Here is a 72,089-nt window from a genome sequence, read left to right as displayed (position 1 = left end):
ATGGGATCAGTTGTCACATTCCGGCATAAACATTGGATCGGATACCACGTTCCGGTATTCTAACAGTTTGCGTTTGGGTCCCTTGAGAGGACCAATGACTTGACATACTTGTGCATCTGGTAATGATGAATTATGTGTTGTTTGTAAGTGATATTTGATGATTGTTCTACCCTGGTTGTAAGTGACTATGATGACCTAGTTAGATTGCGAGGGCAAGAAGTAGAGGTATTGTATGGGATTTGGGTATTTCCCTGTGACACGTGTTTGGGGGTAATCAGAGTGGGTGATGGTTTGACTTGTCCATATAGAATAATTCGAAAGATGGAAAGGGGGTTTGTGGTTAATAGTTAGCAAGATTGATATAATGTACCACGTGACGAAGGTGGGGTAATATAAAATAGAAAATAATGGTATACAGTGGGTGGTTAGTCGGAATGCTTGTAGCTACATTTGTGGTCTCTTCTGCGGGTTAGAATGTCTAGGCTATGATCAAGAAACTAGTGAGTGGGTTGAATGAGGAGGTGGTTAGTAGTACGAAGTACTAATGTAAGTTCTGAGGTATTCAACTGATGTAAAGGTGGAGGAGCGAGTGGCTTATGGCATATTCTTACTAGTTGATTTTCTTATGTTATGTGGTGGGTGTCGGGTTGGCCGATGATGCCTACCAGTACGTGTGGTTTGTACTCATACTACTCTTGCTATGATTTTTTGGCATAGTCTGGATGCAGGTTGGTGATGTTTCATTAGGTGAAGACGGAGAAATTCTCCAACAACTTCTACTCTTCCTTCCGTATGGTGGGAGCAGTGTCTTTTATTATTATGTATGTCCAGTTTATACTCTTAGTAGCTCTTGTACCTGTTTAGACTATATCCTTGGGGGTGTTAGTTACTTTACAAGTTTTAACCCGAAATTGTTTAAAAGTTTTATTTATGAAAACCCTTTGATTGTTTTATCTCCATTTTTCGTTAATCTTATGTATGTTTTAGCAATGGGATATGAGGGTTCTCCTACTTAGGTGTTAGTGGTAGGTGCCCGCACGGCCCAATGGGTTGGATCGTGACATATATATATATAATATTTAATGTGCATCAATCAAATATTGAATAAGGTATATATAATTTGATAAAGAATATGATATGTTTAAACGGTTGGAAGCTGAAAGTGAAGAAAATAAATACATGACACATATTAAACTTGTAAATAAAAAGTTCATAGAATTTGTACAGGTCTAAAGGTAGATGAAAGGTCTTTCCAACTAAATTTAATAGACAATTAATTTTCATAAAAAAATAAAATGATAAACATACTTTTAAAAAAACATTTTAGTAATTCAACTTACAACTTAAACTCTTTCCACTTTTAATAGAATGGTTTTGTTGACTTATATTACTAAAATCTAAACAAAATGAAGCTTAATTACTCCATTCGCATAATAATTTATACATGATTTTAATTTGAGGAATAGTTTTTAGTAGTAACAATTAAAGGTCGAAGGAATTCATAAAGAAACAACCAAAATGTCCAAAAGCAAAATTGTCATCATACTAACCATTTGAATTTTAATACTACAGAAAGCTACCATAAATATAGAATGCCTATGTATTAGGCTTAGTGCCACACAAATGTAAATGTAACTCTCATTTTAATTTGAAAATTAAATGGTTAAATCTCATATTGTATAAATTGTAGAAAAATAAAAAATGAAACAAAAGGGGTGAAAATGAACAATGTATGTGTTTGCAACACTATGTTAGATAGACGACAAAGTAACACAATTAAAATCTATACCATTTTTCGGTGCGGAACTGGTAGTTAAGGAATTCATGAAAGTGGTAGTGTGGTAGGTGGTAGTGTGGTAGGTGTGTAATTTATTTTAAAGATTTTATTATAATATTTTTTTGCTAAGTGTCTTAATCTTGATATTTCTTTAATATTATTTTTTGTATTTGCGGAATTCATGGTAAAATGTAATAATATTTATTGTAATATTCTTCCGATAGTTGATTTAATTTGAGTATTTCATTAATATTATTTATGATATATTCTAGGTATAACATATCTTGGGTTCTTTGGTACATATATAAATTTTCCTTGATTAATTGTTCTAATAGTTTTATATCTTCCATAGATTTTATCCAATATTGTAAATATTCGTAGTTCATTTTAATCTGAATTTATTTCTAAATCATACCATTCTATTCTTTCAAGGTCTAAATCATGTAGGTCTATTTCATACCATTCTTAATTTAATATATCTTCTGATTCATAATCATTAAATATTTTTTTCCATATTATTCTTCTTAATTCAATTATTTCTATATTTTTAAGTACATATAAGATTAAAGTTTCGTAGTTTCTTATCATTTCATCATGCATGTATGTAGTCATGTTCTTTATTATGCAGGTTTTTTATTTCAAATTATTCCTTCATATCATATTCATAATTGATTAAATTCATATTAGATTATTATGAACTATATTATCTTTATCATGTTTTTCTATCACTACTAGCATCATACTTTAGCGGATACTTCCTTCTTATCAGCGCCTTAACTTTGTTTACTCCCCTAAACGGCTTTCCTCGCCTACCGATTTCAACATTAGGATGGCATAGTATAGAAGTTTTCTCCCTGTTTCCAGTGTGCTAATAAACTAGAAATCATGATTCAAATAATTCTAATACATAATAACTAACATAAATTTATTCAATCATATATATGATATTCAGGAATATATGAAATTAGTTCCGCATATTTTTTGAACAATATACCTTTGCCTCTTGCTTAGCCATGCTATCTGAAATATCTGATTGGATTTCAGATTTATCCATTAACTTTTAAGTATTTAGTATCTTGAGAGAGTGAGTTTTTATGAAAGTTTTTATTACATTTAGGCATTGCCTGTCATCCAATGTTTACAACTGAGTGTCTATATATAGACATACACACTCTAATACGCTTTTTACATCTGTCCACTACTATTTACTACTATTCATGACTACTATTTACTACTATGGATGAATAGTTCTTATTTTGTCTACCACTATTCTATTTACGACATATTAATAATGTACATATACACTTGTCATTATTTGCACACTATTTTTAAGGCATATACCTACTTTATGACACACACACCAAACTATACACTATTCTTTTTATGACTTTTTGACTTTTTATATCTTATCTACGTACTTATTTGACTACTTTACAACTTTGCAACTATTTTACATTATTTTACTTACATAAATTTTTTCATTCTTATCTTTTTATCTTCTCCTTCTACTCTAAATCGACATCTGGAATTATGTTATCTTCACCGTTACATTTCGAACATATGTGATCAGGATATTTATGTCCAATTAATTTGCAATATCTGGTTATTAACTCTGTCGAAATAAATCCTGCCTTTAGTGTTCTCGTTGTAGGTCGTTCTTCTAGCTTAAGTAATGACAAAATCCATCTCTGGACTTAATCCATATCTGCTTTCCTTAGCTCCCTTGAATTGGAATAAATCAATAGCTGATCTCTTGCATAGTAGTTCCATATAGCGTTTCCGTTTAAATAATTATTTGCTAGCTCCTGTATGATAGTTGATATACCAATTATTCTTCTGTTGGCATAAAAACTTGGTATCTCTATTTTGCATATCTCTTCTTGTTGTCTGATGTCCTCAGGTATAATCAAATCTTTAGTTAGTCCTATCTTGATAACCTGTATTGGAGGTTTTATTTCCTCGTATAATATCTTCACTGGTGCTGTATAGAATTTTATATAAAATAAATTTCCTTTTGTAACTCTTTTGTATGTGACGAATGCTTTGTGTAGTTCTGGTATTCCACTAACTTCTTCTCCGTCGTATGTGTATACGGTATTTAAAAGTCCGTAGTTGTAATATGTTCTTACTAAATTAGCGTTAGTTTTGGGCTGTGCAATTAACGTGTTATATCCTTGTAGCTTTTGTGTCAAATAATCCTGGTTTGGTTCTTTTGTAGTTGATCTGGGGTTAAGGTTTAAATAAGTTTGGATTTTGAGTATATTTTCGATATAGGTTCGTGTGATGTAGTTATATGTCTTTTTCTCATTTTGGTTTTGCAAACTATCTGCGTATGTAGATGTTTGTTGTTCTATGGATATATGTCTAGGTGTCCTTTAGGTAAATGGTTTTGCGAATAGCTGGTTTAAGTTCGCATTTTTATGTTGTTTATCGCTAACTTGTTTGCTTGTACCTACAGCTGTATTTAAACAAACATTATGGGTTTTAAGGAGTTTCCCATCGTCTCCTTTTAGCTCTGGGTTTTTCCCGTCTTCCGATCAACGTAGCTCCGTATTTTTATAGTCATGTTGCTGACTAGCTTTAGACTTCAGATTATCTTCACTAGTCTTTAGCTTTTGTATCTCGTTGTCCATACTATCCACTTTTGTACAAAGTGTAGTAATAGCTTTGAGTATCTTTTCAATTGTATCTTCTTCCTCAGTCTCAGTCTGAGTAGCTTTGTCGTGATAGGTAATTGCAATAACATTCTTATCAATTTTTATTACTCTAATTATAAATGTAAAATTTAATATATTTAATACCAATCTCCTTATTTCTTTTGTTGTTACCGAATCTTGAATTTTTCTTGTTAGCCACCATTTTACTTGTGTATTATCTATTCTTATAATAAATTTGTTATATACAATATATGGTTCAAATAATAATAAACATATATATACCGAATATAATTCTTTCCTATTTATTTCTCATCTTATTTCTGTATTAGTAAATGTTCCTGAATAATATCTACAATGATGTTCTATTTTTCCTTCTCCATACCTATATTTTAATACTCCTCCATAACTTTTTTCACTGGCGTTTGATTCTACTATATAAGTAAATTTTTTATTTTCATCCGGAAAATATAGTCTAGGTAGGTTCTTACATAATAATTTTACCTTATGTATTTGTATTTGGTCTTTTTTATCAAACTGATATTCCATATCTTTCTTTAATTTTTGTTGTAATGGTTTTAAATTCTCTGCTAATTTTGGTATGTATTCTCTTACTTAATTTACTAGTCCTAAGAATGATTGTAATTTCTTTTTTGTGTCTAGTTGTTCATTTGAGTTAATTATTTTTTGTACTATATGTGTTTGCATTTTTATTCCATTTTTATCAATTTGTATTCCTAAGAATTCTATTTGATATTTCATTATATCTGCTTTCTTTTTACTTAGAATTATACCTGAATATTCTATGATGTGTATAATTTTTTCTAATAATCTTATATGTTCATCTTGTGTTTTGGAATATAATAATATATCATCAATGTACACTACACAATTTTCCATTTGTTTAAAGTAATTGTCTATAAAGTGTTGATATCTACCTGGTGCGTTTTTATATCCAAATGATAATACATTCCATTCATAAAATCCTTGGTACAGTGAATGTTGTTAGTTTTTTAGATTCTTCTTCTAGTTTTAAGTGATAAAATCCTGATTTACAATCAAATTTGCTAAAATAATTATATCATTGTATTTGTCTTATCTTTAGTATTTTATTTGGTATCGGATAATTATATGTTTTAGTTTTTGCATTTAAGTTTCTATAATCAATAACCATTCTGTTTTTTCCTCTTTTTTGTTCACTATGTTTATTTACGATAAATGTCGAGCTTGTGTGCTTACTATTGCTTTCTTGTATATATCATTTTTCTAGTAATTCATTTATATGTATCTTAAATTCGGTTAAATCATTAAAATTATACTTTAATGGTTTTTGGGTTATTATACTATTATTATCAATTAGCTCAATTTTTACTTTTGTTTTATGTTTCTCCCATCCTTGTAAAGGATCCTCACTATATAATAATTCTAATTTATCTTGGATTATTTTTACTTTATCTATAAAGAATATAATTAATTCTATTTTAGGGTCTTCTTCTTTTATATTTTCTAATTTTTGTGTAATTTTTTCACTTCCTTTTATCCACTCTGTTGTCTTTCGTTTTTTGTTGTCTACTCTTTTTGCTCCTATTTTTTGTTTACATGGTGTTGTGAACCACCAGTGTGTTTTTGTTATTATATGTGGGTATAATTTTTCTAAAAATGGCATTCCTAGTAACATATCTTTTGTAGTTAATTCAAAGTTAGATATTTCCTCTATAGTTAGTATCTTATCCCATATTTCTACTTTTATATTTTTTGCCTTATATGTGATCATGCTTCCTTCATTATTAAATTCCGTTACTACTATCAGTGTTTTTAATTTTTCTCATTTATCTTCTGGTAAACAATTGTATTTACATATATTAACTTCTGCTCCCGTATCTATCATTGGTATATAATATCTGTTGTAATATCCCTCTATTATTATCTTTGCAACTATGTATATTTTCATACTAAGGTTCTTTTTATTATTACTCTTTTATTTTCATAATTTATTGTTAACTGTTTATCTTCTAGATTATATGGTTTTACTTATTCTAACCATTTTATTCCTAAAATGATATTTTCATTTCCTTGATATATTTTAAATTTTATCACTATTGGTACTCCTCCAATGATTATTTCATTTTCTGTAGTTTCTTCAGTATACATTAATGCTTTTGGTAGTTCGGAGCATGATTGCTCAATAGTTATTATTTCATCTTCCGTCACTAATTCTCTTGTAATATAGTTTTCTTCTCGTCCTGTATCTATTAATATTAAATATTTTCGTTGTTCCATTATTCCCGTTATGTAGTAATGATGTGGTTTTATTTCTTCTTCCATTGATTTTTGTGAGGTTTTCTCTATTCTTCTTGAGGTACTCATTTTTTATGAAAGTTGGGGTATTTCATTGTTTATTCTTTTTTATGTACTTAGTCTTTCTTTTCCTATTTCTAAATCTTCTTCTATATCAATCTCATTATAACTATAGTCATTCTTGTCTATGACTGTGACTATTCTTTTAAAAAGATCTTCTATTTTTATTTATTTTATTTTATTTTTTGTTGTTATTTTATGTTTTGTCGTTAAAACATACAAGTTTTTACATCTAGCTGTAAATATTTTACTTTCCGGGGCTAGTTCTATTCCTGACATTTTCCAATATGATACTAACGATTTATCTATATTTTTGTCATTTATTGCTACTGAGTAATTGACACTTATTATAAATTTAAATTTTTGGTATATGAGGTTACCTTTTACCGCACTTATTATACTTTTTTCTATGGGTTGTATAATCCTATCATCTGCTAAGTATATTTCTATAGGTGTATCTATTCCTTCTCTAAAACATGTTTTTATTAGTATTTATGTTCCTCCTAAATGTACATGTTTAATTGGATTTTTAGCCTTAATATCTTGTATTTCTTTATTTATTATTCGTTTATTTATTATTGGTATTTTGGCCTTTCCTTTAGTGTATTTGCAATCTATGATATGTTCTCTTTGACTTACTACATAATATTCTTCTTTTTGTCGTTTAAACCATTTTCTTATTGTTGGTATTTCGAATATTTTTGCTACGCTTGGGTCTAATTCTTTTCCTTTTATTTGTTAAAATATATTATTATCAAATATTTTTTTTTTTTCTACCGATTCTTCGTCTTGATATTTTTCTTTAGTTATTATTTGTATATCTTTTTCAGTCATTGATATCGTATTCATTATCTAATTCTATTACTGGATTATTTTCCATTTCATTTTCCGATAATTCATATATACTGTCTTCACTTTCTAATTCATAATCTATGTATTCTATTTGCGTATATTTTTCATCGTCTATTATTATTTCTGATATATGTTTTTTCTTTGGATTTTTAGGTAATTTACAATCTCTAGCTATGTATCCTAATTTTCCATAATTATAACAAGTACATTCCGTTAGTTTTCTTTTTGGTCTATATGGTCTTTTGGTTTTGTAGTTTTTTACATAGTACCTTCTTCTTGGTTTTTTATATTTATATTTTGATCTATATCTTTTATTATATTCTTTTTATTTTTATAATACCTATCCGTACAACCAAATTGAGGTGATGTTTTATTTTTGCAACATGCCAAGTTTTTTACTAATATTTTTTCCATTTTTATTTCTTCTTTATGTTTTTCACATAGTTCCATAAATCATCGTTGTAAGAATTTTATTCTAGCTCCTAAGGTATCTGTTAATTTTGCTTCATTCCAAATTTTTATTACTTTTGAATTAAAAGGTTCTGATAATTTTGTAAAATATAATTTTCTTATTTCTTTACTTTTTTCTATGCTATATGTTCCTTTATAATAGTATTCTCTAAATGCACATGTATATTCATCTATGTAACACATATTACCTATTGCTAATTTTGTCATTAGATTTCGATTTATGATTTTTTCTTTATTTTGTTCTTCTACCTCTGTTGTCATACTACTAAATTCATTTCTTATAGTTGTTTCGTATTTATATAGTATTTTCATAGATGTAGTAGTTATTTCTCCATCGAATTTTTTATTACTTCTTAAAGTTGTTAAGCTTTCACTTGTTAAATTTTGTAGCCATAATTTTATTGTTCCTATAAGTATTCTTTCTATGTATCATGGTGCCTTTGTTATTACTATCTTGTTATCTATTAATTGTTTTGATATGTATCTCATCCATAATTGGATTATTTTATTTATATCTGTTACACAGTCTAAATCTAAAAAATCATGTCGTTCAGTTATTGGTTTAGGTGTCCATTTTTTATTTAATCTTTTATCCCATATAGTTTTTTCTCTATTATATTGTCCATAGTTTTCATTATAATATTTTGGATTTAAATTTTTTGGGTTTTTTACTCCTGATGTACTATGTTTTTCATCCATGTCTACGTCTCTTGTATTTACTTCTAAATCCTTTGTATTGTCCATGTCTGCTAAAAGTTCTGTATAGGTTTCGCTTGTTTCTGAACGTTGTTCATCTTGATCATTGTCATTTATTTAATCAATTTTTATTTCAGGTAGATTATTTTGATTATTTTCTTCTTTTTCTTCTAATCCTTCTAATTCATCTTCTAATTGCAATTTTTTTTAAAATTTAATTATCTCATTTGCTAATTTTGTTTTTTGTTCTTTTTCTTTGTGTTTAATTTCATACATTTCTTTTAATATTGCTAGCTCTTTTTCTAGCTCTATTATTTTAGTATTTTTTACTTCTTCTAATTGTTGTACTTCCTTTTTTGCTTGTTGTTTTATTTTTTCAATTTCCATTTTTCTATCTACTTCTTCATTTTCTTTTGTTATTCTTATCATAGCAGTTAAACTATCTTCTAGTTTTACCGTTTCTTTTTCTAACATTAAACTTAGATTGTCACCAATTTTTTTATATCTTCTTCCTAGATTAGAAAATATTATCTTTATTTTTAATCCGTCATAGTTTTCATATGTTTTCTCATCTATTGCGTATTCTTCCTTATTCATTTATAGATTGTGTTGAAGTTTATATTCTAAACTTTCTATTTGTATTTCTAGATAAAAAATAGTTTTTCTTTGTGCTATTATAGATTTTTTACAAATTCCTGCGAATATGTTATTATTAAGTCTATTTTGCCTATGTTCTAATTCTTGTCTTTTCGCTATAATTATTTCAGTAAGTTTTTGTTTATATTCGTTATTCTCGTTATTCATTGTATTTTTAAATATTGAATATATTTTTATTCTATTTTAGATATCTTAAATATTAATTTTTCTAATTTTTCATTATGAGTTTTTGTGATATTAAGTTGTTTATATTCCGGATAATTTGTTCAATTTTCTTCTTATTTTTCTTAATTTTCTACTCATATGTTTCTTACAATGTTTCTTATTATCCATAGCTCTTATTATTCAAACTCATCATGTATTAATAGAAGTTTTATCAATTAAGTATTACTTAAAAGAATAGTAACACAAAAACAAAGAAATAAATTCCATAACAATGCAAAATGATACAGAATTACAAAAAATATGGGTTGCATACCAAATTTATTTTGGACAACCATACCTTAACTCCAAAATGGAAAAGAAAAACTTAAAATTATAAGCTAACATAAAAAAGATCTAAAGGAATATATAGGTCATATCTTATACTTCTAAGCTTAACACTTGAACTATATTGTAAGAAAGATTCTCTTTTTAATTTCATAATGAAGCTATCCGTTCTTTTCCTCAATTAGCTTCTTGATGACATGTATCTATATGATTATCTAGGAAGAAGAAAAGAGAACAACAAATGATAGAAAAGAAAAGAAAATAAAAGAATATGATGATCTAGGGAGCAATTTACTGGTATTTATAGTGATATTTAGGTTATGGGCCATGTAACTCTTTATATACTAAGAGATATGGTCATTTGAAGTTGACCCAAAGAAAATCTTACATCAAAACTTAATTGGTAAGGAAACTTTCAACTCAACTTTGTGCTAGGAGTTTCTAGTGACCTTAATTGACATACAAAATCATTGCCACACTAAATAATTTACCTTTACACATATATGGGCAATTTAAGAATCACCCGATATGACCCTACATGTAAATGAAAAATAATTCAGGTCTTAACTTAGAAATTTTTGGGGTGTTACACATACATCCTCGATTTTATTGTTTGTGTTGAGGTAGAGTTGAATTTTATTTAGTTGCTTATATCGAATCCGATCTGTTTATATTTGACCCACCCCGATCCACTCATTTGTGAATACTACTAGTATGCTTACTTATCTTTTTGAACCCCTTCGACATAAATCATGCTCCCATCTTGAAGTTTGCAATATTGTAATCGTATAAAATTTTTATCCATGTTAAGATGATTTCCCCAGAAGATGTCTTCTTAACTCCAACATTAATCCATTTGGGAAATTCTTTCAATAAGTCGACTTCAAATTTTACCTTGACACAACTAGGTCTAGATTTTCTTATTGTAGCCATGTCAACATGTAATGGTTTTCCCACTGCTTTGGCCATCGTAAACAAGAATTCTTTAATGAAAAATTCGGTGATAGAGATGGAAAAGAGATCCACGCAAAGGCAGTAGAAATTTCCGCCTCTGGGTTGAACTAGGTTCCCATGCTTTAGAGTGCATTTGATAGTATACCCGTCTTTAGCCTTCAAAAATATGTTGGTTTTGACATGACATGTACATAATCTTTCATAGTGGTAAGGCGAATTATGATGTGTCTATCACTCAAGAATCCTACCTTACACTCAGCCTTGAATCTCTCACCGTAACTAATTTTATGAATCTCTTCTAGTTCTAACCAGCAATAAGTAAATTTTCCAATTATGGCAAACTGTAAATCTTCTTTAATGATCACAGTCCCAAAAAATACATTTTCTCGTACTCATTTTAATATTATGTCTATCTATAAATAATTCATGAATTAGTTATATACCCTACATGGTATAGAATGTCTAACTAATACCTTACATTTGGTGATATTAGGAACACATAGAATTTAATACCATGGTATTAATCTGTGTAAAGATATACCCCTCAAATCCTTTTAACAATTTTGTTTATTTTTTGTGTTTTATGTTTTATATTTGTACTAGTAAATTTATTTAAATAAATTAGTTTACAAATTTTATTATTTAGAGAGAGTTGTTTGTTGTTAAATAAATCCAATACAAATCAATATAATATTTGAAATGTGAGTTGTTTAACATTTACTAATTAAAAAGGCAAATATATCACTACATGGAGTTTGTGATCTTTATTGAATGTAGTATTGTTGATATATTTATAAATCCAAACACCCGCATATGCTTGATGCATGTGATACATTGTAGGTCTCTAAATGATGATTGACTAGGAAAATTCAATGGTAAATGCAAAATTCGTGTTACTATTAAAACATTAAGGATTTTATTAATCATTTAATTTTTTTTTTTAAATGTTCTCAAATAAAATGGCAGTAAAGTCCAATCCAATAATATAATTCTAATTAGGAAAAATATTTATCGTCTAATTATGATAATAAGATCTATATCTACCGAGACAAAGAATGAAGGGCAAGTGATTCTATGATAATAAGGTATATATCTACCGAGACAAAGAATGAAGGGCAAGCGAATCTAATGTTTTTCATTTTCAATACTTTTCTTCTATGAAATAAAAGGAAAGAACATAAATTTCTAGGTTCCCCAAGTTATTTTAAAATACAATTTCCTATATAAAGTTGTTGGTGTTAAGACCAAAAATCACAATTTCTTAGTGATAGTTTAGACATGAAAACAAGGATCAGCAAGGGTCGTCAAAGGGTTGACATGGTGAAAATGAAGAATGTGAGGAACTTACAAGTTATGTTTTTTAAGCGTCGTGCTAGTCTGTTCAAAAAGGCTAGTGAACGTGTACGCAATGTGGTGCTGAAATTGTCATAGTGGTATATTCCCTGGGCGATAAAGGAGTTTTCTCCTTTGGTCACCCTAGCGTGAACTCGTTGGTGGAAAGGTTCCTTGGGAGGAACCTGCCTCAACCAAATAACGATGTCCACAATCAACAAATTGTGGCTTGTAGAGAAGCTAGTATTCGTGAGCTCAATACCAAGCTCATGAACCTCGAGGGGATTCTCCAGATGGAGAAAAATCGCGGAGAATCCCTTCGAGAAAATAGGAAGAGAGCTAATGGTCTATTGTGGCAATCTCCTATGGAAGAACTTCACTTATTCCAACTTCAACACTTGAAGAAGGCATTAGAAATTCTAAAGCAAAAGGTTGAAAAAGAGGCACAAATGGTGAATAATAATGCATTCCCATTTCAGACATTGGGAAGTGTCTGGACTCCTTCTAATTGTGTTAGGTAAAGTTCTTCATATGGACTCAATGTTGGTGGACCTTTGCTAATAGGGTTGGTGGATCTACTTATTCAATAGTTCCCAATTACTAGTGTGTGTGTTATGGAATTGTCGAAAGTAAAATTAAAAACTTAAATATTATATTAAGTGTCTAGGTTCATTTGTCATTTGAGGTGTTCATCATGAAATGTTCATGAGTTATGATTCAGTCAAAGTCAGTACTAAGTGTTGTGTTCATCAATTATGATTCTGTCGAAGTTAGTAATTTTAATTATATATGTTATGTTCTTAGTCCATTGTCATATTGATTGTATCAATTGCATAACATATAATCTATTCTCTATTAACATATATCAAGATATTACAAACTTCTAGAAAAAAACGTGATATGCCTGTATTATCATATATCGCGCTAGAATATATTTCTCCAATACTCTAAAGAATCTCCTCCAGATTACGCAACGCATGCAGTAGTAGTTACTCAAGCATCGGAAAATTATCATTACCTGCTTCCCACCTTTGCAGATCTGCTTCTACAATTCGTAGATATTTTAATTTGTGAAACACAACATCTTCATTTAGTGTCCAATTTGTTCCAGCGAATGCATAAAACCGTTCGAGATTGGGTAAATTAGCCAACAAAGTTATGACTTCCCATGGTATACAAGTACCTTCTAAGGAAAATATCCCTAGAGCAAATCATGATCGAGTCAATGGATTGTAAAATCTTTAGCTCTTTTAGATTCAGAGTTCTTCTAATGATTTCCGCAGAAACAGGAGATTAATGAAGATAAAGTATGTTCAAGGTATTGAGAAGCAAAGGTGTTTCTTCAATACCATGATTTTTTGCCTCAAGAGGATTAGATATATATATATGGTGGTGCTCCATTATCCAAATGGCTTATCTCTAACATTTTTCTGATATATATATATTTACTGGGAGCATCAACCCTGTCCATTTCTCTTCGAAGAATTATGGTCTGTAGATTTCTCAATTCTTGCAGAAATGTATTTGAAATGTACAAGCTGAGGTATTACACAAGAGAAATCATTTTCAATTGAAAATACGTCCAATACCTTAAGCAACTTCAACTGTAAAATATTTGTTTTGGAATATCTACTTGAATTGAAATAAAAGTGCGGATTATACCATTGCTATATCACATACGATAATCATGTTTCTCTTCAAGTGTAGATAGAAGGATCACTCGCCAATGATCATAAATGGATTTACTTAGGCATAGTTGGCGAAGAAAATAATGAATTTGCCAGTTCTTATCCTTCCATTAGTCCTTCGTGTACATGCCAAAGTTAGACTTCTATCAGTTAACTCTTCTAGATACTCCTATGCCACCACTTCTAACCTTTTATTGTTTCTAATCAACTTGGAAACATTAATCTCTTTATCTTCAGGAAAACCTCCAAAGAAAGAATTGATGAAACTGTACGATACAATACCAAAGAATCACTTCAGATTTTCCTCCACAATATTCCAATTATCATGTGTTGTGTCCATTTGACCAAGAAGTCCTACAACGACAACAATCGAGAGGGGTAATCCTCAATATTGTAGCACAATATGCTTAATTCCCTAGTTCTACAAGTAGAGGAGGAAGCAAATCTATTTTTGAATGATTTTTTGGTGAAGTTAAACTGTCATCAAGACTTATAAAAGACTTTCTATGAGGTGGAAAATCAGGACAACTGGCATAATCAACAACATACAAGAGCCGAGTGGTTAATAGAATTTGCCTACTATTGTCATTATTTGGAAATATTCTTTGCATTTGGTCCCATGTCTCAGTACTCCATATATCATCTTGTTCTAACTTATGTGCAGCCTCATTACACAAACTATCAATACCAACATTTTGTAAGAACGATTTACTGCCCCATAACAGAGAAGGGGTTGGGCCGAGTCCTAAACCACAGACATAACCACTTTTTTCATTTCCCAATACATGAGAATACATATCGCCTTACCAAGAAACACTACATTAGATTGTTCCTCTTGTGTCTCGTCACTACTCATCTTCTCTTTCATCATGTCCTGAGAATATATAAGATTACAATTTATGACACGATAATGTAATATAAGTCACGTCCATGTAAAGAGTACAAAATCAATGTAAAAAAGCTGAGAAGCTTCAACAGAATAGTTGAAACTCACCAATTCCTCATATTTTAACATTACAAGCAATTTTTTTCCCAATCAACATTCAAGTTAGAATTTTCACAACTAAAAGATAAAAGTGAGTAAGAAATCTCACAACGACATTTGAAGACTCATCATCCAGTGGTCTACCATCTCTACGCTTTTTATGAATTAATATGTAGACTTTTGAATGTGTAGGCTCTATTCCGTCTATAGCCTGATGAAGTTAAATTGATGCAAAATAAATTAGGTACAACCAAAACGAGTTATAACATCTTATAGTGGGTAATTTACGCGTTAGTACATGTTCATTCATCAAAGTTACGGTAACTACCCGAACCGTCGTTAATTAGGAAAAGCAAAGATTCAAGAAAATCAGGGCCACTGATCCGCAGGGTGGGCTAGGTGCCACTGGGGCACCGCCGCCTGGTGGGGGGTAAGTTGGCGCTGGAGCGGGATAAGCAAGGCAGAATGTAAATTTTGAGAAATCCTTTTTTTCTCCATCTTCCTAAAATACCTAAATAAATTGTAAAACACCCTAGAAATCTCAGAAAAGTAGCTTTAAGCTTGGGAAGGATGGAGAAGGAGATTTCTAGTGTGGGGATGGCAAAATCTTATGAATTCTTGGCTAAATTCACCGTCACGAACCCGAAAATCTCAAATATAAATCAAAAACTCGGTACAGCTGCTTGGTGCCCAGGTAAGCTAGGTTTTTTACAATTGAGTAGTTTCAAATATGTGCTTACTACGTGATATATATAAATCAATGGTAGGGTTGTGTGTAGACCTTCGTGCACCGAGTAAATTACAAGAATAATCCTTAGAATTCAAAGTATGTGGGTTTATGCCTTGTGAGGAGGAATTGATGAGTTGTTAGAAAAACCTAAAATTGCTATCATGGATAGAATTGGGTCAAGAATGAGGACATGAAATCAAGAGTGGAACTAGATTCATGAATGTATGCTACATCCCATAATTGAAGTGATGAAATTGAGGTATTATGATGAATGGTGATTAAAACCTAATGAGAAATCCTAACGATGAACTAGGGCTGAGTATGGTTAACTATTACATATGATATAGGGATTGAGGAGTAATTCGTAGGTGATGGTTGTGATTCTATGATTGTGTGATGTATGCTTGTTCGTGCTTCATTATGATACTTGTATATGTATGAATGTTGCAATGTTGATCACGCTTGTTGTAAATGAGATAGATGAATTATCGTTACCATGAAATTAGGACTTAAATGTATGATCTTGATGATGTACTGGTGTTTGTGATTGTAGTGTGTGAATGGGATCGGATTGCCACGTTCCGGCATAATATGGGATCGAATTGCCATATTCAGGCATAAACATGGGATAGGCTACCACATTTTGGCACATTAACTTGGGATCGGTTGCCACATTCTGACATGCTAACAATTTGAGTTTGGATTTCGTGAGAGGACCAATGATGTGATATAAATATGAGTTATTCGTTGTTCGTATACTTGTTGACAATATTGTATACGCTTGATATCCGTTGTGAGTAAAGTATTGTATTGGTTTGTATATGTTGTACTTAGTGGACCCGTGTTATGACGATTATAGTTGGTTGTAATGGTGAGGGTAGAGATAGTGAATGAGATGGAAAATGCTTAGGTGGATTTCACCTTGGGAAAAAGAGGTTGGTTTTGTGTTAAGAAAGCTTGAATCGGGGTATTATGTGTCTATGGTTGGTAATGTGATGAGGAAGTAAGGTAGGACGTGTACGGTTAGTTGACTTGGTGGTGTTTGTACTTCGGAAATTTCTTATGTGTTTAGAATGGTAAAGCTATGATCAAGAATCCGGTAAGTGGGTTGATTAAATAGGGGTTAGTAGTTAGAATGCTAGTGTGATTGGAGGTATTTCAATGAAAGGGGTGAAGGTGGAGAAGCGAGAGGTTTATTCCATGATCTTACTAGTTGGTTTCTTATGTTATGTGGTGGGAGTCAGGTTGACCAATGATATCTACCAGTACATGTGTTTTGTGCTGATACTACTCTTGTTATGTCTTTTGGCATAGTCTGGATGCAGGATTGGTGACGTTTCATTAGGGTAAGACGAAGAAAATCTCCAACAGCTTCTATTCTTCCTTCCGCATGGTGGAAGCTGTGTCTTTTATTTATCATGTCCAGTTGTACTTTTAGTAGCTCTTGTACCTGTTTAGACTAGATCCATTGTGAGTTGTTTAAATTACCTTGCAGTTTAACTAATAGTGTGCCTAAAGGAGTTATTTATAAAATCATAATGTTATATTTATTGCTGTTTTCTTAAAATTTATGCATGTTTTTACTATTGGGATATGAAGTTTCTCCTACTTAGGTGTTAGAGTGGGTGCCCGCACGACCCGGTGGGTTGGGTCGTGACAAATTGGTATCAGAGCCTAGGTTACTGGTCTACCCGTACAAGAGCAAAATGTGAACTAGGCTCTTGTGGATTAGTGTGTTGACATCCACATTTAATATACGAGAGGCTAGGAAGCATTCTAGGAAGTCGTTCCACTTATTATCTCCTTTTGTGCGAAGTATCGCTTGAGGTATGAATTCTGTCCAATTGGTATCTCAACGAAAGTACACCGACAATTTAATTGGAATGGAGAAGGTTCCAATTGGTATCTGGCCTTAAGGTTCATATAAGGCACAGATGGCCAACAATGGCCATCTATATGACGAACTAACCAATAAAGTGAAATTGTTGTGATGCGTGATTATAAATGTGATTGTGTATTTCTCATTGTTTCAAATAATTCTAATTTGGTTACTCCGTGTTGAGTGAAATAATTTTGTATGTGGAAGTATTCTTGGGAGTCTGATTTACTAATGATGTTGAGGTGTTATAGTGGATATGTGTGGCATGATTTAGGGCACGATGTTGTGTGTCTGGATTGAATTAACGGTGAATGTAAAAGTGAACATGTTAAAGTGTAAGGATGTGAATTCATGGATTATATATGTGTACTTGAACCTTCAGTATGCGCAATGTGTTGGCTAATTGTGTAAATTATGCAACTTGTAATGTCTGGGTGTATACTGGGGATGTGTGGGTGTAACGTTGAATTAATAAGAACTAATGGGGTACCATGTCGCTAAGACTGATTCAGATTAGTTAATGATTTGCCTAGCTTGAAGTTTTATCTTAGATTGTTTGGCTAAGCTGGTTCGCATAACATAGTTGGAGTTTTAAATTTGATGGCCTGATAAAATGGGAACCTCGGGAAAAACATAAAAGAGTGAGAAAGAACCCAGAAATTCCTGGGTTCTGGTCCCGTTAGAGCCGCTGGAGTGGGATTTTTCCCACCATAGCGGGACTGCCACAGCGGGAATTTTTCGCCAAAGTGGGACAGGGCGAGGTGGAACCTAACTCAGCCTCCCTTGTTTTCCCTCAATATATCTTTTTCTTTTTTTTGGACCCCGAATGGGATCCAATAAAATCCCTACAATCTTTCCAGTGTTTAGCAATCGATATGGTTTATAAAAACTTAGGGATTCACCTTTTGCTACGGAAAAATAGGAAATCAAGTATCCATGTGCTACAAAACATAGAAAGTCGAAAGATAAAAACAAGTTGTCTTAAATTACAAGCCCAAGAGGGGCAAAGAAAAAGTTGATCAAGGACTCTCGGACTGGGTGGTGTCAATTTTTGAATCGAGGTTCTCTGGGGTGTTACGTCATTCCAAGCCTCATTCAGCATAGATAAATCCCTGAAGTCCGGCGGCTCGAGTCAGGGAAGTTTCTTGTCGAGGGCCATGCAAGTAAATATGGTCTTGATAGTCTTCCACATCTGGAGCATCAGACGATCCCTGACCACACCCTTTCTCTTCTCCTTTCGTAGCTGGCGGCAGAGCATTTCGACCTCCAGGGCAGTGCTGGGTGGAACCGGAGTGAATTCAGTATAGGCACTCCCCATCCTCTCCCGGACAGCCTCTAAGTCTTCCTCAACCCGTGCACCTGAGAGTGGGTCCTCGTCTTCCGAATCCACGGCCGCCTTGCTGCTGCTAGCCTTGCTTATCCTCTTCTTCTTGCCCCTAGAAGTGGAACCTGACCTGACCAAAAGTGGGTAAGGGGGGATCCATGGGAAGTACCTCATCAGCATCAAAGAGCGGCACTCCTGCTCGCTTGCACAGCGCAGTGATGAGTCCTAGAAAGAAGAAGGCCTTCTTGTTTCCCTAATAAAACATCTTCCATTCGGAGATGATCTGTGCTCCCACATTTATTTGGATGCCCTATATAGCACACGCCACCACTATAGGCCAGGCAAAGGTCACGTCGGTACGGTTGCCCGACGGGCGGATCCTTCTAGTCACCAAGTGAAGCCACGTCTTAGCATCAGGTGACCAATCTGTGCTAATAATACCCTCCGTAGTAGCCTAGTAAACCTGATCCCGGTGCGTGGGCTCAACCAAAGTATCCCTCAACCACTCTAGATCCATCTCCCTTAGCTTCGCCTCAAACTCCGTGTTTGAGGCATTGGGTACGTCTAGTACCTCATTAATAGCAGTAGCATTCAAGGGGATGTCGACTCCCCGGACACATATGACGGGGTAATTGTCATCCCAGCGGACGGTAGGGAGGATGGCATAAAACTCCCTCACCCAAGTGGAACATGCATTTGGGGGAGCCTCAGTCAAAGAATCCACCCGAACTCTACCAACCGAGCATAGAATACAGGCGCCTTCTCCTTTAGCTTATGCAGCATGAACCCTCTCTCGCAACAAAACCCAAAGTTGTGGTAGCCGTAATACCTTTCTCGACTCGTGGCATCGGGGAATTGGATGAAGGGTAGGTATTCTTCATTTTGATCTGCCATTTAGAAGCCTGCAATAAGTTGAAGACAAGTTAGAACAATATAGGACAGTTGGATAGGGCTAAAACAAAAAGAGAGAAAAGTTGGTGTAAGAGTGCAGGTCACTGGTCTGGCACATCCCGCCACAGCGGCCAAAATTCCGCTAGAGCGAGATGATAAAGGCCGCCACAGCGGGATGAAGGCAGCCACAGCGGCCTTCATCTAGGACAAACACCAGGCGCGACAATGGCGTCTTTTCGTCCCAAAATCCCCGTTTTCGTCAGAATTTCAGCAGATTAGAGTATATCAATTACCCTAGAACCTATTTATGCATTTATTTCAACAAAATAAACTCAAAATAGTTCCCAGATTCTAGTTTTAAGCAAAGGAGCTTTTCAACTTCCCCCACCCATTTTTGTATTGATTTACCAGTATTTTTACGAAATTCTTACACCCAGGACATTGTGGAAACGTTGGGGACGTAAGGGAAGTGACCATGCTACGATTAGTATACCAATCTAGCAACCTAGTTCAAAATTTCAAAATAACTACCCCAAAATCGATTCTAACCTATTAATTACCAGCATGCAATCGTTGTTAGTTAAATAATGAAGTAAAGAGCGTAAGGAATGAGACATGTACCTGAGTTTCGTCGTTCGGAGGAGAGTGATTTAGGAGAGTTTGGGAGAGTTTAGGGAAGTTTAGGAAGAAATGGGAAAATTATGTCCCTTTTCACCCTTTTTCTTTTGCCCAATCTCCCGTCTCAGCTAGAGATCCCCGCCATAGCGACCCCACCTCAGCGGGAGGGTGTCGCCCTAGCGGGCCAAGTCAGGTAATTTTAAAACCATATCGACCTTTGTGTGTTGCATCAGAGTTTCTTCTAGTACTTGAATATAGTACCTTTTCATGTGTCAATTAACTGAAAAATCGCGATTAGTCGTCGTTTCTGTGGTGGATCAATTCGGTAGTTGGAAGTGTCCCGAAATTAGAGTGTGTGATATATGTAGCCTAGTCGTTTAGGGAAGAACGAGAGGTAAATTGGAAACTATCGTAACAACCCGAACCGTCATTAATTAGGACAAGCAAAGATTCAAGAAAATTTGGGCTACTGACCTGCCGGGGGGCCAGGTGCCACTGGGGCGCCGCCGCCAAGGCGGGATAAGTTGGCGCTAGAGCGGGATAAGCGAGGCAGAATGTAAATTTTGAGAAATCATTTTTTCTCCATCTTCCTAAAATACCTAAATAAGTCGTATAACAACCTAGAAACCTCAGAAAAGTTGCTCTAAGCTTGGGAAGGATGGAGAAGAAGATTTATAGCGTGGGGATGGTGAAATCTTACGAATTCTTGGCTAAATTCACCGTCACGAACCCAGAAAACTCAAATTGAAGTCAAAAACTCTGTACAACTGCTTGGCGCCCAGGTAGTCTAGGTTGTATACAATTGAGTAGTTTTAAATATGTGCTTACTACGTGATATATGTAAATCAATGGTAGGGTTGTGTGTAGACCTTTGTGCATCGAGTAAATTACATGAATAATCCTTAGAAGTCAAATTATGTGGGTTTATACCTTGTGAGGAGGAATTGATGAGTTGCTAGAATAACCTAGAATTGATATCATGGATAGAATTGGGTCAAGAATGAGGACATGAAATCAAGAGTGGAACTAGATTCATGAATGTATGTGACATTCGATAATTGAAGTGATGAAATTGAGGTATAATGATGAATGGTGATTAAAACCTATTGAGAAATACTAACGATGAACTAGGGCTGAGTATGGTCAATTATTACATATGCGATAGGGATTGAGGAGTAATTTGTAGGTGATGGTTGTGATTCTATGATTGTGTATTGTATGTTTGTTCTTGCTTCATTATGATACTTGTATATGTATGAATATTGCAATGTTGATCACACTTGTTCTAAATGAGATAGATGAATTATTGTTACCATGAAATTAGGACTTAAATGTATGATTTTGATGATGCACTAGTGTTTGTGATTGTGGTGTGTGAATGGGATCTGATTGCCACGTTCCGACATAACTAACTTGGATCGGATTGCCACGTTCTGGCGTAATATGGGATCGGATTGCCATGTTCCGGCATAATATGGGATCAGATTGCCACGTTCAGGCATAAACATGGGATCGGCTGCCACGTTCCGGCATACTAACTTGGGATCGATTGCCACGTTCTGGCATGCTAACAATTTGAGTTTGGATTCTGTGAGAGGACCAATGATGTGATATAAATGTGAGTTATTCGTTGTTCATGTACTTGTTGACAATATTGTATACGATTGGTATACGTTGTGAGTAAAGTATTGTATTGGTTTGTATATGTTGTACTTAGTGGACCCGTGTTATGACGATTATAGTTGGTTGTAATGGCCAGGGTAGAGATAGTGAATGCAATGGAAAATGCTTAGGTGGATTTCACCTTGGGGAAAAGAGGTTGGTTTTGTGTTAAGAAAGCTTGAATCAGGGTATTATGTGACTATTGTTGGTAATGTGACGAGGAAGTAAGGTAGGACGTGTACGGTTAGTTGACTTGGTGGTGTTTGTACTTCGTAAATTTCTTATGTGTTTAGAATGGTTAAGCTATGATCAAGAATCTGGTAAGTGGGTTGATTAAAAAGGGGTTAGTAGTTAGAATGCTAGTGTGATTGGAGGTATTTCAATGAAAGGGGTGAAGGTGGAGAATCGAGTTGTTTATTACATGATCTTACTAGTTGATTTCTTATGTTATGTGGTGGGCGTCAGGTTGACCGATGATATCTACCAGTACGTGTGTTTTGTGCTGATACTACTTTTGTTATGTCTTTTGACATAGTTTGGATGCAGGATTGGTGATGTTTCATTAGGGTAAGACGAAGAAAATCTCAAGCAGCTTCTATACTTCCTTCCGTATGGTGGGAGCTGTGTCTTTTATTTATCATGTCCAGTTGTACTTTTAGTAGCTCTTGTACCTGTTTAGACTAGATCCATTGTGAGTTGTTTAAATTACCTTGCAGTTTAACTAATAGTGTGCCTAAAGGAGTTATTTATAAAATCATAGTGTTATATTTATTTCTGTTTTCTTAAAATTTCCGCATGTTTTTTACTATTGGGATATGAGGGTTCTCCTATTGAGGTATTAGAGTGGGTGCCCGCACGGCCCGGTGGGTTGGGTCGTGACAGTTGCTATGTTTTTGGATCCTCCTGTGTGAGCCATTATTTGTGTAGCTCTACTGATTTTATTTGCTCGACTACGCTTCTAGAATGAGAAAACAAAACATCAGTTCTTACTAGTACAACATATTACTTAAGTTCTTTGAAAAAAATAGTGAAAAAACTTTGTAAAAAGAATGTAATATCGAAAGCACAACTTGAGACTGGCTGCACAAAACAAACTATACAATAGGGACAAATTGTTGAAATGGGAATGTTTGTAGATCCTAGTTGTCCTCTGTGTTGTTATGGCTAATGAGAGTCTCTCTCATCTTTTCTGTGCTTGTACTGTATCTTCTCGTATATGGCAGAAACTACTCACCGAGTATTGAATCCCAGTGAATCTACTTACCTATTTTGTACTCCACGAGGTAGTTATCTCTAATGCTTTGAGGTTAGAGATAACTATTTTAAAGTAATAAAATAGATGCACGCAGTAGCAGCATTCTAGCATAAATAGAAGCAATGGCAGCATTCTAACAGTAAATTTGTATTACGAAAAAAACAAATATAAAGTAGTGTAACTATTTAGGAGTTCAAAACATATTTTGGAAATAAAAATACAAAGTTACAGGAGATTTATAATATAGGTTCTACTAATCAAGAAATGTATTCACTAACCTTCGCTTTTTCAAAAAGTCAATACGAGACAAGAGGGTTCCATTGATCCCTTGGTATGTTACTTGGTCTATTTTTCATCAAGGCATCTTTGGTCTTATATTTGGTCACATACAAAGCCTTCAAGTCACATTTATAGTCTCTCCATTTTTTTCCTATCGACTTCTCCACATATCGGAATGGAGAACTTTTTCTGAAAAGATAGACAAAAGTTAACAAGATAAGATCATGTATAAAAAGAAATGATACTTAGCTTGTTAAGAATAATAATTTGATACCTTCACAAACTCCACCAACTTTGTCTTTTCTTCGTCGTCAAACACTCACCAATCATTTAGAGAGGAAAATATAACAACTCACTGCTACTTGTATCAACAATTAACAAGCAGATGTATGATTTTTCATATTTCTGGTAAGAGGTTGATAGAGAGCCTAAGAAAATTAAGAGGAGAGATCTCTATGTTCTTGGGGATGTATGCAACTATCAAAAGATGGAATATAATCCTAGATTCAACTAGTACTAGATACATTCTCATGTAATTAGATCTTATTATGGAGATAATCTATAAATTTAAGTTTCAAGAAACAACATGGCTCATTGTTAAGCTCAACAACAGTGTCAATAGAATTGTTATCCTCAGATGTCTGGGCTTGAGAGAAGCTCCGAGCTTTTATTAATTGTTGAATGTATGGTCGTACTTTTTCATCATGACGTTGTTCGGTTACCAATCTGCTACCAACTCTATTTCGCATTTTCGTTCTACTTGTCTATTTTCTTCAAACCTGTAGAAGAAAATCAAGAATGCAGATTTGAAGAAAAGATTCACGGAACAAACACCATCCTTATTCAAATTAGAGTCAGAAAACTCTCCATGACAAATTCAAGTGTTATATGATGGCATAATGCTCTGGACTGTTTCTTACAACCAATTGCTCCTGTTATGTGTTCAAACATTTCATAAGAAACCATTTGCTTTATTTAATAGGGAAATTTTTTCGCTCCATATAAGAAGTTATTAACTTAGAAATAGTGTCCTAACATTAATCCTCTCATACCTACTATTTCTTACATTCAAGTTCTCTTATAACTAAAATGAGAGAGAGAGAGAGAGACAGTTCAATCTCCGACCACATTGATATAAGAAACGTATATAGACCAGAATTTAGAAATAAGTTTAGTAACTAACAAACTACTTCTTTCCAACTAAACCTTTCCATAACAGTCAGTCACTCACACACAAAGGCCTTTACAAAACTAGCCCCTCTCATGTCAACAAATCAAAAACGATTAAGTTTTTTATGACCATGGTGTCCGAGCCAACTTTTGCACCTCGATTAATTCCACAAGATACCTTCGAGTACAAAAAATAGTCAGTTTTCCTCGTCATCCAGTGTTACAGTAAATTTGATGAATTTAGTTTATTACAACAAGCAGAATTTCTAGCTGTACAAAGCACCTTATTGGGTTAATTTAGGTTTAATGTCAAAATCCTACTAAATGAGTTACAGTTGCGGCTTTTCGAATCAATAGATATGAAGGAATAAATCATGAATCAACAATTTAATAGTTAATCAAAAGCTAGAAAACTGTGCCAGAGTATAAGTTTTCCTACAGCTATTCTGAAAGGGAAAACTTCTCCCATAACATCCTCAAGTTTCAAACAACAGTTTTTTCAACTATGTTTTCCTCAAAGTTATACCACATTAATTAATGAAAATCAGAAGAAAACTAAAGATAAAAAAGCATAATTATAAGTTGATAGCATATGCATGTCAGCATTTATCAAAATAACACTGAGAAAAGAAGGATTACCAACTAGAATGAGATATTGAGAGATCGAGAAAGAGAGACTGAGCGGCAAGAAAGAGAAAGAGAGATTACCGCTTATTCTGCCTCAATTCGTGCAGAAAGAAAAAAAATTGATGCATGCTTCAGCTCAGATCCATCGTAGACATGGAAGGATGCATCAAATCAACCCAATCTTCAGTTGGAATGGAGAAGATAGATCGAGTATTTTGAAAATTTGAGAATGAAATAAAATTTGACTAAGAGAATGTTTGGGTATTTGAGGGTAAAAGAGGATATTTCTTTTTATTGGCTTTTAAAAGTAATTGTTATTAAGGGTTATTTTTAGTGACTTTAAGGTTAATTGTCGGTACATGTTGCTTATAAAAACTATTTAGCGGCAATTATATTATCGCCGTTAAATAATTGCCACTAAATCCTAATTTTGTTGTAGTGTTGTGGAATCAAGTGATGTTATTCTTCAATCTCCTAGTGACTCTATGACATGTTCCAACAAGACTGCCAATTTTTCAAGTTTATTCGTGGAGTCGAGAGACTGATGATACATGCCCTGCACCAACTCATCCTCCAGAAAATCTTAACCTCTCTATTGCTCTTTATAAAGCTACAAGGACTTGCAAATCCACATATACTATTGCTAATTTTGTTTCCAATGATCGATTATCTCCTATATTCTAGATCCTTGATTGCTTCTCTAGAATATGTTTCTGTACCCAAAACAGTGAAGGAGACTTTGCATCATCCTGGATGGTCAAATGCGATGCTTAAGGAAATATATGCATTACATGAAAATCACACATTAGATTTGATGGATTTACCCAATGTGAAGAAATCAGTAGGATGTAAGTGGGTGTTCACAGTTAAAGTTAAGGCCAGGCTTGTAGCTAAAGGATATGCTCAGACTTACAGGGTGGAATATTCAGACACTTTTTCTTTAGTTGCCAAACTCACTTATGTACTCTTCTTCATTTCTCTAGTTGCTTTTGGTAATTGGCATTTACATCAGTTGGATATCAAGAATGCATTTCTTCATAGTGATCTTCAAGGGAAAGTGCATATGGACCAACCATCCAGGTTTTTTTCTCTATAAGAGTATAGGAAAGTCTGTCATTTGAAAAAGTCCATGTATGGCTTGAAGCAAAGTTCACAAGCTTGGTTAGGCAAGTTCAGTGAGGTAGTTTAAGAGTTTGGACTGAATATGAGTAAATGTGATCACTCTGTCTTCTACCAACAATATGAAGTTGACACTATCCTTCTTGTTGTATATGTTAATGACATTGTCATAAGAGGAGGTGATTCTGAGGGTATCTCTTCCCTTAAGTCTTGCTTGCATGCTCAGCTTCATTCGAATAGCTTCGGCCAGTTGAAATATTTTTGGGAGTAGAAGTAAATAAAATCAAGAAGGGAATTCTTCTTCTATCTTAGATAAAGTATACTCTTGACCTACTTGCAGAAACAGAAAAAAATTGTAGCCAAACCTTGCAGTACTCTAGTGGTTCCCAATGTGCATCATATGAAAGACGATAGAGACATTTTGATAATCTAGAGAGGTATAGGATAGTTAGGAAGTTAAACTACTTCATAATAACTCATCTGGATATTGCCTTTACGGTGTTGTAAGTCAGTTTATGCTTACACCTACGGTCAAACATTGGGCAACTTTGGAACAGATTCGATGTTACTTGAAAGGAGCTCGTGGACTTGGCATATTGTATAGAAATCACAATTATACTCCTATTAAGTGTTTTGCGAATGTTGATTGGGTTGGTTCCAAAATTAACAAAAGATCCACTTCATGATATTGTATATTTGTTGGAGGAAACTTTGTAGTATGGAGAGTAAGAAGCAAAGTTTTGTATCTCGGTCCAGTGCATAATTTGAGTACTATGTCATAGTCTACATGTGAAATTATGTGGATTTATCATCTTTTAACTAAAATGGGGTTGAAGCATCATACGCTAGCAAAATATTAATGTGCTAATCAAGTTGGTCTTCATGTTACCTTAAACTCATTGTATCATGAAAGAACTAAACATATTGAAGTTAATTGTCACTTTATTGATGAGAAGATGCAAGAAAACATGATTTCTACTAGCTATGTGAAGACAAGAGAGCAACTAGCTGATTTTCTTACAAAAGTGGTTAATTGAACTCGAGTCGATTACCTTTGCAACAAGTTGAGCATGATTAATATATATGCACCAACTTGAGTAAGAGTGTTACAAAATGTATATAGACATCATATTAGTAGCGTGTTACAAAATGTATATGGTAGGTAACTTATGGATGTGCAACAGTATGGACCTACAGTTCTACATGGTTAATGAGGATTTCGAGGGGATTGAAACTACTTTGTTGATGAAACTATGCAAACTGTTATGATGTGTTACATAAGAACTTGATGGTAAATAGAGATTATATACTCATAGTTTACAAAATTATCGGGGGTGACCAGGAATTTCTCTAAGTTTTGGAATGAGGTATATGATTGTTTGAATGGTAGTTGAGACTTGGTATGTGAATGATTGTGTGGCGTTGACATTGAACGTGATTCAATAGTTTTATCTTGAAGAAAAGGTGCTATCAGATTTAAAATTAGGGCTATCAGCCTTGGGTGGGACTCATATCAATCATGGGATGCTTAAATGGAAAGAGAAGGAGCCATAGTTTGAAATTTTTGAAGGCGGCAATGTTTTCTAAGAAAACTTTGATACAAATGACAGTTTGAGAGTAAGGTAAATGGCCGGTATGGTTATGATGTTTGTTAGTATTAAGAGTATTGGCTTTAGTGGAGTACTGTGAGAAGTATGTGAGGTTTTAATAAATCCAGTATGTGTACGATTGTAAAAAGGACCAAACTGGTTGATTACATGTGGCTAAAAATCAAAGAGATGGAGCCAGATGAATGGAAATGTTTGATATGGGCACTATGGAAGGAGTATCTTTTTTTATTCGATCTTGGTTCCGTATTTTTTTATTTGACCACCTTCCTCATTTTGGACATTATTTGGAGTATGATTTACTGCTTATGCCTCGCATGTTTTCCTCATGGTAGGCTGACATCCTTGGGAATATTTCATTATGAAATATTTGGTGTTGTTTGGGATAGTTGAAGTATACCGGTGATTCTACACGCACAACATTTCTTATGAGAACTTATAGAAGAGCTACCGTGAATAGATATAATTTTTCGATAGTTTTAGTATACATCTCGTAGTCGAGGTCATGTTTCGGCTATGTGTGATTGAATGTGGAGGGCATTGGATCTATTTCTACCATTCTTAAGGGTTGTCTATAATCACAGTTACTGGTCTAGCATTTTGATCATGTTGTTAGAAGTTCTGCATTCTCGGGTGTACCGCTTGTTGGGTGGTTACTTGATCTTGTTCTTCATTGGGTTAGATAAGTTTGATTCTCCCTTGATGAGTAACCGATGTGTAAAGATCAAATTTTTATAACTTAAGCTCATGGAAAGATTATGCTGTGAGAAGGGAATTTTTCTAAGATCAGTGATAATTTGTGCATTATGAGTGTTTGGTGGTTGGTTTAGGTTCACTTCTGATTGTAGCCGGTATTGAATCGGAATGTTATTGTGGGTTGTGTGAGAAAAGATTTGTCTTGATAATGGTGTTACGGTCCTGTGGATTTCGGTTCAGATTGGGTTCATGGGTTAGTCTTTGGCTTCGTAATCACACCTGATTTGTAAATTTTCCAAATTTAGTTTGAAATTTCATTTCTTAGTAGTTGATCTTGATGAAATGGTCTTAAGGAGGAGCTCACTTTGAGAGATGAACACAGACTCATCAGAAAGATCATAACTCAAGCTTTTGGTAACATCGATTATTCTTCCTTCTTTTTCTTTATGTTCGAGGACGAACATAATTTTTTGTGGTTGATAATTTAATGATCCGGAAGGTCATGTTTGGAAATTTTTGTAAGGTTACCATTTTACCCCTTCCCCAGTCATTTATGATCCATTTATGAAATTGGTTTGGGAATTTTGAACTATTCGTATAACTATAATTAATTAATTGATGGATAATTTTTAAATAATCAGTTTAATTTATGACCAATGGGCTAACCCATAATTTATTTAATACCACTTGACCCATATTTATTAGAATAAGTTGCTAGGATTTTTTGCTTTCAATACATAATTATTTTATTTAGAAAGAAAATAGATTAAAAAAAAAGGAATAGGCGAGGGGGAGTTGGACGACTGGCAAAGGGGAGGCGCACACATCTTCAGGTCAGAGCTAAGTGAAGCTCAAACTCTTTTTCTTTATATGAAATTAGGATATGCCACTTACATTAGTATAATAATGTTAATAAGGGGGGCGGGGGGAGGGGGGGGGAGGGGGGAATGCCATTATGTGTTTGTTGATGTTGTTTGGCCAGAAATAAGGCAAACTTATTTGTAGTGATCAATAATATAATGCTGATAAATAGTGAATAGGGATTAATGATGCCAATGATTGGTGAATCATTAGGATAATTGATTATGCTGTTTATTTTTGTTTAAAATAGGCTAATTTGCAAGTTAAATTCCTGGTCTAAGGATCCTGATGGCCTATTCAAAATTTCCGTCGAAAATCTTGTTAAGCTTATCACATTATGATTCAAGTTTTGATATATTGAGATAGATAACTAATTATTAGATATATTGTATTATATGAATAATATTAGATTTATCACATTTGGAGGAATTAAGACTTAATCCTAAGCTTGAAATTAGAAAATATGAGGCTTGACGTGTTAATTAGCATCAAGATTAGGAACTTGATTATAGATTTTGCTGAGTTTTTGAGTCTAAGCTAGAAATATAGTAATATGGGTGTTGCTAGTTTTGAAATTTTACTATGATTATTTATTTGAATAGATTGCATTAATTTGCAAGCCCAACAAATGGGGAAGACTCAAGTCCCAGAGTGATTGTTCAATTATTTGAGGCAAGAGGATTTCTCAACTCTTGTTAAGTGTATAGAATTGTGTATTTCCTTGTGGTATGTGTTGGAGAATAATGAGACTTGGTGATGGGTTGACTTATCCGTATTGAATAATTTTAATGATGAAAAAGGGGTAATAAAAGGCAATGTAATTAATTATTGTTGTGTGATGTGTTGAGAATGGTTTGAAAGGATTACTGATTCATTGTTGATGTTGTATCACGATTGTGATGTTCTGAATTGTGCATTATTATTTATGAAAATGGTCATCTCCCCATTATTTGTGTGAACAAGTCATTTGCATTGGTTCTGAGACATGTTTGTGACAAGTATTATGTGAATTGAGGAAGAATAAGAAATTAAAGAGGATGTATCATTTTGAGGGATGTGTCGTGCGCCGCGACGTATATTATGATTTGAGGAACGTATCACACGTTGCGACAAATTCTATTATCAATGGACGTGTCACACGTGGCAACTGATTTTACTATCGAGGGTCATGTCGCACACTGCGACGGATGCATGGACAGGTATGTCCCCCCATGGATCTTAGACTGAGAGACAACGGGTGTGTATCACTAGGTAAGACATGCATCACTATACTTGACATTAGATTTAATTGCAATGCATATATTTATTATTGTGAACTTCTAAGTGCCTTTCTATGGAACTTGCGATTGGTGAACTTGATCTCGTGTATTATTGATCTGAAATTGTCGAAGTGCTGTTATTGAGCTATGTGCTATATTATTTGTGAATGATTAGGTTAGACTAATTTTATGCATGTTGTTGTTGTGGATGTTCAGTTGGGATGGTAGGAATACCCGTATTCAATATTCTTAACTTGTGTTTAGGAGTTCGCTTGCTAAGTACCGTGTGGTTTGGTACTCACCCCTTGCTTTTACATTTGTGTACGTTATGAGCTCGGATCTTCATGATATTCTTTCTTATTTTCTTGTATGAGGCTTCTTATAGAGACCTGTGAGGTAGTTTATTGTCATCTCAACAGACATTTTCACTAATATTTATGATCTTGTTCTATTCGAGAAACAATATCATTTTAGAGTTACGTATCTTCTTTCAAATCTATTGTAATACATTAGAGGCTTGTGCACGTGACAATCAGGTTTTGGGAATTAAGTTATGTTGACTCATTATCCACATTAGTAATTTAGTATTAAACTTTTGTTTTTATTGTATTTTCGCATTTTATCATAATGGTTGGGTTCTAGGCTGACTTGTTTTAGTAGAATAAGACGAGTGTCATCACGTCCATTTTTGAATAGTGACATATACTGCCCATACCAAAAATTTGTATGACAATTAACTTGTCATTTTGGGTAGTGAGGCGATCAAGTATGGTGGCGAAGTCATCCACCATCCCAACAATTAACTTGTCATTTTCCTCAATTGATTTTTCTTCTGGTGAGGGTGTTGTTTCTAATTCTGCAGATTTGCTTCCATGCTTGTTAAACTCAATCTGCATCACTTTTTTTCCCTGAGAGAATCAATATCTTTTTCCACTTTTAGCAATTCTTCCTCGAAGAATTTTCAAGCCCCTTCTCTATTTTTTGTGCAATCAGCCAGAATAACGCTTCTTAGACTTGAATCAATTCTATCTTCTGCTTTGTATAGTACATCTCTAATCGTCTTTTATGTGACCTTGAGAGTTCCAACATCTTTGTGTTCCTTTGTCATATCGTCAAGGAAAACTTGCATAACAGAAAGATTTTGATAGAGGGATTGAATATGTTGTGTACAGCTTCGACAAACAAAAGATTGGTTAGGTTTCAAGAGTTGCTCCAATGTATACATAAGGAAGAAAGGACAGCATAAGTCATTTATTAAAGATAGAGCCTTGTCGGTCTCTAATCCCTCTGTTTTGTTTTTTGACACAACCCATTACACAACAAGAAAATCTAATTGTTTCACTTAATTAATTAGTAGTATAGATATCGGATGCACATGTCCACCTCAATGGGGTATTTTTTTTTTTATAATTGTGAGGCATGGTGCAATTTTGTTTAGATATGTAATTTAAATTAAGCAATTGATGGATTGACAATGGCCCGTTTGGACATGTGGTATGAAATCAGATTGATATGAAGTTGACGTTTGTTTAGATATGTAGTTTGAATTTTTTGAAGTTGTACTTTTTTTTATTAATATGAAAATCTTATAAGTTATAAAAAGGGATAAGGGTTTGAAAAATACCTTAACTTTGGTCGGATTTGCTGTTGCGATACTAAACTTTCATGAGGACCTATTACCTCCCTAGACTATTTAATACCGTATTATAAACATATATATTTGCCCACGTGGACATGAAAAAATGCAAAATTATAAATAGTAATGTGTCCACGTGGACACATATATACCTTTAAAATACACTATTAAATAGTTCAGGGGTAAAAAATACGGCATTAAATAGTCTAGGGAGGTAATAGGTTCTTATGAAAGTTTAGTATCGCAACAACAAATCCGACCAAAGTTGGGATATTTTTCAGACCCTTATCCCTTATAAAAACTATCAAAATTTCCCCAATTTTTATATAATCTTACCAAAGGAGCAAACCATAATTCATAACTCTATTTGACAAAAAAAATAGAAAAAATGGCTGTGTTGTAAACTTAAAATTAGATGACTTTTATATGGTATAAAATAGAAAATATGTTTGTGCGATTTGCCTTAAAGTTAATGACTTTTATGTAACAAAAATGTTAAGAATGATATGTTATGACACAAATGAATGACCACCACGTTTAAGGGACTATAGAAAATGAGGAAAACATAAAGTAAGGGTATGTTTGGTAGATAATACATCATATGGTCACTCAACTTAGAATAATTCACTTAGAAAGTCACTCAATTTTATTTTATTACTCCAAAGTCACTCAACTTATGATAGTTCATTTAGGAGGTCACTCAACTTTGTTTTATAATTCAAAAGTCATTCAATTATTGAAATTTCACCTAGAAAGACACTCAATAAATTTATATGATCAGTATTTAAAAAGCGGGGCGTGAAACGAAACATTTTATGAAGTATGGGACAAGACGTAAGCATCGAGATACGGGATGTAAGTCTTATGGATCTATTGGGCGTAGTCTCATGTATATTCAATTTTATAATTTTATTATTAAAATAAACAAAAGTAAAACTTTCAATTATTTTACAAATAAATTAAAATATATAATCTATAATATATTGAAAAAATATTATAATATTTATTTGAGGAAGATATTAATAACCAATAATGAAGAAAAAAGGTATTACAATTATTATTATTTGAGAAATATCATTACACCAATAACAAAAAATATGATTTAAAGCATAAAAAAGGTTAGAAACCCAATGTTTTAGTGGATCATCGATAGAGGAGATCAATTTTGCAGGAGGTTCCAATGTTTCTACTAAAAAAGCTGAACCGGATTTCTTCCTTTATCTCATTCTTATCATTCAGTTGAATGCCTCTGATTCATTTGGAATGAATTTAGGGTGTGTTTGGTATGAAAGAAAAATGTTTTTCTAGAAAATGTTTTCCTGAAAAACAAGTAGATTTTGGACATATTTTCTCATGTTTGATTGGTGAGTAGATTTACTGTTTGATTTATGAATGAAAAATATTTTTGAGAAAATATCAGAAAATAATTTTTTCATTGAAAATATTTTCTAAAAACAAACTTAATTTTTTTTTGGGGTAGAGGCGGGGGGCTGGGGTAGGGGGACTAGCAAGTGGGGGTGTCGAGGGTAAGGGTGAAAAAATAAAAATTTTGAAGTTGAAAATATTTTTTAAAAACAAACTTAAATTTTTTTTTGGGGTGGGGGGTGGTAGTGGGGCTGGCGGGGAGGGGGGTCGAGGGTAGGGGTGAAAAAATAAAATTTTGAAGTAGAAAATATTTTTTAAAAAACAAACTCAAATTTTCTTTTCGGAAGGGGGTGGGGGGCTGGTGGTGGGCTGATGGGGAGGGGGGGGTCAAGGGTAGGGGTGGGGGTGGGATAAAAAAAATAAAAAATTGAAATTGGAAATATCTTTTAAAAATAACTTTTAATTTATTTTTTGGGGGCATGCAGGGGGTGGTAGGGGGCTCGGGGGTATGGGTGAGGGTGGGGTAAAATATAAAAAAAATTGAAGTTAAAAATAGTTTTTAAAAACAAGCTTTAAATTTTTATTTTTATTTTATTTTGGGGTGGGGGGAGAGGGGGGCTGATTTGAAGGTAGGGACAAAATAAATTAATTTGAGATCGATAGAAGGAACTGCAAGATAGACATAGTCGGCCAGATGGTTCAAAACTTTTTCAATCTCAAAGAGATTTCAATAACATCAACCAAGGATCAAGGGATGCAATAATCTCAAAAACTACTAGGGGATCAACTTAAAGTTTTGAATACTTTTATGTTATATACATGTGAATGTAAATGTGGTGCTAAGGAGCTCAATCATAAAATGAATGAAAATATGAGATTGATGCAAATGAGATCAATTTGTTTGGTGTTTTCTGTAAGATTAAATATTTTAATACATATCAGTATTTTGAACACGATAATCTTACATAGAGATCGTTAGAAGCACATACCTGATGAGGAAGACATTATCGGAGAGAAGGCGGAAGCGTTAGTCGTAAATTGGTTTCTACCTCTTTACCTTAGCCTTACGTTACCACAACCGTCAACGATGAAATTATTGTAGAGAGAATATGTGGTAACCCTAATGGGAGGATGGAAGACCAATTTATAGAGGTTAAGACTTAATCAGGTACGTCCATCAACTAACCAATATACATACGAGATTTATTAATCATTAAATATTATTTACGCTATTACTTGAGCAACAAGTAAACTTGGGCCACTAGTAAACTTGGTTCATAACTAAGAAATAATTCTTACATTCTCCCACTTGGCCCAATGACCATATAACATTAATATTTCATAAAGATTAGTTGTTCATACAATAAATCTCTTCTATAATGTTCATCATACATACCACAATATAACAAACTACTAATGCGAGTTATGGCGGTTGTACATAAATTTTAAGCTACATACTTCCTTCCATATACTACTAAATTGAAAATTATAAAACATATAACATTATGGTCTCATTTGCACAACTAATGTATACACCATTATGAGAAACAAGAAATTCATTAATATATATCAGAAAGACATAATTGAGCTCAGAGTGTAAAAATATCATAAATGTATCAATCATAAGTACAACCAAGACCTATTCTTTGAACATGTTCTTTAAATGTCTTTGGTTTTAAGCCCTTTATTAACGGATTTGCAATCATGAGATCAGTTCTAATATTCTCAAGTAACACTCTTTGTTTATGAACTTCTTCCTTGACAATAAACTACTTTAATTCCGTATGTTTGACACCTTTGGAGTACTTATCGTTCTTGGAGAAGAATACTGTTGCAGTATTATCACAATAAATTTTCAGCGGCTTGGTAATGGTATCGACAACCCCAAGTCCTGAAATGAAGTTTCGCAACCATAATGCATGAATTGTGGCTTCATAACATGCCGCAAATTCTACTTCCATTGTGGATGTAGCAATGGCAGATTGCTTAGCACTCTTCCACGATATTGCTCCTTCAGCTAATCGGAACAAGTAACCAAATGTGGACTTTCTAGTGTCAACACATCCAACAAAATCTTAATCCGAGTATCCAATAAATATGTAGGCTAATTGGCCAAATCATATAATAATATTTTCATTTTTAATAAGTTTTTGTCATATGATTTATCCCGATATTATTTACAATTGTAAGCTTTCGTATGACACTTTGATTCTTTCAAACCAAACAATATCTACTCTAGTTGGTGACTATTTTATTTCCAAGTGGCTTTATCGAGGTTTTATAATATAAATTGTTGGTCGTTAGATCCATATAGACTTGATAGAACTAGAGATGCTATACTTTTATTTTATTATGGGCATGAATTGATTGATATATTTTTACGCCAAAATCGATTATCGTGGTGGTTGTTCTCACTTTGTTTCACCCCCTATTATAGATAATTAGAATTTTATATAACATGGGTCTAAATGATTTTTTTATTTAAAAAAAGAGATAAAGTATCAAAAACACACCTAAACCATATACTTTTTTGAGTTTCATACCTAAATAATTAGGAGTGTGAGTTTCATGCATAAACTATCACTTATCAGTTTGAGAAACACACCTCAGTGGTGTGTGTAATACACTCTCTTTTATTTGCAAAAACATTGACACATGACATTCCACATGGATAAATTATCTTACCTTGACAAAAATTAAATAATAAACTATTAGTATTGATTAAAAATTAAAGATTAAAGTATTAATATCCCAAAAAAATTATATTTTTTGCCCCACTCCACCACCTCCCTCCCCCCACGGACATCCCCCGTCCTTTTATCTTTTTAAATTTCTTTTATAAAATGTTTTTTAAAAAATCATACTTCACCCCTTCCCTTCCCCTCCCCCACCCCCTCCCCCCACCCCAAAACCACCCACTCATTCCAAAAAAAAAAAAATTATTTTATTTACATTAAAAAAATAAAATAATATCTTATTTGAGGGAAAGAGAGATGAAGTAAAAAAAAATTAAATACTTTTATAAAAGATATTTAAACAAAAAACACTAAAAAATGGCGGGGGGAGGGGGGTACGGTGAGAGGAAGTGATGGCGGGGGTAAGAAAAATATTTTACATTTTATTTTATAAAAAAATATTATTATTTTGGGTTACTAATTCTTTAATCTTTAATTTTCACTAAGCTAATAATTTATTTGATTTTTGTCAAGGTGAAATGTTTTGTCCATGTGGAGTGTGATGTGACAAATTTTTTAAAATAAAAGATAGAGTGTGGTACACACACCATGAAGAGAATGTAATAAAAGAGAGGGGTGTGTTTCTCAAACTAATAAGTAATAGTTTAGGTATAAAACTCACATTCTAAAAAAAATAAGATAGTTTAGGTGAGTTTTTGATACTTATCTAAAAAAAAAAGGAAAGAAAAAAAGTTAAGAACAAGTCAAGATGAATTTCAACTCACTAATTATTAATCTAATTTGTGTCACTTTTGCTCAATAAAAACAACTTAAGAAGACATTGCCTATTTCTCTAGCGTAAGAAAAGAAATTTGTGGGATGAATATGATGTGCTAGTCGTTAGTTATGGTCTTATGGATGTTAAACTTCCCTTTCTTAACTATAAAGGTACTTTTAAATGAAACTATTAAGTAATGACATTTTTATTTAATTTTACACAATTAAGAATATTTTTTACCCTTTACCAAATCATAAATAATTTCAACAAATATATTTGGATGCTTGCACTGGATCAATTGCTATCTAATTAGTCACACGAATGAATTAAGTTGTAAAATTAATCCCTTGAAAGCTTATTTTTATTATATTATTGTTGTCACTATAATATCCTCAACAAAGCCATGACACACACTACAAGAAAAGTGTTGATTACCTGGGGATTTTCATAGGAATAATACAGTAAAATCCCCAAGTAATTTGATCACCTTCACCTGAGAATTTTTTGGCCAATTAAAATTTGATGGAAAAACCTTCGTAGGTAATTAGTACTCGAATTTAAAAAATACGCAGGTAATTTAGTTGCGAAATTAGTGGCGTTGGAAAGAAAATTCAGATACCTTTAATTTGATAGGTTATGGGTCATGTAACTCTTCATATTCTAAGAGATATGGTCATTTTGAAGCTTACCCAAAGAAAATCATACATCAAAACTTAATCGGTAAGTAAACTTTCAACTCAACTTTGTGCTAGGAGTTTCTAGTGACCTTAATTGATATCCAAAATCATTCCCACACTAAATAATTTACCTTTACACATATGGATAATTTAAGAACCACCCGATATGACCCTACAAGTAAATGAAGAATAGTTCGGGTCTTAACTTAGAAATTTTTGGGGTGTTACACATACATCCTCGATTTTATTGTTTGTGTTGAGGTAGAGTTGAATTTTATTTAGTTGCTTATATCAAATCCGACCCAATTATATTTGACCCACCCTGCTCCACTCATTTGTGAATACTACTAGTATGCTTACTTATCTTTTTGAACCCCTTCGACATAAATCATGGCTTCGTCTTGAAGTATGCAATATTTGAAATATTGTAATCGTATAAGATTTTTATCCATGTTGAGATGATTTCCCCAGAAGATGTCTTCTTAACTCCAACATTGATCCATTTGGGAAATTCTTTCAATAAGTCGACTTCAACTTTTACCTTGACACAACTAGGTATAGATTTTTTTATTGTAGCCATGTCAACATGTAACAGTTTTCCCACTGCTTTGACCATCGTAACAAGGATTCTTTAATGAAAAAAATTAGGTGATAAGGATGGAAAAGAGATCTATGCAAAGGCAGTAGAAGTTTCCGCCTCTAGGTTGAACTAGGGTTGCCACTTTAATTTAGAGTGCATTTGATAGAATACCTGTCTTTAGACTTCAAAAATATGTTGGTTTAGACATGACATGTATGTAATCTTACATAGTGGTAAGGCAAAATAGGATGTGTCTATCAATCAAGAATCCTACCTTACACTCAGCCTTGAATCTCACACCGTAAAGGACTAATTTTACGAATCTCTTCTAGTTCTAACGAGCAATAAGTAAATTTTCCAATTATGGCAAACTGTAAATCTTCTTTAATGATCACAGTCTCAAAAAATACATTTTCTCGAATTCATTTTAATATTATTTCTATGTATAAATAATTCATGGATTAGTTATACACCCTACATGGTATAGAATGTCTAATTATTACCTTATATTTTGTGATATTAAGAATACATAGAATTTAATACCATGGTATTAATCTGTGTAAAGATATACCACTCAATCCTTTTAACGATTTTGTTTATTTTCTGTGTTTTATGTTTTATATTTGTTCTAGTAAATTTATTTAAATAAATTAGCTTACAAATTTTATTATTTAGAGAGAGTTGTTATTTGTTAAATAAATCCAATACAAATCAATATAATATTTGAAATGTGAGTTGTTTAACATTTACTAATTGAAAAGACAAATATATCACTACATGACGTTTGTGATCTTTATTGAATGTCGTATTGTTGATATATATATATACTGTATTTTGCGCAATTTATAAAATAGCATACATATTAAAAAAAAAATTCATAAGTACCCTTGAACTGTGACCAAGATCTCAACGACACACATTTACTCATGTTTATAACATTTTTTTAGGTATTAAAATATAGTTAAGGTATAAAATAATGTGTTTATCATGAACAATTTATTTCAGTGTTGTTTTCTTGCTAAGAGTGCAAAGGTATGTTTTTAACATGTGAAATTATGAATGTTGTCATTTTAGTCATATCTGCTTTTTCTTCTTCAAATAATTCTTTGGTATAATTAAAACCAAGTGACCCTTTAGTCAATTTAATTATCAACGATCTTATTAATTCCAAATATTTCTCTCCATTCAAATATATAGCTTATAAAAAATATTATTGTATTAATAAAATCAAGGATAAAGATAAGCGATAAAAGATTTTTAAAAATAAATTAAAATGATATTTGAATTCAAACTTAAATAAAATTTGTAAGAGTTTTACTTTCTTTGCCCTTCTTACATATACTTCTACAATGATTTATAATGTTAAGATTACTTCTCTTTTTTTTTTAAGTTATTGATCACTAGTTTTATTAGTGAATTTTATCAATTTTAATTTCATGTTGTACAAATTTTATCCATTATAAAATGTACATAGATATAATTAACTGATAGCCTTATTAATATCTTACGCACCATAAGAATATTAGATAAAGTGACAAGCTATTAAAAACTTACATATTAATGTAACGATACTAATTTATGAATAATACAATAACTATTAAGTTAGGAAAAAATTAGGAAACAAATTATAATATAAAAAAAGTTGAAGGACTTTTAGATGAGAAAATATTTTTCAATTACAAGGAGAAAAGACTTAAAAGCTATATATCATATAACTAAAATATCAATGAATAATGAAACATTAAAATATAGAATTTAAGTAACAAATTTAAGCTTAGTATTCTATATATTGAAATAAAAAAACATTCAACTGCTTATGACGTGTAACATAGAAAATTCATTCAAATTAGATTAGCGAAAAGTAATAAAAATACAGTAAAAAAAAGGGGGGGAAGAGGGGTGGGGAGAATATTTTGAATAATTTTGAGAATACAATAAAATAGTTAAATAATATACATATTATTGTCCATAAAACTTTAAATTAGAAAGATGTCAACACTAAAAAAAAATTAAAAAATCACGAGTAAACACAATAAATATGTATGTTTTATATTAATTAGAAAATTATTTAATGATTATATTAAGCTAAATGATAAACTAATAAAAATCAATACTAACAATTTAATGATTTTAAATTGTGAACAATATATATAATAGTAATAATAAAGTATGATACATTAAATTTATTCGTTGTGTCTATTCACATAGAATTAGTTATGGGGTGAGGGTGGGTGGGAGGGGGAGGAATTACATTTCATTAATGAGGAACAATATGATAGTTGAACTTTTGTATGATTTAATATACTCAAACAAGATATCACAATAAAAAAAAATTAAAATAATATTTTAATATTATATCCGCATTATGCAGGTACGTATACTAGTAACATATATATAGAACAATGATGGAGACAAAACCATAATTAAATTTTAAAAAAATACATTCTGTCGTACTCATTTTAATATTATGTCAAAAACATAATTCCTCGATTTTATTGTTTGTGTTGAGGTAGAGTTGAATTTTATTTAGTTGCTTATGTCGAATCCGGCCTGTTTATATTTGACCTACCCCAATCTACTTATTTGTAAATACTATTAGTGTGCTTACGTATCTTTTTGAACACCCTCGACAAAAATCATGGCTCCGGATTGAAGTTCGCAATATTTGCAATACTTTGGCATGTAATCGTATAAGAATTTTATCCATGTTGAGATAATTTCCCCAGAATATATTTTCTTAACTCTAACATTGATCCGTTTAAGAAATTATTTCAATACGTTGACCTCAACCTTTACCATGACAAAACTAGGTCTAGATTTGCTTATTGTAGCTATGACAACATGTAACGGTTTTCCCACTGCTTTGGCCATCGTAAACAAGGATTCTTTAACGAAAAAGTTAGGTGATAGGGATAAAAAAGAGATCCATGCTAAGGCAATAGTAGTTTCCTCCTCTGGGTTGTACTTGGGTTCCCACTCTAATTTAGAGGTCACATCTTATATTATATCAGTATGTAGCCTTCAAAAAATATGTCGATTTGACATGACATGTACGTAATCTTTCATATTGGTAAGCCGAATTAGTATGTGTCTATCACTCAAGAATCCTTCCTTACATACAGGCTTGAATCTCAAACCGTAAATGATCATTTTATGAATCTTTTCTAGGTTTGACCAGCCATAAGAAAATTTTTTAGTTATGGCGTACTGTAAATCTTTTTTAATGATCATGATCTGAACCTCTTCTTCCTCCCATAATACAGTTGGGTCTCCATGGATGGAAGTAATATCTTTGATAGGGATAGGCATTGTGATTTTGTCTTCTACTTTATTAAAATTCGTTGCATAGTTCAATGGTGGTTTTGGTGGTGGTTCATCAGCATGGAGTGTAGGCCATCTATCACTGGCGTTGATGATGTCGCCTACCAGCGAAGTTAATCTGATGAAAATTTAGGGTTTTGGTAAGAATTCCTTTAGTAGCTCATCACTAATGGAATACCAGATTATGGAAACACATAGGTTGGGCAGAGACAAGCAGAAGAAAGTTTAATTAGGACAAAGTTTATATAGGTTGTAGAAACATAAAGAAACTGAAAAATACTAATGAGTTATTTGGAAGGGAATGTTAGGATAAATAGTCCATGTATTTGTATAGTATTATTTAGTACTATGTTTGGTAGGAATTTAAGGCCAATATATAATTAATTCATGAATTAGTTATACACTCAACTTGGTATATGATGTATAACTACTACCTTACATTTGGTGATATTAGGAATACATAGAATTTAATATATATATATATATATATATATAAGTTCTAAATAAATAATTAGTGTTTTTGTCTTGCTGAGAGTGAAGAGGGATATTTTTAACTTGTGAAATTATGAATGCTGTCATTTTAGTCATACTTACTTTTTCTTGGATCAACTTTTTGAGTGTATATAATGTATATTTAAAGTATAGCTCATGTATAGGTGAACTATATTGTATAGTTAATGTCTAAGTTCTATAACTTACAACGAGCTATATTGTATAGTCAATGTTTACTTTCTATGATTTTTGACTATTTTTTATGTAAATAAAACTTTGTTCTATTTGTTGTAAACTAATTACTTTATTGTATATATCTAAAACTATTCCTATATTTGTTGTAAACTAATTCCCTTCTATCATAAGCCTTAAATAAATGTGAAAATGTCTACTAGAAATCTACAAATTTTCCATCAGGACATTATATGCAATATGAGATTTCTGTCGGAACAATGCGGTATATTAAAATCAAAAGTGATTAAGCGAAAACCTACAATTCAAGCACTAAACCGCGGTATAAATAATAATAATATTTATAAATCCAAACACCCGCATATGCTTGATGTGATACATTGTAGGTCTCTAAATGATGATTGACTAGGAAAATTCAATGGTAAATGCAAAATTCGTATTACTATTAAAACATTAAGGGGTCATTTGGTGTGATGGATAAAGACAAATAATCCTGGGATAATTTTTTAGTACCCATCAATTCTTTGTTTGGTTACAAAGTGTGGGATAACTTATCCCAGGATTAATAATTATGATTGGGATAAGTTATCCCTAGTTGTGGGTGGTGTACTAATCCCAGAATAAGTTATCCCGGGATAAAAATATAAAATAACAAAATTACCCCCTTAAACCCTCTTTTATAAACAAACAATTTATTCTTAGAGGGTATTTATGTAAACACACAACTTACTCTTAGAAATTATGTCATGCATATTTGACAAACCAAACAACCAATAAGAAATAATCTTAACATAATTAATACTATCATAACTTATCCCATCATATTTAATCCCAACATAACTTGTCTTCAAACCAAACGACCCCTAAGGGTTTTATTAATCATTTAATATATATATTTTTTAAATTGTTCTCAAATAAAATGGCAGTCAAGTGCAATCCAATAATATACTTCTAATTAGGAAAAATATTTATCGTCTAATTATGATAATAAGATTTATATCTACCGAAACAAAGAATGAAAGGCAAGTGAATCTAATGTTTTTCATTGTCAATACTTTTCTTCAATGCAAAAAAGGAAAGAACATAAATTTCTAGGCTCCCCAAGTTATTTTAAAACACAATTTCCTATATAAAGTTGTTGGTGTTAAGACCAAAAATCACAATTTTACTTTCACAATTTCTTAACGATAGTTTAGACATGACAAGAAAATTCAGCAAGGGTCGTCAAAAGGTTGACATGGTGAAAATTAAGAAGGCGAGTAACTTAGGAGTTACGGTTTCTAAGCGTCATGCTGGTCTGTTCAAAAAGGCTAGTGAACTTTGTACACTATGTGGTGCTTAAATTGTCATTGTGATATTTTCCTCTGACGGCAAAAATGTGTTCTCCTTTGGTCACCCTAGCGTGGACACGTTGGTGAAGAGGTTCCTTGGGACGAACCTCCCTCCACCAAATAACAATGTCCACAATCAACAAATCGTGGCTCGTAGTGAAGCTTATTGGGTATATAGCAAGAGTTAATGGGAAATGGAGGGAAGATGAGAAGAGAAGAACTTGAAAAGTTCTCTTATGCTTTAGTAAAAAGGCTTTTCTCCCTCATTGGTGGTGGAAAGAAAAATAGAAGTGTTTAAATAGATAAACACTTCTATTAGTTGTTCAAAGGGTTGGAAAGAGGGACCCCCCTCGCGCCGTCATCGTCCTTGCTCGCTCGACTTCGGCTTCGGAAATCGATTGAGAGATTATTTTTTGGACAAAGTTTGTTTTAATTATTTAATTAATTATTTAAATTAAATTAAATGGCCAAAAATTTTCAATTATTTAGTTAAATAATCGAAACGTTCCGACCTGACTCGGATCCGCGTGACCCATTTTATTTAAAACAGTTTCCCGTTTTAATTGGAATTTTCCGCTGTTGGAGATGACTGTTCTGAAAGGTTGCAACTTTCCAGAACAACCATGACCATTTGAAAGGTTGCAAACTTTTCGGAATGGTTGTGTGGTTTCTGAAAGGTTGCAACCTTTCGGAACCAGTGCTTCTTGGCTATAAATACCACTGATTCTTCGAACTTTTTACTTACAAAAAATCTGATTTCTTCTTCTGCTTCTGCACAAATATTTTTCGTGTACTTTACTGTCGTTTAGTGGCTCGCTGACACCAGAGTTTTGGGTATCAATACACTGGTGATTGAGATCATTCTATCCTGGGATGACATATTCCAAATCAAACCTTGGATACTAGAGGGGAATAATTTCCTTAAGGGGACATTATGCATTCAGTGGGCTTAATCTTCTTCCTATTATTTTTTTCAGATTCTAGTACGTGTTTACAGATTTTATTTTTGTGAATTAATTTATGTTCTTCACTGGTTCATTTGCAACTTTGGTATACTTCGTGTTTTTGCAAAGTTTCTGGTAATCAGTACTACTGTTTTAAACACAGATTGGCCAACAATCTTAAGGAAATTACTATTATTATTTTTTAATCTGTGTTTCTGGTGGAGACAAAAACCTTCGTGGTTTTATACTCCTATTAAGTTTGCAATTTAACTTATTGCTTACTGAATCATTTGTATCGATTTCTGTTTATTATAGATTTTGAAATGACAAATGATAATGTCACTGTGGTTGTTGTTGCACCAACCCGAACTGTTGTACCACCAGCAGAGAAACCGGGACAATTCTCTGGTGTGAATTTCAACGGATTGCAGTAACGAGTATTTTTCTGGCTTACCACTCTTGGTCTGCAGAAATTTACTAGTGAAGAAACTCTGGTGCCTGTTGCTGAAATGCCAGACAGAGAAAAATTCATGATTATTGAAGCATGGAAACAGGTAGACTTCCTATGTAAGGGCTACATTCTGAGTGCTTTAGAGGATGACTTATATAATGTCTATAATGCAATGACAACTTCGAAAGAATTGTGGGATGCACTTGAGAAGAAATATAAGACAGAAGATGCATGCTTGAAAAAGTTTGTGGTCGCAAAGTTTTTAGACTATAAAATGTCAGATAGCAAAATTGTTGGATCACAAGTGTAGGAATTTCAACTTATTTTCCATGATCTGATTGCTGAGGATATGGTAGTAAATGAAGCTTTTCAAGTGGCTGCAATGATCGAGAAGTTACCTCCTTCGTGGAACGACTTCAAGAATTATCTAAAGCACAAACGTAAGGAAATGAAGCTTGAAGATCTTGTGATTCGGCTCAAGATTTAGGAAGATAACAAAATCATCGAAAAGAAGTCTCGTAAGAGTTTGACAGTAATTGGAGTTATTATTGTTGAAGAAGCTCCTACCAAAGGCAAAAAGAGAAAGAAGTCCAACGGACAAAAGTCAGAACAGGCAAAGAAGAAATTCAAGGGCAACTGTTACAACTATGGTAAGGCTGGTCATAAGTCTTCTGACTGTCGTGCTCCAAGAAAGGACAAAGACAAAGGCAAAAGTCAAGCAAACATCGTGGAAGAGATGGAAGATGCAAATGACCTCTATGCAATGATCTCGGAGTGCAACTTAGTTGGAAATCTCAAGGAATGGTTTCTCGACTCGGGTGGCACTCGACATATTTGCTCTACGAAAGAAGCCTTTGCAATGTACACTCCTGCTGAGTTCGATGAAGATTTGTTCATGGGAAACAAAACATCAGAAAGGATTGCAAGAACTGGGAAAGTAATGTTGAAAATGGCATCCGACAAGGTGCTGACTTTGAACAACGTTCTGCACGTTCCTACTATTAGGAAGAATTTAGTTTCTGCTGGACTGCTCGTTAAGAACGGGTTTAAGTGTGTCCTAGTTAGTGACAAAGTTGTAATAAGTAAGAATGAGATGTTCTTAGGAAAGGGCTACCTCACTGAGGGCCTCTTCAAACTGAATGTAATGGTTGTTGACAGTATTACTAAGAATTATGCTTATGTTTACTTATTGGAGTCAAATGATTTATGGCATGCCCGCTTGGGACATGTAAATTACAAAGCCTTGCGGAAATTGATTACTTTAGAAGTATTGCTTGATTTCAAATGTGATAAATCGAAATGTGAAATTTGTGTGGAAAGTAAGTTTGTTAAACATCATTATAAGTCTATTGACAGGAATTCAAAACTTTTAGACTTAATTCACATAGATATATGCGATATGAAGTCAATACCATCTGGTGGTGGGAAAAAGTATTTTATAAATTTTATTGACGATTGCACTCGATTTTGTTATGTATATTTGCTTAATAGTAAGGATGAAGCAATTGATGCATTTAAGCAATACAAAAATGAAGTGGAAAATCAATTTAATCTAAAGATAAAATTGATTCGGAGTGATAGGGGTGGAGAATACGAATCTTCTTTTGCAGAGATATGTTTGGAATATGGTATTATTCATCAAACTACTTCACCCTATACACCATAATCAAATGGTTTGGCGGAATGGAAGAATAGAACATTAAAGGAAATGATGAATGCCTTAATAATCAGTTCTGGTTCACCGCGAAACCTGTGGGGGGAAGCCATCCTTATGGCTAACAAGATACTCAATAGGGTACCTCGTAGCAAAACACAATCGATTCCATGTGAGTTATGGAAAGGAAGGAAACCCAACTTGAAATATTTCAAAGTGTGGGAGTGTCTAGCCAAGGTAGGGGTTCCTTTACCCAAGAGGGTGAAAATTGGACCCAAAACAGTGGATTGTGTATTTATTGGATATGTTGTGAACAGTAAAGCCTGTCAGTTTTTGGTTCAGAAATCTGATTATCCTTAAATTCATGTGAATATGGTAATTGAGTCAGATAATGCTGAGTTCTTTGAACACATTTATCCTTATAAAATCGAATGTGAGTCGACAAGTGAAAGACCTAAACAACCACGGGAAGAATCAACGGAAAATACACTACCTAATGAGGATCCTAGGTGTAGTAATCGCCAGCGAAAATCCACTTCTTTCGGACCAGATTTTGTGACATTCTTGCTTGAAAATGAGCCTCAAACATTTAAAGCAACTATGTCTTTGTATGAGTCAATTTATTGGAAAGAAGCAGTCAATAGTGAGATCGAATCAATTTTAAGTAACCATATTAGGAATTGGCTGATCCTCCTCCAGGAAATAAACCTTTAGGATCAAAGTGGTTCTTTAAAAGGAAAATGAAAGCCGATGGAACAATTGACAAGTATAAGGCTAGACTTGTAGTCAAAGGATACAGACAAAAGGAAGGTTTGGACTACTTTGATACACACTCTCCGCCGCTTGGCCAACTAGAAAAAAGACATCTTCCCTACTCATCAACTTTAACAAGGATAACATCAATTAGGATGTTAATAGCAATACCGGCAGTGCATGATCTTAAAATCCACCAAATGGATGTAAAGACAATCTTCTTAAATGGAGAGTTGGAGGAAGAAATTTACATGGAACAACCTGAAGGGTTTGTGGTTCCTGGTAAAGAAGAGAAAGTGTGTAGACTTGAGAAGTCGCTCTATGGGCTCAAGCAAGCACCCAAACAATGGCATGCTAAATTTGACCAAATAATGTTGGCAAATGTATTCAAGATTAACGAATGTGATAAGTGTGTTTACATTAAAAACGTTCTGAATCATGAAGTCATTGTTTGTCTGTATGTTGATGACATGTTAATAATGAGTAAAGATATTGACTATATAAATGCTACTAAGCACATGCTGTCCAACAAGTTCGATATGAAGGACTTAGGAGTTGCTGACTTGATCTAAGGGATCAGGATTCTCAAAACTTCTCAGGGACTAGCATTATATCAATCTCATTATATTGAAAGAGTATTGGATAAGTTCAAGTACTTGAATTTCAATGTTGTCAAAACTCCAATTGATTTAAGCTTTACATTTCAAAAGAATGAAGGTGAAAGTGACTCTCAATTGGAATATGCCAGAGTGTTGGAAAGTTTGATGTATATTATGAATTGTACGTGACCAGATATAACATGTGCTATTAGCAAGCTGAGTCGGTTCACTAGTAATCCTAATCAAACTCACTGGATAGCAATGAAATGTGTGTTGGGGTATTTGAAACATACACAAAACTATGCTTTGCATATAATAATCATGCCGTGATTGAAAGATATAGTGATGCAAATTGGATCACCAGGTCAAATGAAGTAAAATCCACAAGTGGTGATGTGTTTACACTTGGTGGAGGAGTAATCTCTTGGAAATCATCCAAACAGACATGTATCACTCGCTCTACAATGGAATCTGAGTTTATTGCTTTAGATAAGGCCGGTGAAGAAGCTAAATGGCTCCGAAATTTCTTAGAAGATATTCCATTCTGGCCCAAACCTGTAGGTCCTATTTGCATACATTGTGACAGTCAAGCAACAATAGGTAGGGCAGGGAGCGTCATGTACAACGGGAAGTCTCGTCATTTATGACGGAGACATAACACCGTAAGATAACTGCACTCTAGTGGAATTATCACAATTGACTATGTGAAGTCAAGAGATAATCTGTCAGATCCACTAACGAAAGGCCTAATAAGAGAGGCGGTTAAAATATCATCTAAGGGAATAGGTTTACGGCTTAGGACAATTCATCATGGCGGTAACTCTATCTAGCAGATTGGATATCCCAAGAGCTAGATTCAAGGATAAAACAAAGTTGTGACTGACGGTTCGACATTGTCAATTAACTCAATTCATTCTCATGATGAAGACAATGTTCAGGAACAAGGTTAAACCATTAAGGCTTGTTAATGAGTTAATAAAGCTTAAAGTTTTTAATGATTTGCTAAGTTCGGCAGATTTGACCAAATAGTGTATCTACACGATGACACAGTTAGAAATCACATATGTGAGTGTGAAGTGTAAGCCGTTTCAAAGAGAATTTTTTGTCAAAAGCCTATTCTCTATACACTCATGAAACCAGGAGGTGTTCATGGATAAAATGAAAGCTCGACGGTTAATTGTGATACATATGGTTGTCTAAGTATACACCAAAGCTTGATGGTTCAAAGATATCGCATCTACTGATTGATCGAGTATATCTTACGTATGTTCACTACAGAAGTCCAAGGGAAAACCTACTTATCCAGATGCAATTGATCCTTGCTTGTAAAGTACACACTCGTCCGTGCATTCCTTATGTTATAACCATTTCCCATTCATGTGGGGGATTGTTGGGTATATAGCAAGAGTTAATGGGAAATGGAGGGAAGATGTAAAGAGAGGAACTTGAAAAGTTCTCTTATGCTTTAGTAAAAATGCATTTCCCCCTCATTGGTGATGGAAAGAAAAATAGAAGTGTTTAAATAGAGAAACACTTCTATTAGTTATTAAAAGGGTTGGAAAGAGGGACCCCCTTGCTCCGTCGTCGTCGTCGCTCGCTCGGCTCGATTTCAGGTTCGGCTTTAGAAAATGATCGATCAAGAGATTATTTTTTTGACAAAGTTTGTTTTAATTATTTAATTAATTAATTAAATTAAATTAAACAGCCAAAACGTTTCAATTATTTAGTTAATTAACCGACTGTTCCGACCCGACTCGGATCCGTGCAACCCGTTTAATTTAAAACACTTTCCCATTTTAATTTGAATTTCCCACCGTTGGAGATGATTGTTCTGAAAGGTTGCAACTTTCCAGAATAGCCATGACCGTTTGAAAGGTTGCAAACTTTCTGGAATTGCGTGTGGTTTCTGAAAGGTTGCAACCTTTCGGATCCAGTGCTTCTTCGCTATAAATACCACTGATTCTTTAGACTTTTTACTTATGAAAAAATCTGATTTCTTCTTCTTCTGCACAAATATTTTTTGTGTACTTTACTGTCGTTGAGTGGCTCGCTGACACTAGAGTTTTGGGTATCAATACACTGGTGATGGAGATCATTCTATCCTTGGAGGACATATTCCAAATCAAACCTCGGATACTAGAGGGGAATAATTTCCTTAAGGGGACACTGTGCATTCAGTGGGCTTGATCTTCTTCCTATTCTATTTTTTTTCAAATTTTGGTACGTGTTTACAGATTTTATTTTTGTGAATTAATTTATGTTCTTCACTGGTTCATTTGAACTTTGGTAACTTTGTGTTTCTGCAAAGTTTCTGGTAATCAGTATTACTGTTTTAAACACAGATTGGCCAACAAAGCTGGTATTTGTGAGCTCATACCAAGCTTATGAACCTTGAGGGGGTTCTCCAGATGGAGAAAAATCGTGGAGAATCCCTTTGAGAAAATAGGAAGAGAGTTGATGGTCTATGGTGGGAATCTCCTATCGAAGAATTTAACTTATTCCAACTTCAACACTTGAAGAAGGCATTGGAAAGTCTAAAGCAAAAGGTTAAAAAAGAGGCACAAATGGTGAATAGTAATGCATTTCCATTTCAGACATTGGGAAGTGCCTGGACTCCTCCAAATTGTGCTAGCTAAAGTTCTTCATATGGACCCAATGTTGGTGGACGTTTTGCTAACAGGGTTAGTGGTTCTACTTCTTCCATAGTTCCCAATTACTAGTGTGCGTGTTATGGAATTATCGAAAGTAAAATTAAAAACTTAAATATTATATTAAGTGTCTAGGTTCATTTGTCATTTCAGGTGTTCATCATGAAATGTTCATGAGCTATGATTCAGTCGAAGTCAGTACTAATTGTTGTGTCATTAGATAATGTTCATCAGTTATCATTTAGTCGAAGTTAGTAATTTTAATTATATATGTTATGTTATTAGTCCATTGTCATGTTGATTTTATCCTTTGAATTGCAATTGCATAACATATAATCTGTTCGTTATCAACATTTATCAAGATATTACAAACTTGTAGAAAAAAATGTGATATGCTTGTATTATCATATATCGCGCTAGAATTTTTTTCTCCAATACTCTCGAGAATCTCCTCCAGATTACCTAACCCATGCAGTATTAGTTACTCAAGTATCGGAAAATTTTCATTACCTACTTCCCTCCTTTCAGATCTGCTTCTACAATTCGTAGATATTTTAATTTGCGAAACACAACATCTTCATTTAGTGTCAAACTTATTCCAGCGAATGCATAAAATCGTTCGAGATTGAGTAAATTAGACAGCAAAGTCATGACTTCCAATGGTATACAAGTACCTTTTAAGGAAAATATCCCTAGAGAAAATCATGATCGGGTCAATGTATTGTAAAATCTTTAGCTCTTTTAGATTCAGAGTTCTTCTTATGATTTCCGCAGCAAAAGGAGAATAATGAAGATAAAGCATGTTCAAGTTATTGAAAAGCAAAGTTTTTTCTTCAATACCATGATTTTATTCCTCAAGAGGATTTTATATATATATATATTAGCAAAGTTATTCAATTCTTGCAGAAACATATCTCAAATGTACAAGCTGAGGTATTACACAAGTGAAATAATATTCAATTGAAAATACGTCCAATACCTTAAGCAACTTCAACTGCAAAACATCTGTTTTGGAATATCTACTTGCATTGAAATAAAGATGCGGATTATACCATTGCTATGTCACATACGATAATCATGTTTCTCTTCAAGTGTAGATAGAAGGATCACTCCCCGTTGATCATATATGGATTTACTTAGGCATAGTTGGCGAAGAAGATCATGAATTTTCAAGTTCTTATCCTTCCATTATTCCTTCGTGTACAAGCCAAAATTAGACGTCTATCAGTTAACTCTTCTAGATACTCCTATGCCTATTGGACAAAATGATAATCACACCCAAGATAATGTCCAAACTAAATAGCAATAGGAAGAGAGTAATAACAACACCAAATATTAAAATGGGGTAAATATGATACCCGAAGAAGTAATACAATAATATTGATGAAAAACTTGGTAGTGTCAAAAGACTACTACTCAACACTCTTTTATTTCTTACAACTCACAATTATATTACTTTCACACTATTTTCTCACAAACTAAGAAGTAGTTTGTGGATTACTCTCTCTAATCTCTATTGCTTCTCTATTTTTTTTGGTGTCTTCTAGTGTTCAAATACTACTATATTTATAGAGTTTTTGAACCTCTTGATTACATCATTAGTAACATAAATGTGGTAGACAAATTCCACAAAATTTGTCCGTCAAACTCTACCAAACTTTGACTACCAACTTCCACAAATGTGGCTACCAACTTTTACATTTGTGGCTTGCCAACTTTCTCATTTGTGGCAATTAAATTTCAACAAATGTGGCTGTCAAATTAGTTGCTGCCAAGATTTTATCCCACAATGCCACCACTTCTAACCTTTTATTATTTCTAATCAACTTGGAAACATTAATCTCTTTATCTTCAGGAAAACCTCCAAAGAAAGAATTGATTGAAACTGTTCGGATACAGTACCAAAGAATCAGTTCAGATTTTCCTCAACATTCTTCCAATTATCATGTGTTGGGTCCATTTGACCAAGAAGTCTTGTAACGACAACAATCGAGAGAGGTAATCCTCGACATTGTAGTACAATATGCTTCCCTAGTTCTACAAGTAGAGGAGGAAACAAATATATTTTTGAATGATTTTTTGTGAAGTTCAAACTGTCACCAAGACTTATAAAAGACTTTATATGAAGTGGAAAATCAGGATAGCTGACATAATCGGCAGCATACAAGAGTAGAGTGGTTAATAGAATTTGGCTTCTATTGTTATCATTTGGAAATATTCTTTGTATTTGGTCCCATGCCTCAGTACTCCATCTATCATCTGTGACAATTAGAAATCTCCCAACCTTCAGACCTCTTTACACAATCTTCATTAGTTGATCATCGCTTATTTCTTAATTGCTTCCTGTAATTGTAGAGACAACTTCAAGAAACATTTGTCTCTCATTGTATTCTTCGAAGATAGTGTCCCATGCATCTTTATCAAACTGAGAACAAATATAATCATCATAAAATTTTTTGGCAAGAGTTGTCTTACCTATATTGCACATACCAAAAATTGGTACGATAGCTAAAACGTCTGTTTGGGCAGTGAGGTGTTCAAGTATGGCATTGAAGTCATCCTCCATCCCAACAATAGTATTTTCCTAAATTGTTTTTTTATTCTGGTGAGGACTTGTTCTTCAGATTTTCTTCAATGCTTGTTAAACTCAATCTGTGGCACTTCTTTCCTGAGAGAATCAACATCTTTTTCCACTTTTAGCAATTTTCCTCGAAGTATTTACAAGCCCCTTGTCATGTCCCACGGCTTTGTCATACCACTTGGGCATGAAATTAAAGAATTAGTGAGATAGCCTTAGTGGGAAGAGTCTAGAGTCTCAGAGAGGTTTGAAGAAGACTGTAGAATATTACTTAGAAGGCCTAGACTTGTAGAGAATTCTAGAAAAGTGGCCTATTTGTAAATATGTAGGGACTTGTTTAGCAAAATTTGTTTTTGCACTTTAGCCCTTAGGTGTGAAGTATACATAGGAGAGCATTCATTTGTAACAAATCAAGAAAAAGCAAGAAATATTACAAGATCGTGAAAATATCGTAAGTTGCTGAGTGTCGTACAGAGAGTTTAGTTGAAGTCTAAGTTCGTGACATCCTTCTCTATATCAGCTAAAACAATGCTTCTTAGGCTTGAATCAACTTTATCTTCTGCTTTGTATATTACATCTCTGATCCTCTTTTCTATAACCTTAAGAGTTTCAATGTCTTTGGCTTCCTTTGTCGTATCGTCAAGAAAAACTTGCATAGCAGAAAGACTTTGATAGAGAGATTGAACATGTTGTGTACAGCTTCAACAAACCAAAGATCGGTTATGTTTGAAGAGTACTTGTTCCAATGTATACATAAGTGAAGAAAGAGCAGAATATTTCTATTTATAGGTTTTAAGTATTATTTTATAAATTCCTTGATATTTAAATCCCGCTCGAAGCACGGGTAATTTTACTAGTGTATACATTGTGAGACAAGGTGTAGTGCACTCATTGAGTTCACCAACAAGCCCGTGCAGTTTAAAATAATAATTAATTTAAATTTTGAAAAGTTCGTGTAGAAAATATATATATGATATGTTTTCATTAGAATTTACAACCTTAAATAAATGTATGTGTTGAAGTTAAAAGAAAGCCACTAAGGATTAGTTTTGTTCATTGACAAAACTATTTAGCACTATAATTTTGTTAGTAATATATCAAAAAAGTATATTTTGATGTTTATGTTCCATACCCTCCAAGTGAATGACAATTGTTGTAAAGAAAAGAAAGTAAAGGAGAAAGTGAACTGAAAAATAGAGCATAAGAGAAGAAAAAGCCACTGTGGTCTTCTTTATTTCTGATGCAACTTGAAACTAAGAGTTAAATAGGCTTACAACGGAACTGAAATACTAAATTTTAGGTACGCACTTGGTCAAGTATCATTGAATCACTTCTGAACACCCCCCGATCCAAACATGCAAACTCCAAGTTGACCTCTGAAGAACTCGTGCTTTGCTTAGGGAAGTGACTTTGTGAAGATGTATGATATTTACTCGTTTGTAACACAAGACTTCAAAATAATTTCACCAGTAGAGACAAGACCTCAAATATAGTGATATTGAAAAAGTTCAGTTGCACACGGTTTCTGATTAAAATCTGCAACAAAATTGCTCGACAAGCTTTAGAGGTTTCTACAATATATTCAGCCTATGAAGTTGATAAGGCCACCACTTCCTGCTTCTTTGAACTCCATGAAACTTCTCCAGAGCCAAGATTAAATGAGAAACCATGTGTTCTCTTTCTATCATAAATGATGCATGCATAATCACTATCAGTAAAGAATGTGAAATTTGTTATCTTAGAATACCAAATTTCATGCTCTGTTGTCCCAGCTATATATCTCAGTACGCTATTTTTAGCTCCAAGGTGAAGCTTGCTTGGATTGTGCATAAATCTCAATATGGCTCTAACAGAAAGCAATGTATTGTCTTGTATGGGACAAATAATTCAAACCACCAACCAGACTTCTAAAATAAGTCGCATTTTCCATTTCAAAACCATCATCACAACAAACTTCTCATTAATATTCATCGGCATAGCAGCAACTTTACAATTTACCATAGTAAAATTTTTCAAAAAAAATGTTGCATATTATTTTTGTTATAGAAATATGCCTTCAATTTCCTGTTTCACCTCAAGACCAAGAAAATAATGCTACAGACTCAAATCAGACATCTCAATTTTTTTTATCATGCAGATCTTAAATTCAGTGACGATAGACTCACTCGAACCCATATATATCATATCGTCAACGTAAAAACATACCACCAAAAAATCATTTTTATCTTCTTGCTTTACATAAAGAGTAGGCTCATTGTTACCTCTTTCAAAACCATTCCCATGGAAATATCAATCAATCTTAAAGCACCATGTCTGTGACGCTTGTTTTAAGACATAGAGTGCCTTTTTAAAACATGTAGACCTTATCTTATTTGCCATTAACTACAAACCTTCAGGCTGTGAAACATAGACCTCCTCTCTCAAATAACAATTTAAAAAGGCAAATTTATCATCGAATTGGTACAGTAGCCAACTTAAATTAGCAGCCAAGGCTAAAAATGTTCTCACAGTCTTAAATAGGGCAACATGAGAACATGTTTCTTCAAAGTTAGTACCTTGTTGTTGGGAAAAACCCTTTGCGATGAACCTTGCCTTGTGTTTTTGGATGCTGCCACCAGCATATACTTTTAAACACCCATTTGAGCCCATTTGAGCCCAATAGCTTTCTTTCCTTTCGGCAAATTTACGAACTCCATATCCGATTAATTTTGAATAGACAACAACTCCTCTTCCATAGTTTTGCACCATTTATCCTCTCTTTCAGCATTTTCAAAGTAAATACGATCTAAAAGAAGTAAAGCAAAAGTACAAGATGTATTGTCAACATATGTGGGATTTGTTTTTTTATCCCTTGTTGATCTTCGTAATGCAGTTGTCTTAGCTGAGGGTTATTTCAATGTTGAAGATGTTGCTGGTGCAATTGATGAGACACTCGATAGACTTACCAAAAAAGGATATGCTACATACTCTTGATGAACAATATTGTCAGAATGCAGAAATTAAATATTTGAACTTTCATTTCCTGAATTAATGTTCCAACTTGCATCTTTATTGAACACAACATTTTTATTTACCATTTTCTCACTCACTTGATTATATAACTTATAGGCTTTGGATTGTGTTCTATATCCAATAAAGATATATTTTTCACATGTGAGAAAATCCTTTAACAATTCCATTGATGCTAATCTTGAAGCAAACTAGATCATAAAACATTACTTTTCATAAATCAGGCACAACTTTTCGTGAAAACATCTTTCATAGATTCAAGCTTCTTTATGAATTCATGTCTTTTAGGGTTGATAATCAAGAATAATGCCTGGGTTCATGTGAAATCAATAGTAAAACATGTAATTGATTAAAAAAAAATCATAATAAGATTAAAATCATACAATTGGATCAACACAATTTGAACCTATGAATGATTGAATGAAATTCTAATCAATTTTGGTGAAATTGAACTTGGAGAATTGAGAAGTTCTTGGGGCTCAATGGATGAATGAAACTCATTGATGAAGCCCTACATTCCTTGAGGATCAAAGCCCAAAATAAATGGAGGAGTTGGAGACTTGAAGCTTGAAACCCTAGGCGTTCTTCATTGATCTTAAGAGAATTTGGAGAGGATAAATGTGGATAGGATTGGAGATTTGAGTGAATACGAGAGCTGGGTAATTATAGGGGTAGAATGGTAGTTATAGAACTTAAAATTAGGGTCAAAACGACATAGTATAGGTATTAAATTCAAAGGAAAAGAGCCAAATATATACCCTTAAAAAATAACTGTTGGAGAACTATACGGTTTGGACTAACGGACCGTAGAAATTCCTATGGACCATACTGGTAAACCGTAGGTCGAGTTACTAGGGCCTAAAATTGGACAGCTTTCTACGACACCCTTCTACGGACCGTCTAAATTCCTACGGTCCATAGACCTCATCCATAGATATCAACTTTAACCTCAAAATCTTACTAAGTGTGGAACCTTTCTACAGAACCCATCTACAATCCGTTGAACATCCAACGACCCATCTTGTCCATTCGTATGTCAAACTTCAGAAACTTGAATTTCCTAAATCTGTACCTCATTCCTACGAGTGCCATCTACGATCCGTAGAAACTTCTATGAACTGTAGACTCGTTCTCACAGGATTCAACCAGTAGCCAATAATAAGAAGATTTTCCTTACCTTTTGACTTTCCAATTTTCGAGGTGTTACACCATTGACAATGCTTGTCAGTAATATGACTTACAATATTCTTTTTTCAAACAAATCATTATTTTCGGTGGAACCAAAGGTATTCTGAAGTACTTATTACGCTTGAGATGTACGACCATCTGTTTCTAAGTTTGACCCTAAGGCATTGAAGTGTGTTTTCTTGGATTATTCTTGTCTTCAAAAGGTGTAACGATGTTATTCTACTCAACTTTGAAAATATATGGTGTCAAATGATATGATATTTTTCAGAGATTACACCATTTTTTATACTCCACCTAAAATCACAAGTCAGGGGGACGAAGATGAGTGATTAGTATATCAGGTTACTTGTGTCACTACCACAAAAGAGACATTTAATGGCAATAGATTTTGATTTTTAGTAGCAATAAACCTTTTAGCGGCAATAAGGTTAATGTCATTGCATCCAGCGTCGCTAAAGCCTTTAGTGGCATTTATATAGAGTGCCGTTATATATCCATTCTATTGCCGCTAAAAGTAATTAGCCTTTAATGGCATTTATATAGATTGCCGGTAAATATTCATTTTATTGCCGCTAAAAGTAATTAGCCTCTATTAGCATTTATTACTTTTAGCAGCAACAAAATTGATATTTAGAGGCAATTATCATTATTTGTAATTTTTTTATATTTTGTGACATTTGTTATTTCTGGTAAAAATATGATAATTGCCAAAGACCTATTGTAGTGACAATTACTATGGTAAAACAAAAGATAATAATAGAAGAATTATGAAATTCAAACAAATCATTCATATAAAACAAGATCAATCAATACATCAACTTTCTTGTATTTTGGTGGTCAAAAAAAGGTATGAATTATGTAAACAGTAAGAATGTGTTCAAGTTATCAAAGAGAGAGAGAGATGATGTGTTCGACAATGAAAAGCCTAGGAGATTGAGTCCTTATTTCTTTTCCCCGGTGAAATTATGGCAGCTTGAATCACGACCATATGTGCAATATCGAAGGATCTTTAGATATCTGTAGAAAAGTTGTTGTGCTGCCAGAAATAAAGAAGAAAAATAAGTCAATCTAACAATCAAATAAAAATCTACTCAAGTAAACAACACGAACAAAATACACAGTAGATAGAAGTTAATGCAAGCATTGGACTTCATCTTTTTGCAGGGTCCTCATAATAGAATCATGTTTCATACTCTAATCCACAATTCATACAAAAGAACAAAAGTTATATGTCTTATCTCAACAATCTAACACAAGTAGAAGCGAAGATGCACCTTTTGTGCTATTCCAAAAACAAGTAAACAACATTCATGCAAAATAAGTCACCAAACCAAATGATATCATATAGTAGTAGCAAAATTGCAGCATTGCAAATTTTGCAAGTAGATTTCCCGAACAGTGTCTCAGAACGCAAAGTGAGGAAACAAGAAGGTCAAAGAAATTCAAATACTAAATTACTGTGATATCATCTATTTGCTGAAGGAGTCTTATGTCAATAGAGTGCAAATACCAACTTCAGAAAAACTGTTTCTTGATAGTAATTTACAAATGAAGAATTACAAGACTTTTTGTATGCTAATCATTGGTTGAAGCTAATGGATGCTAACACCAACAGTAGCATTTGCTACTCTTTCTGGTGCTTTCAATTTCAAAATAATAATCAGCCCAATTATATTGCTAATCATCCATAATCGTAGGAATGCAATCACCTAAGAGATTAATTACTCTCTGGGAGCGGGGATAAAGGAATATATTTTTAATTTTTTCATGTTTGGTTCATCAAAATTTTTGAAAAACATTCTCTAAGAAAATAAGTTCTTTATCAATGATTTCACAAGTGACATTCTACAACAACCTACATGAAGTTTCATTATTTACGGACAATAGTGTCATAAGAAATACAACTGAAGCAAGAGATAATACAATCGTACTATTGAGAAGGTGGGAAATTTGCTACAAGTAAACAATGAAGAGAAGGAATTGACAGTAGAAAAGAATCAAGTGAAGCAGGTTTCAAACAACATGGCTGAAGGAGTTGAGGAAGTTAATAAGGTAGATGATGATTAGACAACTCAACATCAAAATTTGATAGTAAATATTCCACAACAAACAACATCAACACAGGTACATGAGGACTCCAGAAAAAAGATTACATGTGAGGAAAAAGAACTCGTCACCAACTGACGACTTGAGAAGTGCTTATATTGCTTGTTCATTGCCACTATTGGCATTAGAAACCTAGTAAAAATCAACACACTAGATGAATAGATTTTATTATAAAGATAAAATGTTAGAACAAAAGCTTAAAACTTTGAAATCGGATAACCTGTCTAGTAGGGCTTCCATTGTTTTGAGGCCTGCTTAATTCAATAGGAGCATATTTCCACATGACTTGTCTCATCCATGATAATTATGAAACTAGCATTTCCTGATTCTTTCTCATCAAAATAATTTCTTTCGTCCTATTTTTTGTTCAATTCCTTCAACTCATTTATCTCTTGTTCTAACTTATGTGCTGCCTCATTACACAAACTATCAACACCAATATTTCGTAAGAATGATTTACTGCCCCATAACAGAGAAGGGGTTGGACCAAGTCCTAAACCATGGACATAACCACTTTTTTCATTTTTGAATACTTGAGAATACACATCTCCTTTCCAAGCAACACTGCCATTAGATTGTTCCTCTTGTGTCTCATCATTACTCATCTTCTCTTTCATCATGTCCTAAGAATAATTAAGATTACAATTTATGACACGATAATGTAATTTAAGTCACGTCCATGTAAAAAGTACAAAATCAATGTAATAAAACTGAGGAGCTTCAACAGAAAAGTTGAAGCTCAGCAATTCCTCATGTTTTAACCTTATGAGCAGTTTTTTTTCCTAATCAACTTTCAAGTTAGAATTTTCACAATTGAAAGATAAAAGTGAGTAAGAAATCTCACAACGACATTTGAAAACTACGCATCCAGTGGTCTACCATCTCTACGCTTTGTATGAATTAATATGTAGACTTTTGCGCACGTAGGCTCTATTCCGTCTATTGCCTAATGAAGTTAAATTGATGCAAAATAAATTACGTACGACCAAAACGAGTTATAACATCATATAGTAAGTAATTTATGCTTTTGGATCCTCCTGTGTGAGTCATTGTTTGTGTAGCTGTACTGATTTTATTTGCTTGACTACGCTTCTAGAATGAGAAAACAAAACTTTAGTTCTTACTAGTACAACATATTACTTATGTTCTTTGAAAACACCAGTGAAAGAACTATGTAAAAAGACTGTAACATCGAAAACATAACTTGAGACTGGCTGCACAAAACAAACTATACATTAGGGACATATTGTTGAAATGGGAATGTTTGTAGATCCTAGTTGTCCTCTGTGTGTTATGGCTAATGAGAGTGTCTCTCATCTTTTCTGTGCTTGTACTATCTCTTCTCATAAATGGCAGAAACTACTCACCGAGAATGGATTCCCAGTGAAGCTACTTACCTAGTTTGTACTCCATGAGGTAGTTATCTCTGATGATATGAGGTAAGAGATAACTATTTTAAAGTACAAATAGGAAATAGATGCACGCAGTAGCAACATTCTAGCACAAATAGAAGCAATGGCAGCACTCTAACAATAAATTTGTATTACCTAAAAAACAATTATAAAGTAGTATAACTATTTATGAGTTCAAAACATATTTTGGAAATGAAAATACAAAGTTACATGAGATTTATAATATAGGTTCTACTAATCAAGAAATGTACTCACTAATCTTCACTTTTTCAGAAAGCCTATATGAGACAAGATGGTTCCATTGATCCCTTGGTATGTGACTTGGTCTATTTTTCATCAAGGCATCTTTGGTCTTATATTTGGTCACATACAAAGCCTTCAAGTCGCATTTATAGTCTCTCCATTTTTTTCCTATCGACTTCTTCACAAACTCTTCTCCACATATCGGAATGGAGAACTTTTTCTGAAAAGATAGACAAAAGTTAACAAGATAAGATCATGTATAAAAAGAAATGATACTTGTTAAGAATAATAATTTTATACCTTCACAAACTCCACCTGTCTTTTCTTCATCATCAAATACTCGCCAATCATTTAGAGAGAAAAGTATAACAACTCACTGCTACTTGTATCAACAATTAACAAGCAGATGTATGATTTTTCATATTTCTCCTAAGAGGTTGATAGAGAGCCTAAGAAAACTAAGAGGAGAGCTCTGTACGTTCTTGGGGATGTATGCAACTATCAAATGATGGAATATAATCCTAGATTCAACTAGTACTAGATACATTCTCATGTAATTAGTTCTTATTATGCAGATAATCTATAAATTTAAGTTTCTAGAAAGAACATGGCTCATTGTTAAGCTCAATAGCAATATCAATAGAATTGTTATCCTCAGATGTTTGGGCTTAAGAGCAGCTCCGAGCTTTCATTAATTGTTGAATGTATGGTTGTACTTCTTCATCATGACGTTGTTCCGTTACCAACTAGCAACTCTATTTTGCATTTTCGTTCTACTTATCTATTTACTTCAAACTTGTAGAAGAAAATCGATTCAAACTTGTAGAAGAAAATCAAGAGTGCAGATTTGAAGAAAAGATTAAGGGAACAACACCATCCTTATTCAAATTAGAACTCAGAAAACTCTCCATGACAAAGTTAAGTGTTATATGATGGCATAATGCTCTGGACTGTTTCTTACAACCAAGTGCTCTTGTTATGTGTTCAAACAATTTTATAAGAAACCATTTGCTTTATTTAATATGGAAATTTTTTCGCTCATATAAGAAGTTATTAAGTTAGCAATAGTGTCCTAACATTAATCCTCACATACCTACTGTTTCTTACAACCAAGTTCTCTTATAACTAAAATGAGAGAGAGGGAGAGAGAAAGTGATAAAGAGAGAGGGAGAGAGAAAGAGAGAGAGAATTTAATCTCCGACCATATTGATATAAGAAACGTATATGCACCAGAATATAGAAATAATTTTAGTAACTAACAAACTACTACTTTCCAACTAAACCTTTCCATAACAGTCAGTCGTTGGAAAGATTATTTCCAGATCTTTCCTACAATATCTGGAAACACACATAACTCATCCTGAGCTAGGAGTTATGGTTGTTTTAAGTTGACCAAAAACTCAACTTAACGTACGTGACAAATTTACCAGATTTCTACTTTTTTCCAAAAATTGACTATTTCCAATTCTTAACTTCTTCCTAGTTATTTCAATTTGCGAGATGTTACAATATCTCCCCCTTGGAAACATTAATCCTCGAATGAGATTACTCTTACTAAGCTAAGGGTGTAACATCTAACATTCAGCTCAAACACCCAACAAGCAATGCAATTACAACATGCAATCTCATAAATTAAAGAGACTAAGAAGTGAATCAGTACCTTGATCTGGAATTTATCCGGTTTCAAAGAGGGGTGGATACCTCTTCTTCATATCTACTTCAGCTTCCCAAGTAGCTTCCTCAACAAGCTGATTTCTCCAAAGAACTTTGACTGATGCTACTTCCTTAGTCCTCAACTTTTGAACTTGACGATCTAAAATCTGAACCGAAATCTCTTCATAAGATAAGCTATCCTTGATCCCAATATCTTTCGTTAGTATGATCAACGAAGGATTACCCATGTCCTTCTTCAACATGAAGATGTGAAATACCGGATGAATCGTTGCTAACTCTTGTGGTAGCTCCAACTCGTAAGCTACATTACCAACCCTTTTTTATATTCTGTAAGGGCCAATATACCGAGACTCAGCTTCCCCTTCTTACCAAATCTCATAACACCCTTCATGAGTGAAACTTTAAGATATACCCAATCATCTACTTCAAACTCTAACTCCTTTATCCTAACATCAGTGTAGCATTTCTGACGACTCTGCACTATTTTCAACCTTTCTTGAATCACTTTCACCTTCTCCATAGCTTGATGAACTAAATCAGATCAACCCAAGATCACCAACTTCAAACCATTCAATAGGAGATCTGCATCTACTCCCATAAAGAGCTTCATAAGGATCCATCTGGATGCTAGAGTGGTAACTATTGTTGTAAGCAAACTCAATGAGAGGTAGGTGATCATCCCAATTGCCCTTGAAGTCAATCACACAGACCCTCAACATATCCTCTAAAGTCTGAATAGTGCGCTCTGCTTGACCATCTGTCTGAGGATGAAAAGCAGTACTCAGGTTCACCTTTGAACCTAAATCTTTCTGAAAAGATTTCCAGAATTCTGGAAAATTCTGCAGTAAATTGTGCACATCTATCTGAAATAATCAAAACTGGAACCCCATGAAGTCTAACTACCTTATGAAGATACAATTTGGCATAGTCATCTACGGTATGGGTAGTCTTTACCTGCAAAAAGTGGGCTGATTTTGTCATTCTATCAATAATCACCCAAATAGAATCGTATTGTCCGCGAGACCTTGGTAGACCTGTGATGATATACATATTAATCATCTCCCACTTCCATTTAGGAAGTTCTATATTCTGAGCTAAACCATCGGGCCTTTGATGCTGTACTTTAACTTGTTGGCAATTCGGACACTTAGCAATAAATTCTGCAATGCCCTTCTTCATACTACTCCACCAATAAACCTCTCTCAAATCGCGATACATCTTTGTGGAACTCGGATGAATGAAATATCTGGAGCTATGAGCTTCCTTCATGATCCTCTCTTGGAGTTCATCCACTCTTGGTACACACAACCTACCTTGATACCTCAATACGTCATCTCCCCCTTGTTCAAAAGCCAATACTTTTTGCTTATGAACATTTGCCTTCAGTTCAAGGAATAAAAGATCTTGGTCTTCCTTCTCTTTTACTTATGACACTAATGATGATTCAGCCCCATTCATCATCACTACTCCTCCTTCTGTGGAATCCATTAGTCGAACTCCTAGGCATGCAAGTCTATGCACATCTTTCGCTAACTCTCTCTTTTCTTCCTCAATATGGGCAGTACTACCCATAGACAACCTGCATAAAGCATCAGCAACAACATTAGCCTTACCTGGGTGATAAAGAATACTTATGTCATAATCCTTGAGTAATTCTAACCACCTCCTTTGTTTGAGAGTAAGCTCTTTCTGAGTGAACACATATTGAAGACTCTTGTGATTGGTGAACACATCCACATGAACACCATAAAGATAATGGCGCCATATTTTCAAAGCAAATATTACGGCAGCCAACTCTAGATCATGGGTTGGGTAATTCTTCTCATGAACCTTCAACTATCTGGAGGCATAACTCTAGACGCATCACAATACACCACAAAACCTTGAGTACTTTCCGGTAAGGTCAAAACTGGGCAGTAGGCAACCTCTTTTTCAATTCCTGAAAGTTTTTCTCACAAGCTTCAGACCATTGAAACTTCACTGTCTTCTATGTTAACTTAGTCAAAGGGGATGAAATAGACGAGAACCCCTCTACAAACCTTCTATAATAGCCAGCCAAACCCAAGAAACTCCTAATGTCAGTTGGAGATGTCTGTCTAGGCCAATTATGCACTGCCTCTATTTTTTTAGTATCAACTTTAATTCCCTCTCCAGACACAATGTGGCCTAAGAATGCCAAAGACTTAAGCCAAAACTCACACATAGAGAACTTGGCATACAACTCTCTATCTCTTAGAGTTTGGAGAACTATTCTGAGATGACTAACATGATCTTCTTCATTCCTCGAATAGATTAGTATGTCATCAATGAAGACGATAACAAACATATCTAAATAAGGCTCGAATACTCTGTTCATAATATCCATGAATGTCGCAGGCGCATTGGTCAAACCAAATGACATAACCAGAAACTCATAATGACCATAATGGGTCCTGAATGTTATCTTTGGAATATCACATTCCCTCACTCTTAACAGATAGTAGCCTGATTTGAGGTCTATCTTAGAGAAACAGGTGGCACCCTGAAGTTGATTGAAAAAATCATCAATTCTCGGAAGAGGATATTTGTTTTTGATGGTAACCTTGTTCAACTGACGGTAATCTATACACATCCTAAGGGAACCTTCTTTATTTCTCACAAATAAGACCGGAGCGCTCCAAAGTGAGACATTTTGTCGAATAAAGCCTTATCAAGGATATCTTTCAACTGTTCTTTAAGCTCTTTCAACTCTGCTGGTGCCATTCTATATGGCAGAATAGATATAGGACGAGTATCTAGAAGAATGTCTATACCGAAGTCTATTTCTCTCTCAAGAGTGACTCCGGGAAAATCATCAGGAAAGACTTTTAAGAACTCTCTTACTACTAAAACTGACTGAATAGGAAGTATCTCAACACTAGAGTCATTAACTCGGACTAAGTGATAGACACACCCCTTGGAAACTAACTTTCTTGCTTTAAGGTACGAAATAAAATGACCCTTAGGCACTGTTGAACTACTTTTCCACTCTAAGATTGGCTCATTTGGAAATTGGAACTTGACAACTCGAGTTCTACAATCAACTGAGGCATAACAAGCATGAAGCCAGTCTATACCAAGAATGACATCAAACTCTACCATGTCTAACTCAATTAAATCAACCATGGTACTCTTATGATTGACGAAAACGGGACAATCACGATAGACTCTCTCTGCTAAAATAGACTCCCCAAAAAGTGTAGAAACACAAAAGGGTTCACAGAGTTTCTTAGGAAGAACATCAAAACTATTTGCAACATAAGGGATCACAAAAGATAAACTTGCTCCTTGGTCTAGCAAAGCATAAACATCAAGAGTAAATATTTTGATTATACATGTGATAATATTTGGAGAGTTCTCTTTCTCTTGGCAACTACTGATCGCATAAAGACGGTTTACTCCTCCGCAGTACCGGAAGTAGCTCATCTAGGTACAGCCCTATCTGGTAGAGCAATTGATGAAGATTGGGTTCTATTTCCCTGATTCCCATTGCCTTGCTGGTTCTTGGGGCACTCTTTCATGAAGTGACCCTCTTGTCCACACTTGAAATAGCCTGTGGAACCATCGCGACATTTACCTGGGTGGGTTCTACCACACTTAGCACATGTAGGAGCCTAGTTACCTCCTTGTGCCATACTACCCTGAGATTGGGCAGGTCTAGCCCTGAAGTGCTGTGAATTCTGACTATTGTACTCACCTTTGTTTCTGGGTGCAGGTGCACTAGCAGACGATGGAGCAAGTCCCTTTTCCTTTTCCTGAAAGGACGAATGGTTCACATTACCTCTTTGTTGCCCAGATTCATTTCTTGTCTTCGCTTTCTTGTTTCTAAACTTCTCTCTATCCCTCAGCTTCTCTTTCTCAACATGATGCACATAAACAATCAATCTTGATAAATCCATATCACCTATTAGCATTGTAGCCCTACCTTCCTTACTCGACGGACGAGACAACCCAATAACAAACAAGCTCATTCTACTCCTCATATCCGCAACTATCTCCGGAGCATAACGGGACAGTTGGGTGAACTTCAACCCATAGTCATGAACGCTCAAGGAATCTTGCTTAAGTGTGAGGAACTCTCGTACCTTAGCCTCTTCCAGTTCTCGAGGAAAGAAACACCCCAAGAAGGCCTCCTCAAAACAAGCCCAACTCACTGGTGGTGCATCCTCAGCTCGGTTCTTCTTCCATTGATCAAACCAAGTCCTAGAAACATCCTTCAATTGACATACAGCTAGTTCTACTCGCTCAACATCGGCAACGTGCATAACATCAAATACCTTCTTGAGTTCCTCAATAAAGTTCTCTCTTTAAGGTTATCTGTTGTATCATACACTTCTTGTATTCTGTCCCGCGCTTCATACCTCCTCTTTCTTCTTAAGGTAAGATAAAGGGCCAGGCATAGTGGGGTAGGAGCATCCAGTCGGCAATCTTTTTGGCTTGACCAAGAAGTCTTATGTCCTCCGAGTCGCACGGCGTTTTAACCGAAAGAACTTCTTGCGCAATTCATGCCTTTCTATTTTATGACCAGAAATTCTTTCTTTATTTTTCCTCAGTAGTGCTCGAACCAGTGAAACTTGGAGGGTTCATCCTCAACAACTCATGAATCCTCGAAGTGTCAGCCTCTTCTTGTCGATCCCCTCTTTGTTTCCCAGCCTGGTTAGTCATAGCTTGGCTTAGCATCCTTATCTCTTCTCTGAACTTATCATTAGTAACTTCTCATTGGGTTGCACTTCAGGTGCATTGGGTACCCTTTGCTCCTCAACATTATGCCTAGCAGGACGACCTCTGACAGCTCATCGTGGAGGCATGATTATCTGAAAACACGTGCAGGCATGAATTAGAAGAAACTTTTTAGAGATCAAACTCTAACGCACGAAGTGAGTATGGTTAGAATATTTCCTAAGTGTCGCAGCCTCCTAATTATAGATGTGTCACGCTTCACACCAATAACTAGGAGTCTACTGACACGACTTCATAGACTCCCTAGGACTCTTGAACTCTGTGTTCTGATACTAAGTTTGTCACACCCCGAGCCTACACCCTAGGCGGGACTGACGCTCGAGAACCATTGATGTCCCCAAGCGAACCCTTGGACATGCTTAATTACTCAACGGAAGACTTAAACATAAGATACAGTCTCAAAAGGGAAGCTCATGCAATGTCTTAAAGCAATATTAAACTTAGCCAAAATGGAAACTCAAGTCTTAAACGTATACAACTGAAATGAATAAGACTAAAGAACTGTAACTATATGTCTATAAAGCCTCTAAAATAAAGAGGGATGTCGGGACAAGACCCCCGATCATCCTAACAATGAAATACTGAAAGTAAATGATAAAAGGAGCCCTCCGGAAAGCTAGGAGGCTCACCAACAGACTCTGAGTGCTCAACTGGATCAACGAGGTGATGGATGTTGATCCTGGTTACCTGTGTCTACATCATAAGACAATGGAGACCAACGGGCATTAGTATATTGAATGTACGAGTATGCGAATTGGAATGCTAAACATAACATAGGCTTGAAAAGAGTCTGAAAGAAACACTTACCTTGGCTTTACTCAACTCAATATAAAGCAATAAAACACATGCCATCTATAGAAAGCTTTTAAAACAGTAGAAAGCAACTTAGTTCGTTAAATAAATGCAATAGCAAACTCAATTGTACTCGTATAATAAAGTAATATAGTTTATGTGGGAGTTTCTCTAACTGACAACCACCATTGAGCCTAAGTGGTGATACAACGTCTTGCCCACGCTGCCAGAATTGTCATATACTTTGCCGTCATAAAGAATGCCTTAACTAAGTTGATCCACTAGTATATGCTAAAAAGCACTTAAGGAGTCATCTAAAAAGTATGATCCTTGAGTTATATGGTTTATGGAGACTTGAGTTATTATGAACTCGCATCCCCAAATCGGTGCTCAATACTACTCTCAAAATATACTTAGCTCATATGTTTTTAAAACAAAACTTCTTTTCTTTGGTTTGAGATAATTACTTAAAACTTAGCTTAAAAGCTCTTTTGGAAATCGGTATTTTCCTTTCTTGTTCAAATGTGAAAAACATTTTAAACTCTTGGGAATACTTAGTTCCCTTATAACTTTTGGAGAAATGAACTCAACTCTTTACTCTTTGCTTAACTTAAAACTTAAGCCTTAAAACAAAGTTAAAACGTTTGTAACTTTTTTTGACTTGATTTTTAACTTTCCTTGAATTGAATTATGGATTCAAGGATTGTGATTTGTGATAGGAAGGATCTCATGATGTTTAGGAGTGTTTTTAGATAGCTAAACATGAGAAAATATCAAGAAATCACTGTCGGGAAACAAGTCCGCGACGCGGAGATGTATTTAAATATTTGATCGCGAAACTAAATTTTGAAATGAATTGACTCGGAGATTGTGATTTGTCATAGGAAAGAACTCCACAATCCCATCAAATCTCAAGAACTAAAGCAAGCTTCAAGAACATAATTCAAGAACATCATACTTTCAACTTTCTAGAAACGAATTTTCGTTGAAACAAACATGATTGGCGTGTGGGTGAATGAACCCAATGCTATGAGAGTTTCACATACCTTGTAGGATTGAATCCTTGGCAATTCCACAAACACAATCACAAGAACTTGACGAATCTTGAGCTTCTCTTCTCCTTTATCCTCTTTTCTCTTTTCTCAAAGCCCTAACGTATTTCTTAATTGCATAAACTGAACTAACTCAGTTTAGACTCCAAATAATTTACCAAAAATGGATTTAATTAATTGGGCAAGGAAAAGACTAAACTACCCTTCAAAAATCCGGATTAGACTTTCCTTATTTGAAGAATCCAACTGTTATGTCGTAATTTTACTATCTTTAAAAAAATCACTTTTTGAAATGTTTTAAATATAAAATAATTTGAGAAAAATACTTAGAATGGTATCATGTGCAAGGTTTGAAGCACACTAGTTTTCCAAATTAGAAAGGGAATTAATGAAGAATGAAGACTAGAGAAGAGAAAAGAGGATAAATCGCCCCCAAGAACAAAGAGAGGACAAGCTACTTCCAAAAGCTGAAGACAGAGTTTATATCCATGAGAGATTGAGCTCTCAATCTTGTTGAAGACTAGTCAAGGGGAGATCTCATCATGAAAGAGACCTAAGAAAGATCCCACACATATTATACTAATAAGATAGTAATATTTCACTGTAAATGTGGGTGATTTGATTCAAGAACTTGTAATAAAAATTAACTTCTTATTAGTCCACCTACACTGAGATTGTGGGACTTCATTGATTTGCTTTTTCCTTGTAATGCTTTTCATTGTCCCGGTAAAATGCCCTTAGAACGACTAGGATTACCTCCTCTTTTTTTGAAAAGTTAACATTGTCCTAATTGATGCTCACAAAATCACAGTAGCATCCCTTATCAGTTCTGCATATGCTTCAAAATATGTAAGTTTTTCAGCATTATCCTATATCATAGTTCTTACACCAAAAAGGAGCAATCTAGACACCTATGATTTATCCTACCGATTGATTTCCTTTAAGTTTCAAAGTACCTATTAAGTACATCTTCGACAGTTTAAAGATCCTCAACTGATCCTGCTTTTATAAAGTAATAAAATTTTGTCGATGTTTAGACAAAAAAGATCGCCTCTTTACAAGAAATATACCAAAAAGTAGAAAACCTCCAAGAGATTTGTTTTTCTACAAACGAAACTCAATCTTTTATACATAGAGAAACTTCATGGGTGCACTAAAAGGAAATAAAAGATAAGATGCTACTCCTCAGTTGTACGAAATTCATATGTACACCCTCAAACACTTTCATATTTCTCTCTCCAAATGACCCACATAAATGCTAGTGGCACAAGCTTCCACGTCCTGCATCTTCTCTGTCATCCACAGTACCAGTTGAACATGACCTCTTTCACAATACATGTGTATCACCCAAAAAAATCCCAAACCCTCTAAAGATTTCCCCCCATAACCTCAAAGCAGCTAAACCAAAAGTGTTTTGTATTCTTATTGGAACATCTACTTGGGTTAGAATATCTATTTCTCGGAGGAATTTGTATCAATACACTTGAATATTTTTTTTTTGAGGTAAAGATAACTATCAATACACTTGAATATTATGCTACGAATAAATCAGAACTTCTTTCTAGATTATAATTTGAAACATAATGAGAACTTTCTAGATTATAATTTGAAACATAATGAGGTAGTGTTCATAGCTTTGGAATGAGAAGTGCAAGCAAGCAATTATTGAATTAGCATTCAAGCTGATTAAATTAGGAAAAAATAGACTTAACATCAACAATATTCTGGATTCTGAACAACATTTGTAGCATACACTAGTGTCAATTATTACAACCATCTGACAATAAGATAGGTAAAAATATAAATATATTTTGAAGACAACCGTATGAAATTAAGAAACATACGCGGAAAACACAGTATCAATGTGGGAAGATACAAGAATAACATTTTCCGTTGCTTCAGCAGCATATTTTGACGAAATCCTTAATACAATATGATTGAGATCAGAATAAACCAGAGTTTTCCCTTTGAAAAGTCCACCAACCATATGATTAGCACCAGATTTAGCATGAAAAAAAATCTAATTCTACATCAACTTCCCAATGAGCTGTTTCCTTAATATTTTCTATGGCTTGCAACACATACTGCAAGGCATGATCAAGTGCAGGTGAACCAACAGGATGCGGACCGAATTGAGTCAAGGCTATAACATGTTGAATAGCTTCATGCTCAGAAAAACCCCTCTGACCAACCTGTTGAGCTCCGAGTGGTTTAGGCAGATTGAGGTACTGCTGTTCATACACAAACCAACTCCCATATACAGCTACCACAAACAAGGCCAAAATCACATA

General features: G+C 33.8%; 2 pseudogenes; both read left to right on the top strand.

Annotated features, from left to right (window-relative positions):
* Nucleotides 1–12,186: 12,186 nt before the first annotated feature.
* Nucleotides 12,187–12,844, top strand: LOC125854237 (agamous-like MADS-box protein AGL62; annotated as a pseudogene).
* Nucleotides 12,845–43,804: 30,960 nt separating this feature from the next.
* On the top strand, nucleotides 43,805–51,058 carry LOC125857168 (agamous-like MADS-box protein AGL62; annotated as a pseudogene).
* Nucleotides 51,059–72,089: the final 21,031 nt, after the last annotated feature.

The sequence above is a fragment of the Solanum stenotomum genome, chromosome 2 (genome assembly GCF_019186545.1).
Source record: "Solanum stenotomum isolate F172 chromosome 2, ASM1918654v1, whole genome shotgun sequence".
In the NCBI taxonomy this organism is placed as follows: Eukaryota; Viridiplantae; Streptophyta; class Magnoliopsida; order Solanales; family Solanaceae; genus Solanum; species Solanum stenotomum.
Note: the sequence above shows the minus strand (reverse complement) of the source record. Positions and strands in the feature narration are given on the sequence as shown.